General features: G+C 35.2%; 1 protein-coding gene and 2 pseudogenes across 4 annotated transcripts; 2 read left to right on the top strand and 1 right to left on the bottom strand.

Annotated features, from left to right (window-relative positions):
* Positions 1-2,655: 2,655 nt before the first annotated feature.
* LOC141425898 (hsc70-interacting protein-like) lies at positions 2,656-3,281 on the top strand (annotated as a pseudogene).
* Positions 3,282-20,554: 17,273 nt separating this feature from the next.
* Positions 20,555-67,434, bottom strand: LOC109677683 (prolactin-like). 4 transcript variants are annotated; one of them, XM_074081729.1, is made up of 6 exons: positions 67,384-67,423; positions 65,015-65,104; positions 62,421-62,596; positions 60,886-60,993; positions 59,749-59,928; positions 20,555-20,877 (listed from the first exon to the last, which is right to left on the bottom strand). In XM_074081729.1, exons 2-6 carry the CDS (start codon positions 65,040-65,042, stop codon positions 20,686-20,688), a joined length of 684 nt encoding a protein of 227 aa, XP_073937830.1. In that variant the 5' UTR covers positions 65,043-65,104; positions 67,384-67,423; the 3' UTR covers positions 20,555-20,685. The 4 variants fall into 4 exon arrangements, with proteins under 4 accessions (XP_073937830.1, XP_020009127.2, XP_073937829.1 ...); XM_020153538.2 differs by lacking the exons at positions 59,749-59,928; positions 60,886-60,993; positions 62,421-62,596; positions 65,015-65,104; positions 67,384-67,423 and adding exons at positions 22,970-23,149; positions 24,077-24,184; positions 25,628-25,803; positions 28,224-28,311; positions 30,445-30,494 and having other exon boundaries at positions 20,556-20,877; XM_074081728.1 differs by lacking the exon at positions 20,555-20,877 and adding an exon at positions 57,312-57,639 and having other exon boundaries at positions 65,015-65,082; positions 67,384-67,434.
* On the top strand, positions 37,303-38,291 carry LOC109677672 (putative protein FAM10A4; annotated as a pseudogene).
* Positions 67,435-72,089: the final 4,655 nt, after the last annotated feature.

Raw genomic sequence — 72,089 nt, 5'->3', positions numbered from 1 at the left:
TTACCATCCAAAAGCTAAAAGCAAAAATGTTTTGTAGTATTATGAAAGACTTCATTACATGTATCTCTCTTGCAACACAAGCAAGGACAATATTAGAGCTATTTGGTTTCATTGCAACTGAAAATTACAACTTTAAATCTTCAGTCTTGTCTTTTTAGAGAGGGTAATGTGAGAGAAACTCCAATATTTTGAAGAGATGTGACTGCTCATCAGAAAAAATTATATGCCATTTTTGTTATGTAGATATATGTATAAATCATTGCAAAAGACAAGGAGATTTGTGTTATATTATTAGCTCCATTTGTGGCTCATTGAGACTGTACCTAAAGGATTATGAAAAACAGTTGCTTTAGTCAGTTTTTCATCTGTGGGAAAAAATACCTAGAAAGACAATGTAAGGAAGGAAGAATGTATTTTGTTTCATAGGTTTCAGACTGTGGGTAGTCAGCTGGCTCCATTGTGGTAGTCTTGAGGGAGGCAGAACATCATGGTGGAGAGGGCATGATAAAGCACAACTGGTCACCACATGGCAGTGAGGAAGCAATGAGAATCCAAGGAAAGGAGTCCAACAAGGACTACCACTGAAGAGAATTTCCCAGTGACCAACTTCCTCCAACTAGGTCCTGCCTTCAAATTTTCCACCTTTTTCCAGTAATTTGGTCAAATTGTGAATTAATTAATGCATTAAATGTTTGAGGAAGGAAGAGACCTCATGTTCCAAGCACTTCTCCAATCTCCACATGTGAACATTGTGCCAGGGACCAAGCCTTTAACAAGTGAGACTTTTGGAGGACATTTCATATTCAAACAATGATTACCAGTTTTAATAAATATTTGTCATGGTCTGTTAAATTCCAATTTCTCCAAATTTCTTTCTGCTCAGAAACTCCACAAATCAGCTATAGCCAGCAACCTCTCAAGATATCTCCTTCTGAAAAGGTGTCATGAAATCATGTAGACCAAGTAGCCATTTGCAGCAGTGGCTTCTCAGCACAGCATTGACTTGCTAATATGAATAATGTTGGAATATTCTTTTAGTCTTCAGTAAAAGAGACTATGAATAGTTTTTCTCATTAGTGATTGTTACACAAACCAAAATAAAACCACAATAAAATTACCTACAATGTTAGTGGTTTTAAATCACAGTAATCAATTTGCTATTATCACTTATATGTCCTGCTTGGAGTTTTTCATGTAAACTGTAGCTGAGTAGTGGTTAGGGCTAAAGGCATCCTGAAAGCTTTCTCACTTAGATATCTGATAGTTGATGCCATCTGGCCTCTTTTGGAGTTGTTCAGCAGAACTATTACTCAAGGCCTGTCCATGTGTTCTTGGTTTCTAAGGGAAATCAATTTAAGAAAATGAGAAGTAAACTCTACCACCTTTTATGACCTAGACTTGGTAGTGAATGGTATCATTGTCTTCATGGTCACTGGCATGCTTAGATTCAAGTAGGAGAATAGACCCTACTTGTCATTGGAATGGTGTAACATCACATTATAGGAAAATCTGTGGAATGGAAGATCTAGTTATGTCCATTTTGGACAACACAATCTGCTAAATCTTTGTGCTCTAGCGCTATAATGTTTATTCCTTAAGTTTTCCTCTGAGGAATTTTTTATATCTACCTTAATCTAATGTTTTATCCTCAAATAATAGCACATTTCTCCATATTCTACTTTAGGGTTTGCCATTCAGTGACAGATTTCTTCTGTGGCCTCTGCAAAAACTGTTCCTAAATCATTTCTCATAACTTTCATTACAAGTCTTGCAAAGAAAAAAGTAGAAAAGAATTATTTTATCTTTCAATAATCTGCATCAAGGATCAGCAAACTTTTTTTTAAATACCATATTAAATATTTTGGGCTTTGTTAATCTAAAGGAAAAAAATCCAGGAATATTAGATATGACTTATATGGTTACTTAAAATTTAGTTGTTTAAAATGTTTTATTTACTCATGGGTTATACATAAACATGTGGTAAGTAGAATTTTGTTTTCAAACTATTGTTTGCTAAACCTTGGCCCAGATCACTAGGCAATGATAAGGTACAAGTCAAAAGTTTTAAATCCCATGATTTGTGTTTCATTTGGTTTTGTGGATATGGGTAGATACTGATAGCCTGACTTGACACCTATGTTTGGCATTGCAAATATTCTCCTTCTTTCCTCCATTCCTCTCTCCCTCCCTCCCTCCATCTCTCTCTCTCTTCCTCCCTTCTCTTCTCTCTTTCTTTCATCTATCTATATGTTCTTTTCCCTACTCACTCCCTTTATTTTCCCCAAAGGACAATTTTAATGACTCACAAACAACCATTATAATATATTTCTATGTTTTTGTATGTGTTAATGTAATATGCAAATCACTTTTATGTTTGTGTACATTTTTATTTTTCTTGAAATTATTAGAGAACTTAATTTGTTCTTTGTTCGCTTTTTCATCATTTAGTTATATGTAAAAAATTCTTTCACATTGGTATGCTTACATCTAGTCTGTTGTTACAAATTATTTCATAATACCCCATTGTATGCTTCCCATTTATGTATCAAATCTTCAAGATTACATCCAGCACATTCTACATGGTCAAGCTAATCCATCACCCAGGCCTGGAATCCTGCCAAAGGCAACCCAGTCATTGCCCACAGCCTGCCCACCATGGACGCTGAGGAAATGAGTGCGTTTCAGGCCTTAGTGAAAATGTGTAAGCAGCATCTGAGCATATTGCACACTGAGGAGATGTGCTTCCTGAGGGAGTGGGTGGAGAACATGGGGAGAATATTAGGGAACATAAAATATTAAAAGAACAGAGGAAAACATAAAGACAGATGAATCATGAGTGAGGAAAGTGATGTAAAAATGGATGATGAAGGTTCAATTGAACCAGACGCTGATGGCCCAAAGAAATGGAAGATGAAAATGTAGTTATAGCTGAAGAGATGATGGGTCAAGCCAATGAAAGAAAGAAGCTGGCATTGAAGTCTTGAATGGTGGTGAATTACAGAAAGACATTTACTTGTTCATACATGTCATCAAGCTATATCCTTGCTTGGCCAAACTGTATGCCAAGACAGCCAGTGTCTTCAACAAATTATGGAAGCCGAATATTGCTATTTGAGACTGTGACAGAGCCATTGAAATAAATCTTCATTCAGCTCAGCCTTACAAGTGGCAAGGGTGATCACACAGATTTCTGGACATTGGGAAAAAGCAGCCATAGATCTTGCCCTCGCTTGTAACTGGATTGTGATGATAATGCTAGTGCAATGCTGAAAGCTGTCTAACAAGGGCTCAGAAAATTGTTCTTTCTTTAAAAAAGAACAGAAAGGATCAAAAACGCTCGAGAAGTGTATTAGAGGGCCCTGAGTGAGGAAGAAGCCAGAGGACAGTCAGAATATCAGTATGGCACTTTTCAGGAGACTTTCCTGAGGAATGCCTGGAATGGTAGGGACATGCCTGAAATGTCAGGAGTGCCTGAGTACAATGAAATTCTTGGTCATCCACAAGTTCTTGCAGCATGCTGGATCAAAGGTATTGTGGCCTCAAGGGTGTGACCCAGAACTCACAAATATGTGAAAATAGCAGAGTAACCCAAAAGTTGTGAATCTTATCAGTACATTTCAGTCAAATTTGGAGGTCAAGCATAAAGCCCATGTGACAAAGTCCTTACTGAAGGAAAATCAACCTAGGACGCTTAGTGGATGTCACAGTAGTGTATCTCTGACCTTCTCATTAGGAATGGTGAGGTGCTTTGAAGATAAGCCCTACCCCTGTGCAGGGAATACAGCTAAGCATTTCATAGTGTTTTGCCATTATGTATTCATTCAGATAATGTTTTTCCACAAAGAGTTACAAACTTTACTTTTTAAACCTTGAAAATATTTAAAACAAATTAAAAGGGTGTTGATTCCTCCATTTTCTTTACTAATTATTTTGAGGTTTCTTTTTGGATTATCAGGCAAGGATGGTATGCACGGAACATTCATTCCTCTAGTGTGAGTGAAATAGAAGTTTATTAGTGGGAAGCAAATAAAACTCATTTAAGTATGTTAAGTTTCAGTTGGATATTGGTTAGGAAGGCATTTTTGTTTTCTAAAATGGTTTTTTAAATCTTTTAAATCTTATAGTTGCAATTATATCTTACAATTGCATTTAAATTTTACAATGTTGAAAAGATAAATTTTTATGTTACAATAGAATTAGATTACTTAACTGTGTTCACATCTTGTATATCAGAAGAATACTTCATTTCTTTTCCATATAAAGTGAAGAAGAGATTGCATCCACTTCTATTCTCACTATAAATAATTCTGTGATGAATATTTTTGTATAGGCTTTTATGTGAGAGAGTGAAAGATTTTCTCATTAGGGAATTCAAACTAGAGGTCTAGTGTCTGTTGTGACTAAATTTCCTTTAACATTCCCTTAAACTATTGTGATTACCATCATACATACATGATAACAACACAAACTAAACACACTGAAAAATGCATTGTAGAACAGGCTTAATTAGAGTGCAATGTTGGTTATTATTCCATCGCAAGTAAATTTATCTACTTCATTAGATTTGATTAAAATGATAGTCACTGTCTAGAAAATGAGTATTAAGTTGTCCTAAAATTTTTAGTAGTTGCATTTGAGATTAAAATATATACTCATAGCTTTGTGCAAACTTTTAGCATTAATAATATTGTATTCCATTTAAAATGTAGAAGATTTGCAACCATACAGGTGCATACAATTCCCTCATCCTTTATTGTTATATATGAACACGTACATATGTTACATAACTTTCAAAACAAAGTTATGATTTTGCTTTAAATAGTCATATGTATTGTATAGAATGCATCAGAGAATGCAGTCTGAAATAATTGCCTTTTCTACTGTTGTCTATTCCTTCTAAGAGGCCCATGCTTACCTCTTGTATTGTTTCCCATTAATCTAAAACCTTTTAGCATGTCTCATACTACAGGTTTGCATATGACAAATGGTCACGTTTTAAAAATTCAAAATGTCTTCACTTTGCTTTTTTCTTTGAGATATAGTTTTTCAATCTATACAAGTTGAATTTGCTGTGTGCTAGTGTCTCATGCCTTTAATCCTAACAACTTGGGAGGCTGAGATTGGAGGATCAGGGTTCAAGGCCAGCCTGACCCAATAGTTCATGAGGACTGCATCTCTAAAAGAAGAAGAGCAAACTGGACCAGAGGTGTGGTTTTAGTGAGAGAAGCTGCCCTGAGTTCAAACTCAATTCCACCAAAAAAAAAATTGTATTTTTATTTCCAACTTTTAGAAGTAAAATTTTGTGATTTTAATTTTTCTTTAAAACATTGAATATGCCGCTCCAATATTTTCTGTTATGCATTCCCATTTGTTCATCCTTTCTCTTATTTGCTGATCCATTAGAGGTCTATTTATGAAGTCATTGATTATGCCTATATGCTTCAATATATTTCCACTACTTCCTGAAATTGTTTCAAAATTTCAGGCCTTATCTTAAAATACTTAATCTACTCTGACTTGATATTTGTATGGGTGAGGGACATAGATCTAGTTTCAGTTTTCTGTTCTCAGATATTCAGCTTTCACAGGAACTTTTACTGAAGAGGCTGTTTCTCCATCATATATTTTGGGTCCCTATGTCAAAAATCAGGTGGGCATAGATGTGGATTCTTATCTGGGTCTTCTGTTCTGCTCCATTGGTGTTCATGTCTGCTTTTGTGCCAGTGCTATGTTGTTTTGAAGCGATGGCTCTGTAGTGTAGTTTGAAGTCAGGGAATGTGACACCTCCAGTGCTGCTCTATTTGCCTTGATTATTCAAGGTCCTTTGAGCTTCCTTTTGAATTTTTGGGTTTATTTTTCAATCTTGGTGATTAATGTCATTGGAATTCTGATGGGGATTGCATTGAACACGTAGATTGCTTTGGTAATATAGCCATTTCCACAATATTGATTCTACCAATCAATGTTGTATGAGACCTTTCCATCTTCTGTAGTCTTACTGATTTCTTTCATTAATAGCTTATAATTTTCATTGTGGAGATCTTTGACTTACTTTATTAAGTTTATCCTCAGGTATTTTAATTTTTGAGGCTATTGTAAATGGAATTGTTTTCTTATATTTTTTCTCAGTATGTTCATCATTGTTATATAGCAAGGTTTCTTCTTTTGGTAAACTGATTTTTATCCTGCTACTTTGCTGAGTGTTTATGATGCCTAAGAGTTTTTTGGTGTAGTTTTCCTTGTTTTTTAAATATAAGATTACATCACTTGCAAATAGGGATAGTTTGAGTCTTCATTTCCTATTTCAAATCCTTGTTCCTGTCTCATTGCTCTGAGTAGGTATTCCAGGACTGTGTTGAATAAGAGTGGAGAGAGTGGACAGCCTTGTTTCATTCCTGACTTTATAGTAAATAGTTTCAATTTGTCCCCATTTATGATGATGCAGTCAATAGCCTTTTCATATATAGTCTTTATCATGTTGAGGAACAGTCTATTCCTAGTTTCATCAGAATACTTATCATGAAAGGATGTTGAATTTTGTTCAGTTTTTTCGTACATATTAAGATGATCATGTGCCTTTTTCTTTGCTTCTGTTAATTTGCTGTATGCATTTAATGTTTTGTATATGTTGAACTATCGCTTCATTCTAGGGAAAAAACCCACATGATCATGTGTATGATCTTTATAATATGTTGTTGAATTTGGTTTGCCTGTTTTTTTGAGAATTTTTGCATCTGAGTTCATTAAAGAAATCCAACTATAATTTGCTCATTTTGTTTTTGTTGTTTGGTTGTGTACTTTTCCAGTTTTGGGATGAGTATAATACTGGATTCATAGAATGACTTTGGTAGTGTACCTTCCCTTTCTATTACATGGAAAAATTTGAGGTATGCTGGCATTACTTCTTCTTTAAAGGTCTGGTAGAATTCTGCAAGGGATCTATCTGATTCTGATCTTCTATTGTTTTGGGAGACTTTTGCTGCTTCTATTTCATAACTTATTATAGATGTATTTAGATGATTTATATCTTGTTGGTTCAATTTTGGAAGGTCATATGTGTCTAGAAGTTTAACCATCTCTTCTACATTTTCTTATTTATTTGAAAATGGGTTTTCAAAGTAATCCTTATGATTCCCTTGGTGTTTGTTGTGATCTCCCCTTTTTTGCTTCCAATTTTATTAATTTGGGTCTTTCCCCACATTTTATTCTGAGCTTGCCAATCCTATATATTGCTCTATGACCAGTGGGTCATTAAAGTGATAAGGGAGAAAATCAAAAAGTTACTGGAATTTCAGAAAAGGAAAGCACAACCTTACCAGAACTTATGGGATACAGCAAAGGCAGTGCTAAGGAGAAAGTTTATAGCTATGAATGCTTATGTTACAAAGAAAAAGATCTCACAAAAAAGACCTAATACTGCATCTCAAAGTCCTAGAAAAATAAGAACAAGCTAAACTCAAAACTAGCAGAAGTAGAGAAATAATAAAAACAAGGGCCAAAATCAATGAAATAGGGACCTCCACCAAGAAAAGAAAAGAAGAAAAACATGTACAAAGAATCAACAAAACAAAAAGTTGGTTTTCTCTTATTCATAATTTTACAGGTGAAGTCGGTTTCTAACTTCCTAGTTCTCCTATGCATAATGTATTGCTTTTCTTCCTGTGTTCAGACATTTTGTATGTTTGATTTGAGTCTTATGGTCTAATAATGCTATTCATTGAATTTCTACTGCTTGAGTTTTATTAAGATCAACATATTTGCACATTTTTATCTTTGCCAATTTGGTTACATTTTTTGGAATTTTCATTCCATTTTCCCTGTGAGGATTGTCTTTCTGGAATAAACCCACAAATTCATGAGCTCCTTTATTTTTTCAATGTTTTCTTTGTTTTTCACAGTAGACAATTTCTGTTATAAGTTTAGTGTCTTTACCCCCTCTTCCCCTTTGTTTCTACCAGGCTTCTTCCATGGCTTTTAAAAAATTTAGAGCTAGGTGCGGAGGCTAATGACTATAATCTCAGCTATGTGGGAGGTGTATGTAGGAGGATCAATTCCTGAGGCAGGCTCCAGGCAAAAATACCAGACCTTCTTTCCTTATCTGAAAAATAAGTGATGCAAAAAGGAAGGGTAAAGGTGTGGCCCAAGTGATAGAGTGATTGTCTTAAAAAATGGAGGCCCTGAGTTTCTCTTTCCTCCTTTTTCCTTTGTTTGCTTTCCTCATTCTGTTCTGTCTCTCTGTCTCTCCCTTGCCTCCTTCCTTATCCTTCTCCCTCCACCTTTCTTTCTTTCCTTTCTTCCTTGTTTGCCTTTGTTCTCTCTCTCACTCCCTCCCTTCATCCCTTCTTTCCTTCCTTATATCTCTCTCTCCTTCTTTACATCCCTGTTTCCTTTCCCTTTCTCTCTTTATTTCTTTCACTTTTCTATCTCTTATTCTTCCTCTTTCTTTTTCTTTCTTTCTTTTTTGTTTGTTTCTTTCTTTCTCTTGCCTCCCTTCCTCTTTCCTTCACACCTTCTGCTCTCTCTTTTGCACTTTCCTCCTTTCATTCTTTTTCTCTTTCTTTCTTTTTCTTCCCCTGTCTCTTTCCCTTCGTCTCTCCCCTCCCTACTTCCCCTCAGTCCCTTCTTTTCTTCCTTTCCTTCCTTCCCTTCCTCTATCTTTCTTGCTCTTGTTGAATCTATCTCTTTCTTCCCTCCCCCTCCCTCCCTTCCTCCCTCTCTCCAGGCCTCATAGAATGTGATAGAAGATTCAACTGGATGAAAATTTGATAATAAATCATCTTTTTAAATCCAAATAAACACACTTTCTTTTTTTTTTTCCTTTTAGCATTTTTACATTTACATGTGTGTACAGAAGTGTATGCATTGTTTGGGCCACCTTCCCCACCCACACCCTCAACCTCCACCACCTCCTCCACCACCCAGGTCTGCAGGGAGAAAGAGGCTAACCTGGCCAGATCTTGTGGCATGATCTCCCTAGTGGTGCCACAACTGCTGCAGAATCTGTGAGAGCAGGATTGGAGTCTTAGGTCCTGTTGGGCAAATGAGTTTTCCAGGCACTGCTTGCCTGTTTTAGCTCGGTTCTCCTTCTTGCTTCCCTATGCAGAAAGGAGTTTCAGGCTTGTGGAGAATTCTCTAGGCAGGCACTTGTTTGACAAGATTTACTCCTGTTAGATGGCTGCCACTTCTTAGGATAAATCACTTGCTGGGGTGGAATCTCCATGGACGACACAAGGTTTAAAGAAAAGGTGTCTGTGAAGTGTCTCTTGAAGGATCAGTTTGGCAGCCACAATGATTCTTTCCTGAAAGAAGGGAATGTCTCTACCTATGTTCTTTGTGATTTTGACTGGCTTCTCATGTTTTCTGATGGGATTTGGTTCAATTATGGGAAGTTTGACTCTATGCAGGATGCTTTTTGGTGCTAGATTGTGAGAAATGCTGCTGCTGGGTTGCCTTGTTCTGTTCAGTGTTTGGGTGGTTACCTTGTTCTTTTGAGTGTTTCTTTGTAGCTCTTCCAGTCCTTGGGTCCACTCCAGCTTACTTTCTTCTTACCAGTGATCAGAAAACTGCTATGGTTGCTTCTTGTAACCTTCAGGTTGAAGACTAGGGACAAATATGTTTCTACCTTTTTTTCCAAGTATGTACAATATTTATTGTCAAGTGTATATCAATATTTATTATGAAAACTTTAATTTTTAATGGTCATTAGATTGAATTTTGCCTTTATTCTTCCATTCCTTCTTTTTAAAAAACATTTCATTAGCATATACTTGATGTACAGGGAATTTCAATGTGGGATTTCTATATATGCTTGCGCTGGACCCTGGTTAAAGTCACCCGTCCATCATTCTCGCTAATCCCCCCTCCCTACATTCTTAAAACAATTTCATCAGATTTTATTGTTCTGTTTTCATATGAGAATGCAAAATACAGTGACCATATTCACATTTATTCATTTTCTCCACTCACCCTCTTCTCTCTTACTAGTACCCATCTTTGAACAGGACCTGTTTTACTTTCCTGTCCTTTATTTTTTGGTGTATATTCTTTGTTTGAAAGGTTTTCACCATGGTATTTCGCCCATGAATTTATTGTACTTTAATCAGATCAATCCTTTCTATTGCTCTGTCTTTCCCTATCCCTCCTATGCCCCATTAATCAGATGTTTTTTGGGACTTTGTTAGACATGCAATTTGTTTTAGTGCTATTCACCATCATTTTCTTTTCCTTTCCCACTTCCCATAATCTCCTCAAAGAGTCTCATGTTACAAACAAGCTATAAATACATATGTGTGTATAATATATATGATTATATATTTATTTGTATACAAATTTATCTTTTTGGTTTAGATTCCACGTATGAGGAAATTAGTGACCATTGTCTATCTGAACCTGGCTTAGCTTAATATGATGATCTCCAGTTCCATCCACTTAAGCGCAAATTACATTATTTAATTCTTCTTTCTGAAGAATTTCATTCTTTATATGAATATCATGAGAATTTTAATGAGGATTGAATTGAGCATATAGATTGATTTTGATAGATAGCTATTTTCAGAATATTAATTCTGCCAATTCATGAGCACAGAAGATCTTTCCATCTTCCGATGTCTTTTTTGCTTTCTTTCTCTGAGACTTTTAGTTTTTTTGTTGTAGACGTCTTTAACTTTGTTCATTAAATTTATTCCTAGATATTTTTGTGGTTATTATGAATGGAATTGTTTTCCTGATTTCATTCTCATTTTATTAATTTGAGGTGTATAGAAAAGGAAGTGATTTTTATATGTTGATTTTGTATCCTAAAACTTTGCTGCATGTGTTTATGAGATCTGATAGTTTTATAATGGAGTTTTTCAGGTCTTTCTGGTATAAGATCATATCATTTGCAAATAGGGATACTTGATCTCATTTGTCTCTATTTAAATCCCTTTTATATCTTCCTCCTATCTTATTGTTCTGGCTAGCAATTCCAGTATTACATTGAATAAGAATGGGGAGAGTGGACACCCTTGAATTGATCCTGACTTTAGAGGAAATGGTTTTAGTTTGTCTTTGTTTACTGTGAGGTTGGCTGTAGTTTTATCATATATATCCTTTATTATGTGGAGGTACATTCCTTGTATTCCTAATTTCTATAGAGATGTTATCATAAAAAGCATATTAAATGTTTTCCAAGGGCTTTTTCTGCATCATTTGTGATGATCATATGAATTTTGTCATTAATTCTATTTGTGCACTGTTTTACATTTATTGATTTGCATATATTGTGCAATCCTTGCATCCCTGGGATGAATCCAATTTGATCATGGTATATGATCTTTCTGATGTGTTGTTGAATTTTTCTGAATCTTCTTCAGAATTTTTGCATCTATTTTTCAAGGAAAGACTGATCTATAATTCTCTTTGCTGTATCTTTGTCCAGGTTTGGAATGAATATAATACTGGCTTCACAGAATGAGTCTGTCTGTGTTCCTACCCTTCCTGTTTTATGGGAAACTCTGGAAGTGTTGGTAGTAATACTTCTTTAAAAGTCTGGTGAAATTCGTAAGTAAATCCTTTGGGTCCTGGGCTTTTGTTTAGGAGATTCTTCATTATTGCTTAATTTCATAACTTATAGATCATTGTAGTTGGTTTATATACTCTTGGTTCAATTTTGGTAGGTCAAATGAATCTGGAAATTTATGCATTTCCTCTAAATTTTGCAGATTGTTTTAATAAAGTTTTTTAAAGTATTCCCCCATGATCATCTGGATTTTTTTGGTAGTTTCTGTGGTACTCCACTTTTCATTTTTAATTTTAATTAGGTCTTTTTCGTCCTCCTTTTAGTCAGATTGGGTACGTGTTTGTCAGTATTATTTTTATCAAACAACCAAGTGTGCTGTATTCTAAATGTTCTAGTAGCATATGTTTTTATTTTTAGTAGACTCTTACAACTTTATATTTTCTCCCTTATTTCTTTAATGTTCCACTGGTCATTCAACAATGTGTTGTTCAGCCCCATGCATTTGATGTTTTCTGTTTTTTCTTTTGTTGTTGATTTCTAGTTTCATTCCTTTGTGTTCTAATGGAATATAGGGAAATATTTTAACTTGTATTTGCTAAGATTTCTTTTGTGTTCTAAAATATGATCTGTTTTGAAGAAAGCTCCATGGGCTGCTGAGATGAATTTTTATTGTACAGTAAGTGGATGAAATAGTCTGTAAATACCTGTTAAGTCCATTTTGGTCTGTTGTTTCAGTTAATTTTGAGGGTATTTTTGCTGATATTTTTTCTGAATGACCTATATGTTATCGATAATGGTTTATTGAAGTCTTTTACTATTTATTATTGTGTTGGAATCTATATTTGCTTTTGAATGCAGTAGTGTTTTTTAATGTAGTTGGATACACTGACATTTGGTGCATATACGTTAATAATTATTATTCCATCATGAAGAATTGTTCTTTTCATTAATATGAATTGAAGTATGAACATAGCTGACTCTTGCCTGCTTTTGTGGGTCCATTTGCTTGTAAGATCTTTTCCATACTTTTGGTCTAAGCCACCATTTGTATTTGCCAGTGAGTTGTGTTTTTTGTAAGCAACAATGCATGCCTTTTAATTTCATTTTTTATTCTGTGTGTTTTGATTGAGGAATTGAGGCTGTTTACATTCAGTGATAATATTGACATATATGCAGTATTTTAGGTCATTTTGTTGTTTTTCATGTGTTTACTTTTTCTCTATTCCTTGTTTGCTAATCTACTTAGCTAGTGTTTATTAGTTTTGGCATTTTCCTTGCTACATCTCTTTTACATCTCTGAGTTGGATTCCTCTAAATATTTTCTGCAGAGCCTCATACTTGCTGTTTGCTACTCAGGCAATCTTGCCACTTGAGCTTCTCTACCAGCCCTTTTTTGTGATTGTTATTATTATTATTATTTTTGACATATGGCCTCATGAACAATTTGCTGGGTCTAGGTTCAAACCAACAATCTTCTTGATCCCTCCCTTCTGAGTAGCTAGGATCACAGGCATGAGCTACCAGCACTTGGCTGCAGTGCTGGTTTGGTAGTCATTAATTTCTTTAGTTTTTGTTTACTGTGGAAGGCTTTTATTTCCCTTTCAACAATGCAGAATACTTTTGATTAGTCTAGGTTGATAATTGCTTTCTCTCATGACTTAAAAGATTCTCTTGCTTTTAGAGTTTGTGCTGAAGGAATCTGCTGTTATTCTGATGTGTTTGACTTTATATGTGACTTGTCATTTCTTTTTTTGCAGCTCTCAATGTTCTTTCTTTCTTCTGTATAGTTAGTGTTTCAATTGTAATATGTCTGGGGGTGTTTCTTTTCTAATCCTGCCTGTTTGGTGTTCTAAAGGTCTCCTATAACTGATTGTCCCTCTCCTTCTCAAGATTGGGGAAATTTTCTGCTATAATGTTTTTGAATAAGGTGTCCATGCCTTTTCTTTGTATTTCTTCTCCTTCTTCTATGTCTGATTTTTAGGTTAGTCTTTTGATGGTATCCCACAGTTCTTTCATATTCTATTCATGTTTTCATAGTATTTTCTATTGCCTTTGAATTACTGTTCTAATTCCTTTATTTATCTTAATCCCTGATACTTTATTTATACCCATCTCCAATCTTTTAGCAAGAGTTTTGAATGAAGTTTTTTATGAGAATATTAAGTTTTTCTTTTTTTTATTTATTCATATGTGCATACAATGTTTGGGTCATTTCTCCCGCCTTTCCCAACCCCTCCCCTTACCCCTCCCCCTCCCCCCACATCCCTCTCCCATCCACCCCCACGGTACCTGGCAGAAACTATTTTGCCCTTATCTCTAATTTTGTTGAAGAGAGAGTATAAGCAATAATAGGAAGGATGAAGGGTTTTTGCTAGTTGAGATAAGGATAGCTATACAGGGAGTTGACTTGTATTAATTTCCTGTGCATGTGTGTTACCTTCTAGGTTAATTCTTGTTGATATAATCTTTTCTCTAGTTCCTGGACCCCTTCACCTTTGGCCTCAGTTGCTTTAAAGTATCTGCTTTAGTTTCTCTGCATAGAGGCTAACAAATGGTATCTAGTTTTTTAGGTGTCTTAGCTATCATACCTCCCTTGTGTGCTCTCACTTTATCATGTGATCAAAGTCCAGTACCCTGGTTGTGTTTGCCTTTGATCTAACGTATGCATATGAGGGAGGACATAAGATTTTTGGTGTTTTGGGCCAGGCCAACCTCACTCAAAATGATGTTCTCCAATTCCATCCATTTACAAGCAAATGATAACATTTCGTTTTTCTTCATGGCTGCATAAAATTCCATTGTGTATAAATACAACATTTTCTTAATCCAGAGAATATTTAGTTTTTCATTTCACATTTTCAATTTGATTTTTATCAAGACTTCTATGTCTTTATTGAATTCTTCTTTCATATTGTTTTGTGTTCTTCATTTCATTCAGGTGTTTGTTTGAATTCTCTTTGAGTTCAGTCACTTATTTATTTGTATCTACTTTTAATTCATTCAGTTGCTTATATATCTCATTGATCATTCTTGTCATTGTTTTTGAACTTTTTGTTTCAGATTTCTTGCTCTTCACTAGAAGTTATGTTCTTTATAGTGGAGTGGATGACTTTTGGAGGATACATGCTGGTTTGTCTTTTCATGGAATTTGTTCTGTTATGCTAGGATTTAAGCATCTGTGACCAAGCTTTTGGTTAGGGGTTTCAACCCACTATGTCCTTTTTGTAAGGAATTCCTTACTGACTATTTCCGACAATGTAGTGGCCTGGTTGTGTTTTAGATTCTTGTCACTAATCTGGTGGTGTTTGGTTCGGTAGTCAAATATTTGACTTCAACCTTCAAGATGCTGCATGCAGGTCCCTACTTTACTGAGGAAGTGATTTGTCACTTGTGATAGCTGTAAGAGCTATCACAAGTGACAAATCACAAACTTAAGATTCCAGTAAATCCTAAAGAAGTCTAGTCATTGTTTCCACTTTAATATATTTAGAGGAGTAAAGGAGCAAAGAAAAATCTTCATGATCTAGGATGACCTAAGTTAATAAAGGTGTTAATGGGAAAGAGATATGTGGGGCAACACTAATGAATAATCAGGGTATATGGTTTTATAAGGCATGAAGGGGTGGTGACTTAGGGTTAGTGAGAAAGTGGGATGACATAGGTAGTAAACACCTTGTTAAAGTTATGATAGGGAAAGGGGTGATGAAACTTACACAAAAAATCAACAAGAAATTGAGATGAAAACATTATCTGGCAATCCAATTAATGTACAAAAAGGGTAGATAATAAAAATGTATTATTGATGGATGGTTAGAGATAGAGGCAAAATAGGAGGAAGACAGCAATAACTGGAAAAGGAAGCAAAGTATTAATGTGGCAGGGCAATAGGGAAAGAATGGAGAAGATGTGGTTTAAGATTGAATTTTGAAATGCAGTGTCATGGTATAGATTAAAAAATGCAGAGGAAAGGAAAGGAGGAAATGCACAACTAAAGAGAATGAGAGCAAGTATAAAGTTATCCTAATCAGATAAATAAATCAATTCAAATGAATGTTTAAAGATAAAAATAATTAAAACTCAACAGTGACAAAATTAAACTTATTTTTTAAAAAAATCAAAATTTTGTTTGCTTTACTGTTGATCTATTTATCATCATCATGCATCATCTATCTTTCATCTACCTACTTACTTAACTCCCTACCTACACACATACTTATATTTATTTATTTTTTTCTTAAGTGTTGGAATCTTTCAAGCTAACACAAGTCAATATGGTTCTAGACGCAACTCTGGAATGGGGTATGGGCTTGTTTCCAGGGTAGAGGCTGGGGAGATCTGAATAAAATCTCCAGTGAGGGTTCTGAAGTCTGAGCCTTCAGCCTGCCAGTCTCTCAGTTCTTAGTAACCTTGGGGTTTCTTTCCCAAGTCCTCAGGATCTCACAGTCAGCTGTATGTTTTAGTGCCCATTGATTTCTGTTTTTATGCTGGATTCTCCACAAATTAAGAGTCAGAGCATGGGTTGCTCTGAAGATTCTGTGCCATGTGGGTTCCTGTCAGACAAGCCCACAGTCCCATTTTTCTGCTTTGCAAACAGTTACCAGTACACTTGTGGGTTATTGATGGGTTCAAAACTACTTTGCTACTGGTACTTACTATCTTAGAAGTTATGCAGGGAATTAGGTGAGTGAATTGCTGTTTATTTTTGCAATCTGTGAGGAATTATGGTGGGTTATGTTACTCCACTGTTTTCTTGCCATCATCAAAAAAGTCACTTTTTAAAAAAATTGGGGCACTAACTTTTAAACTCAGGACCTAACATTTGCTAGGTAGGTGTTCTACCACTTGAGCCTCTCCACCAGCCCTCATGCTCTGGCTCATAATTTGTGCCTATTTACCAACCATTCTACTCCTTGAAGTACACTCTCAGCACTCTATGGCTTCAGGTATGAACTGGAAGACTAGGGTCTGTTGTAAACCAAGGAAAGAAATTGTAATGAATGAACATGTGGAGAGAAATCAAAGAGACTCCTCATCAGGCAGAATGAGATGGCAGTTTTAGAGCACTCTTTGTTCAGAAGCCATGACAAGCTGAGAAAATATTCCAGACAATATTATTATCTCTTTTGGAATGACTATGTTTTTTGCTTCTTCCAAATTTAAGTATGTTTTATTTCTTCATTAGTTATCTCTACAAATGTATAGTGAGAAAGATTGTAATTTTGTTTACTTTTGTAGGCTACTTGTAAACTTTCATTGTTCCTTGAGATTTAAATCCTTGCAGAGAGGAATCTACTGTAAAATTTGGATTATTTTTGAGCATTACATGAACTGTTGATGGACAATTAAAAGGCTAATGATGATCACTTAATTGAGCTTACAAAATTTTATATATGCAGGTGAAGAGTGATACATATAATTTTATTCCCAACTCCTGTGACTGTGTAAGGGCTTTGATTTAAATTGTATGTGAAATACATTATTTGATTATGATTGATAAATATGGATGATATTAGTATGTGTGTATACAGAATTCATTATTCCAGACAGCTTGAAATTGAATGTCCTTAACCTTTTGGGTAAGGAATAATATAATACGTATTTTTTATTTTATATTCATTTTAATCTTTTTTCACTTATAGTTTGTGTGAATTTTAAATGCCATACTATCATAATAGTAATATATGTGTTAAATTTCTACATAATTTTTGGCACTGGCAGGGTTCTATAAAGTGAAAATAAGTTGAAGAATAGTGCTTTACATAGTAGAGGATTTTCAAAGTACAGTTTTAAAAATGGTGCCTAATGGGGGAGTTTACCTCAAATAATTCACACATTCTTTCAGTTATATTGAAGAGAGGTCAGATGTTCAAAATATTCATGTTTGGAGAAGTTTGAAGAACACACTTGTCATTGGGCAGTATACAAAGAAATCTGACTGCATAGGAAAAATTGATTCTGGGATACAATAGAACACATGTATGTCTGAATTGATAGGGCAATATAGGTCATTGCATTTCTTATGGCTTCTAACTTGTACAGTAAGAGCCATGCCCTCTCTCTACCATACTGCTTAAATTTTTTTCTTGCTCTATTTTTTTTGCTAGCATATTTGACAATACACTTCTACTCATATTTCTTGTCGTTTTCTGGCTTCTCCCAGCTGAAATGTAAATCCATGTCCACAGGTGCCTCCATCTGCTTTGCTTGTTAATATATACTGAATAACTACAACAGTGTCTGAATAAAGTGACAATTAGATTAATATTAGTTGAGTGGCCAGTAACAGAGTCCTGGATTGAATTACAAATTTTGGTTTTTAATGCTCTTATTAGCAATTATTGCTGACCTATTCTTCAGTTTCATTAAGAGGTTAGGGCATTTTCTGTTCTCTTTCTCAGCATAAGTGAAAACTAAATTTAGAGATAATTGTTTAATCTGTTATGTTAACTAGAATATACTCTTAAAACCACACTTTTTTAGTCAAAAGATACTACTTTTTTGACTTAATACAATTAAATGTGATGAATGATTCTGAGACTTTGATTCCAAAATGATTTTTAAAGTGTTGAGTGGAGTATGCCTTTCAATGTGATTTCATACATAGCATTCATTGCAGTATCTACCCAGAGTTAGTCGCACCTGATTCCTTCATGCTCATATGGTATGCAAGTACAATCTGTTTTCTACTTGTTTTTGCATTACTCTCTAAATATTATCCATTGCTTCATTTTATTTTCTTGTACTTACTATTCAAACAGGTTGTGATTGTGGAAAAAATTTCTAAGTGGCAGAGGCAAACGTGGTTACATACTATGAATTTTCTACATATCCTAGAGAGGAGTCATTCTTCTGTTGAGGTTTAATTTTCAAGGTACTAGAAAGCTTTTATGGGCAGTAAAGGAGATAGAGTTTGGAGAATCATGATCTGAAATTTTCCCAGGCAAAAGCAGGAAAAACAAAGTATCTGAAAAACAAACTATAAAAAAAGCAAAAAAGACTCAATTGGTTAAAGATTTTCCTAGCAAGCAAGAGGCCCTGAGTTCAATCTCCATTACTGCCTCCCATTTAAAAACTTTTCAGTTTCAGGAGTCATTAAATAGGAATATTACTGTAGTGTAAGTTTCTAAAATGTTTTTACTTAAGTTGTGATTATCTGATCATTTGCTGAGAGTAAGACGTGAAGAAATACTCAGGAGTGTATTGGGAAGAAAGGTGCATTGATAGTGACAAAATACCTGAGATAATCAGGTTAAAGAAGGAAGGTGTATTTTGGCTCATGCTTTCAGTCAATGGTCACATGGCTCTATTGCTTTGGATTTGTGGCAATTTAGTATGTCATGGTTGGAACACTTAGCAGAGGACAACTATTCACCTCATGGCAGAGAGAGTCTGGGGGGACCAGGTCCTAATATCCCCTCAAAGGGCCAGAACCGCACATTATTTTTCAGTTACCTAACTTCCTTCCACTAGGCCTCAATCCTAAAGTTTCTAACACCTCCTAATGGTGCCACAGGCTGGGGACCAATCTTCAAAAATGGGTCAAATTATAACAAAAGGAATTAAAAAAAACTCTTAGAGAAAGTAGACAAAAGTTGAGAAAAGACACTGTTTATAGTTTCATTTTTTTAAAATTAGGACTATGTCTGTAAAGAAATGGCTTTACACTGTACATCTTAATAAAGTACTGAAAGAGACAAGTGACTTACCACTTATAAGGCAATAGAAATTCTATTTTTCTGGTATATTGTATAGTCTCATAGAGATTTTGAATGTACTCATTTGAGTTTTCTTTAAGCAATTACATTTTCAATGATTTCTGATACAAAGCCAATGAAATACAGGAAAACAAAGTTCATATCCATTTGTACAAAAAGTTACTTTATTTCTTCCTCTCTTGGACTTTCCCATCATATTTTTACTGATCAAGTCTCAAGTTATTGCATCTCTTCGACTGTTCTGTGTACGACATACAATCCCCTCAAAAGACAAAACTCTTTGATTTACTCATGTGCCACATCTTCGTTGCTTCCTTCCTCTTGGCAGAGCTCTCAATTATGCTTTTTTAGTGCCATCATGATATTTTAACTTGTTTTTCACCCCTCATTTTTCTACCTACCCCACACTTCCACAACCAGAATAATGCTGTTTTACAATTCTTGCTGTATTGTTTTCTTATGATAAAATGAGCTGTTTTTTGTTGTCTCATAGGATAAGCAGAACCTCTCCAAATTGACATATATTATCATATATTATTGACATATATTATCCTCCACAACTCAAAAACAATCCTGACTAGTGGTTTCCCTATTGTTGCCATACAATATCCTCTGTAGCATATTAATGAGGAATCAAATGTCTTTAAAAATGAACGTTTCTTATAAAATTATGATAAATGCTCCTTTTTAAACAATGTCTAGTCGAAACTTGACTATCTACTGATTTCTTTGAATGGTACATTTATTAACATCTCAGTTTCTTTTGTTCAAGATGTAGGATTAGCCTACATTGTAAAAATGATTATAGAAGAAATGGAAGATATGCTATCTTCCTGTTTTGGTCTATCAGTAGTCTACTAAACCAACAAATCTCCATCAATCAAAGGTCCCACAATGGTGCCACTTTGGACAATCTTCCTTTTCTCACATCCTGATGAAAGAGCTACTGGAGAAGTCTAGAGCCATTTTGTATGTTTGCATCCTAACTATTTTTAGACTGTGCCATTGCAGAGCACTAGCAGTGTCTATCTCACCACTGTGAAAGTTAGCTCACAGAACGTGGTGACTTTCATAAAGAACCCTGAGGATTCAGTGCTCTTGATGGGATTGTTATGAATGGTAGCCAAATTTTTGGATTCCAATAATGACCCATGTTAACTTACTGTGGTTCTAAAGTTAATTATTAATTGTCTTATTTGCAATCCTAGCTTCTCTTATTTGTCACAAATTTTGAAAGGAACTTCTCAATGGTAGTGATACATTTTCTTTTGATTTTCCATTAAATGAAGAAAAGAAACTTTGACAAATTGGCTTTTTAGATTTTGACACTTGTAAAGAGTCAGTTTTTATTTTTTTATGTAGAGACCCATTACACCCAAGTACACATTCAAAATCTATAAAACTAAAAGAAGCTTTTCAAGAGGTACATCCATGAGAACCATCTCAGACACAGAGGGGATGGATGTGGGATTAGCAGCTGCCTTCATGGACAACTTTGCACTTCAGGATCTTGAGATAATTGTCAACCTTATTTGTATCCCTGCGTAGGCAGTGGAACAGGTTATAAAATCCAACAAGGTGAGAGTTTTTGTCACCCTTCTGCAGTGATGAAAGTCCAGACCAGGCAGCGAAGATGTCATCGTTTATAACTCCAGGTTCAACCTAGTCACCAAAAAGATAGTCACTTATTATTCATACTATTAGTACTTGTTTATACCATTCCTTCTAATTGCTGAATTATGATCTGCGGGTGATATAGGAATGGAAAACATAAGCCAAAGACATGGATTTTTGTGTATCTGGATCAGCGTGTCATAAAATTAAAAGTTGGACATTTCTATAAGTTTTCTGGCATAAGAGAGATCATAGATTAATTATTCTCTTACAGGAGTAGATAGGTGAAAAAGTAGAAAGTTGATATTTCAAAATACACTTGGCTTTGACCAAGGGAGTTTGGATGAGTTGGTATCTGTTATTTTATTGAGTGACTTTTACATTTCTCAAATCTTGTCTCTAGCATGGCCTCTGCACTTTAGTCCTTCTGATAGTTCACTATTTATCTTGTTTCCATTGAATTGAATCCATTGATCAGAGAATGTATGTACTGAAATCTTAGAAATAATGAGGAAAGCATTAAATGCTTTAAGATGTAGATAATCTGATGATGAGTATGGTGAAGATCTGCTGATGTATTTAGGGAGTCTTTCATTTAAATCAGGAAAGGTTCCTTCCAAATTTCTATGAAGAGTAGCTGTTTTCTTTTTAGTTCTCTGTGATGGGAGGTAGTGGGCTAAGGACGGTGCTGCAAAGACCCCTCAGTGGTGAGGACTGTGTGCTAAGGCATGACTAGGAGTACAAAAAGAACCTGTGAAACATCTTGAGAGAAGGGGCAGTTTGTACCTCTGGACTTTATTGGCTTATGCAAGCTGGGAATCTCCAGAGATTTTAGAGAAAAGGAACTATCTTGTTACTTTAAGGATGTCTAAGTTAGAGAGTGTATTAGGTACCAGTCTGAGATAATTGTAGACCTTGATTTACAGAACTTTCTCTTACAGAGTAAGCTCATTTGTTATATATCAGATTACCTATCAGAATTTATGTGTATTGACTGACTTTAAGCTTTTTATATTTGATGAAAAATTTTTAGAGAAAATTGTTGGGAATATTTATTATGGGAGGTATAATGACATTAACATAGTTAAATAAAGAAGTGGGAGGAAAAAAGGAATAGAAAAATAAAGCATTATGGAAAACCTTAGCTACATCAGGAAGTAGGCTTATACTAATAAAGAAAATAAATTGTAACACAGGTGTATATTTCATAGGTGGCTGGGTTAATGTGCTCTTTGTATTTGTTGTGTTTTTGCTCAGATTTGTAGTCTTCTCCCATGAAAATGACAAAAATATCACATGATACCATGTACGTAGTACACAAAAAGAAGTATAAAATTGCTTCTGCTATTATTCCTATAGCTATATGTTTTCCTTTATATAACACATTATTTCTGAAAATTTTAGAAAGCTGGAATCTCACTAAAGTTGAAATAATCCTATCTGAATGGAGATAAATACTGAAAATACTAATTTAATCTAAATATGATGAATTATTTGGAATGATTATTTATAATGATATGAGCGTAGTTTGGATTCCCAAGCAAAACAAAATTTAGGATGAAATATTTTTCTAGATATTATGAAATAAGGAACATTCCAGAAAGACACACTCTTGCTTTTGTTACATCTAGTATTGTGAGACAACATTGAAGCTATGGCTTCCTCTTTTCAGTCTTTCCTTAGAGATGGGGCAGGGAGGGACCTACAGTTCAGTGTGATTTTGATTTTCTCCTTTCTTTCTTCCCACTCTAATCCTCTGGCATGACTAGAATGGAGACAGAATCAGACCAGCATTCTGATGCATGTATCCTGAGGTACTTTGAAGAGAGCATTTATCTTGCAGATTCTATTCTCTGATTTTCTTTTTCTGGAAAATATTTTACCCCATTCCCTGAAAGGGAAAGTTTGGTGGATTTGTGGACAGTGTAAGAAAGCTACACCTGTCAAAAAAGGAAAGCTATTACTAACATTGGCGTACATCAGGATCTCACACTGTGGATGATTAACGCCAGGCCTAGTCATCTACAACATGGGATGCCTAAATTTGTTCTAGCAAAGTGAGGAATTTAAACCCATTTCCCATACAAAGGTTGCCTCTTTAATTGTTGAGAAAATCAAAAAAGTATCAAAGATTGCTCACCTGTTTGATTATCTTCTCCATGCCCTCTCGAAGTTGGTAGGTTTTATACTCAATCTCTTGGACTCTTCTAATCATATCTGCTGGGAATTCTTTCATATCCCTCACTGTTGTGGTCAGGTGCTGCAGAGGGTCTTCCCAGGAGCGCAATAAGCCTCGGACTGTATTCAGAAGTGTTCCAGACTGATCAACCACATTGAACATCACATTAAAGGAAGTGGAAAACAGCTGGGTTGGTAATATGCAATTTTTGTGGAGAAATTGAACTAAAATATCTCTTTATTATCCCTATGTGTATGTAAAAATTTTCCGTAGATAATACAATTTTTAGAAATGCAAACTGCCTGGTATTGTTAAAGTTAACAAAACTGGTTTATTTAAAGAACTGACTAACACACACACACATATATAGATATATCATGTGTATGATATGTACTTTAAACTATGTTTAGATTGGTTAGGGCATTATTTCAGAAGGGATAGATTAGAACAATAAAAAACTGGAGCTGGTTTGATATGTAGATTTTGTTTTCATCAGAACAGAGACTATAGTTGCTACTGCAAGAAACATAATATTTTGTAGGACATGCTCGGTAAGGTGTGCTTCAATTAAGATGCAGCATGAGACAGAAGAGTCAGGGAAGAATGAGGAAGTAAGTGTTAGAGAAGTAGAAGTAGAACCAGAGGAGTCTTGAAAATATAGACAAGAGGGCTCAAATCCTTCACTGATCAGGGATGTAATATGCTGTTAATGAAGGAGCATTATATAACTGCATTTGCATTTCTTACATCTGTCCTATGTGGCTATTTACTCATGCATGTCTCACTCACCCGACACATCCCTACAGAACGATATATGCAATCGTAGGTATAAGGCATTGGGTGAAATGTCCTCTGCATGCACAATTTATAGATCTGCTGTAGGCTTACTTAGTATTTGTTTTTACTTATAATTTATCAGCTACAAAATGTAAATTTTCTTAGATTGCATTATTTTCCTCTGCACATGTGATTACTATACTTATTTTAGTGACTCTGATAATTTATAGTACAGCAACCCTAGAATGCTGCCTCAGCTGTTTTGGTGAAAAACCGGGGCTTAAGACTTACCTCGGTATTTAGGGCTTGGACCTTGTCTGCTGGAGTAGGAATGGAAGAAGTGTGGCAGCTGTTGATGGCCCTGGAAATGAACTCCCGGCCATTGGCATATGTTTTTTGCTAGAAATGATAGAGAATATTCAATTAGTTATAGCTTAGAAATTGAATAAGCTAATCCATTAGCAGAATATTCATACAGTTGATAGATGTGTAATTTTCTCAAAAAGAGCACTGCATAATATTGAACCTATGGAATTAACAAACAAGTCCTTTTGCCTACTATTTTTGCAATTAGTTTGTAATTTCATTGTTTTCACCTAACTTTTCAAACCTTTGAACTTCTTCTCTTCCATACTATTCCTGTATTGTCACAACCTTCCTTTCACCCTTCCTATGGGTTGCTTTTTGAAAAGCAAACACAAAATGGTCCAAACTACAGACTGTCAAGTGCTTTAAATACCAAATGCCAAAGTACATAAGTATCTGTTTATCCATTTAGTCTCTTATTTTTTGTGTGTCCAACAGATATGCTTTGTTTAAGCAGACATTATAAAATTAAAATTTTTCTTTCAATTACCTCTGAATACACATAGCTGTACCTCACCAAGTTTATCAGGAATTCAAAATTCAAAATTACTGGTTGTGACACAATAGGTCAAAAGTAACAGAGCAAAACTTTCAGGAATTATAAAGATGTGAACAGATTAAAAACTAAAAAAAATAGTAAACTTTCTGGTTTAAAAATAACATTAGGCGAAAGTTGTGAAAATTTAAAAGGATTACTTGGAAGATGTGGAAGACAAAGGATGGTCAGTCAAACACAAGGAATAAAAGAAAAACTAGTGAGTGAAAATAATTTTATGAATATATATTTAATTGCAAATATTGAGCCATATTCTCTGGTGGCCCAATGATATACTGAAGCCCTAATGTGTTGTGGGCTCCTTGCCTGACTTAGAAGATCTAAAATACAACTTTCAAAGTACCTTCATCAGGAAGAAAAACTCTGTTTCCAATTGTAAACCAGCATTTGTGTTGTAATTATCAATTCATGCACTGGAAATCTTAAAACAATGATTCCTAGCATTTTGGGGGTTCTGAAAAGCCTTTTTTTTTTCTTTTTGATTTGGCTTTTCTCCCTTCTGACATGGCTTCATGTTCAGCCTAATTCTATTCCATCCACCTAATTCACTGCAATGCAATTGTCATTTATTGGGTATCTACAGTATGCCAAATACAGAATGCCCAGGGAGACTGGTTTCTAAGAACAAAAATCTGGCTCTTCTTCTAACTTATAAATGGCTTTACGCCTGGTTTTAGATTTTTAATGAATAGTTGAATTAATGAAAATATACAAAAATCATTGCAATCTTTGAGAATCTTTGAGATTTCTTGAAACTGGAGATTTCTCCTTTTTTCCACCTTTTATTATCTGATGCCTTCTTTTACTTAAAGGTATATTGTTTACAATTTGGTTCATGAGATTTACTTTATTAAATTTCATACAGTCATGTCATTGGCATGAAGGCTTCTTTGGGAAGAAGCAATGAGTGGGATACTTACAAAGTCCCTGAATGTGTCTTCAGCAACTTTATAGATGTTGTCAGACAGGGCGACTGCACGGGTGAACAGGTCTTGGAGGCTCAAGCGGCAGTTCGCAGCCCCACCTGCACAGGCAGGGCTGGCAGCCACATTCTTGCAGAGAAGGAGGTTTAACACCAGCAGCAGCAGGAGTGATCCTGTGTAAACAAAAACACAACCCACTTTGAGATGATCTATTCTGCCGAGGTTATCAGATGTAATTCTGCTGTGGGAAACTTTCTCCCTCAGCACTGTCCTTTTCTACAGGAATTGCTAGTACAGCTGGGGTGGGAGAAGAAACAACACATTCACTGTGTCAATTTAGATATATAATTATATTTATACATATATGTAGTTTGAGAAGTGGGTGACTTTCTGCATTTCTATATTGCTTCCAGAAGGGCTTGTATAGTTTGCAAACATTTGGAGCTTAAATTAATTCTGAAGCAGGGTGTTTAAGTCATTCTCAAGATAATCTAATGTCTTGGATGTTTCTGCAGATTTTTGGTGGTCAGAGTTTATAATTTTTTAAGTCAATGTCCAATATTTGCATTTTGGGCTCCAATGTGACAAACACAGTGCAGTTCATCAAAGTGTTTTATCTTCATGGCTGACAAGAATAAACTCATGAATGCTTGATTACTAACATGGATTATGAAAAGAATACTATCATAAAAATGATGCTGTAGGCTGAATGGCTAACTCACCATTATAATCCCACACATTTGTCTGAAATTTTGCCAAAACATTCAGATTTTTTCTTTCAAAATTTGGGCTTTACAACGTTCCTGTGAATAGATTGGGACTTCTTAATTATCACTAAATCATATTGATGAAATAGAAGACTTAGGGAGGTTAAATGAATCCCCTCCCTTTATTAGCAGGTTGGCAGGCAGAACACCAACACCATGGTCTTTGTCCTCATCTTGTCACATCATACACACCTGTGAGCCCTCACTTTGCATGTGTATCAGGGACCACATCATTATTCCTGACACTCAGTGTTTGTAGAGGTTGTTACCATTACTTTTAAAGAACAACACTCTGCCTTGATTATATGGTAACAGAGGCCCTACGTGACTTGATTTTATCCCCTTTTCCTGCTCTATCAAACCCCCACATTAAAAATCTTGACAAGGATCAGTGTTGGTTTTATCATAACTTTGCTGTCTCAGCAGATGGACAGATACCTATCACTAACATATCAATAATTTACACTCTGAAAGGAAAGAAACAGCACACAGGTGCCCAATTAATATCACTCTTTAACATAGTGACATGATTCTAAGAACTTCTGATATAGACATGTATTTCTCAGTTCCATTGAATCTTTGACAGATGCAATTGTAAATGTCTAAGAAAAATAATGCAATGTTACAGACTAATGTGTGAAAAAATAACCTAACTCCAAGTATCCCAAGTAAGTTCAAATATACTTAAAAGTTGTTTGGTTTATAATGTAACTAAACAAATTGTTAGGTACAAATTTAAAATAATCTTGTGAAATAACTCATATTACAGATCTTTAATTTTTCAAAACCACAATGCTTCTAAAAGTTGCTTAATATATGTTATAGTCATATAATGTAGGTGAAGAGATGTTTTGTCTACATGTATAAAAGAATTGTGCCTTGAAAATAGAGAATGCAGACTAGTACTCTAGGATATTCCTAACTGAATATTCTTTAATGCTGAGAACACTTATCTATGTTTTTATTATCTGGGGGATTATCATAGTCTATGATAAGGTAAAATAGACAAATATTTTTATTATTCATTTCATAAAACAAATTTTGATGTTAGTAGTAATTTTTTTTCTTGAAAATATCAGTAAAGGCTGGTGCAGTGGTTCAAGTAGTAGAGCCTTGCAAGTATGAGGCCCTGAATTCAAAACCCAGTACCATCAAAAAATAGAAAAAGAAAAAGAAAGTAAAGAAAAAAGAAAATATCACCAAGAAATTGCAGTCTATTATTTAGCCCTTGCCTGTTTTTCCTTGTGAAATGACATTTGGCTTGAACCAAATTGACAAAGCAGTATGAGATGCATATTTGCTAACATTGTCTGCATTATGACTAAGAATAATTTCATCAGGTTGATTCAAATGGTGTAATTCATATAAGAGATCTGGGAGCCAGAAAGTGTGAATTTTTTTCTTCTGATGTGTGACAATGTGGATGTACAAACTCTTGAGGTCTTATTCTAGTATAGTTCTTGATCTCAGAATCATTTGTCTTTTGAGTTGGGTTATTTCATGTTCTGGGAGCTGTCCTTGGAGAATGCATTGGAGGATATTTAGCAGCCTCCCTGGTTTCTACCCAGTGACCACCAGTATAATCTTACCCTTTCCTGCCTTATCTCAATTTAGACAATGCAAAATGTCTCTAGGAGGAGGATCCCCTATTCATGAATGACTGATCTATTCCATTGTGCCCTTCCTTGTACAATTGCTTTCTAGAATAATGATTAGAAGGTTCTTATAACCCTGTTTGCCTTAAACTTCTTGTTATTATCTAATATTTCACATTATTTTACCCAATCACCAGATTGTTCACAAAGCCATTGAGGAGTTGCACATACCTTTCCATGATGACTGCTTGCTGTCCATGGTGGTGGTCATTCAGGAACACACTTCACCGGAGAAGACTGGGAGTTTTACAACTTCCTCCTGTGAAGAGGTTGGCTTATAAACCTTTGAAATGTTCATGAATATATTTAATCAGACATTCTCCCTTTCCAGTAACCAAATTCCATCATTAAGATGACCCCCATGATCTCAAAGACCAAATGCTATTTTATTTCTTGTTCATATTTAGGAAGACATACTGGCCTGAAATGAAGGATTTTGATTAATTAGAACAAAGGATATGAGAAAACTGATGAATGTGAGATCTTTATACTAGTTGGGGTAGAAGATGTATAAAACTATAGAACCCCATTACTTTAAAATTTACCTTTAATTCTCTGCAATTTCAGAAAATATAGCATTATATTTAAGTTAAAATGGTCTCATGTATTGTAAGTTGTAAAATTTGTCATTGAATATTGTTAAGTCAATTGAGTTTTAAAAATTTATGTCCTTTTTACCAGGAGATGCAGAATAAATTCTTATTATGCTCCAATTGAATCTCTTTGTTTTTTCTTGATTTTACAAATTTTGTGTAGTCCATTTTCAATGGCATATCTATATGATACTTTGTTTTATAAAATGCCTTCTTTCCTATGTTTATCCCCAATAAATCCTTTGTTTTCAATATATATGTATAGTATTTACAAATGTGTGTGTGTATATATATATACATATATATGCATATAGTTATAGGTTTATCTCTTTTATATATATGAAGTTGTATCATTATCCCATTCACAGTTTAAGAAACAGAGGTTTAGAGACACTAAAAATAAGGAGGATGGAAAGAATAATTTGTGTATAGTCAAGTTAGATGCAGGAAGGATATTGTTTCAAGAGGAATTTGGATGGATGTGAGGAAGGTTCAGAAATTAAATATTTATGCTTATTGATGTTCACCCACATCTAGATAAGCAAGATATCAACACTGACCCAAGAGAATTTATTTTGAAGGAACAATAGTAGTTTTTCAGGTCAAACGCGTACATTGTACACACATATATTTACAAAGATCCCAATACAGGATGTAATAAATTCCAATTCCACTCAATTATTTCTACTCTTTCATATAGGATGTTAAACTGTTTTTAGCTAATGTATGACCCATCTACTTTCCTTGACCTTAGCTCACTCTGGGACAACATATCAAAAACAATCATTATCCATTGGCTCAGAAGTTCTATTACCTATTAGACAATTCCTAAATGAAATGATTATGATGAATAAGAATGAATCATTGATGACTTTTCTAATTATTAAGTCCATGTATCTACATCAAGTAAGATTTTACTTTCGATTTTAGTGTCTTTGAGGGAAGACTGACAGATGAGGAAATTCAAAAATAATCTCTTCCCATTACGTTTACTTTTTCTGTAACTGTTAGTGTTAATATGTGCTTTAACAATTATCTAAGTGATGATATGGAGACTTAGAAATCTTAACAAAGAATAACATATCTGTGAAAGTATTTTTTCTCATTGTCTTAGCTTAAGCAATGCTAGATTTTGAATCGTAAGCATCAAATGTGATGATTGATAAGATCTATCATTCTAAAAGTGGGGTTGGGATACTATAGACTTATGGTGGATATCCATTTTGCTCCCTAGACAAGGAAAGTCTGTATTATTAAGACAGCAAAGCTGTATAGTAGCGAAGTTATGTAGTCCTACATTACCTTTCCCTGCAGAAACTTATGTGCAAGAAAATACACAAAAGAGATGGCAGAAATCAGAAAAGCACAAAGAAAGCTGGGCAAAAGAGAAAAGCAGCAAACAGTTCCAAGCCCATCCTTGGCTGCCTGGGAGTCAGAGGGCAAGCTGAAGACCCAATCACAAGGTCTGTCAGAGGGATTGACAACAAGCTGGAAATTCTAGCTGTAAGAAAAGCCCACACCTGCTTAAATCCAGTGAAGGGATTTGAAAGACAATGACTGCTCTGGTGTAGAAGGCTAGCCTTTGTGAAGAAAGAATTTTGTCACTGCCCTCATCTCAGACTGCCACAGCAAGGTGACTTCTTGAGAAAGCATTGGTTAAGGCCACGGATTGAGACTGAGATTCTCTCGTGGCTAGAGAACAAGCAATAGTCATGGCTCAGGAGTAGAGGGAACCCTATCAAAGTGTGTTGCTGAGAGATGGCATTGAAGGATGGTGAATTAGAGGGAGAGAGTCTTACCTGGTCCTGCAGAGAAGCAAGTGGGATCCACTGCAGTGAAGGATATAGTGGTTGCAGGCCACATGCTCCCTTATAAAGTCCAAGTCCAGTCACCTCAGGGTCACATGAAAACAAACAATCAGCATGGTATACAGCCTACAGGGCCTGTCTTCAGGCTATCTGTGTTTGTTGCTAGGTTGGGCATAGGCCTTTCAGACTCCCTGTACCAGAAAACATCCTTCTTACTTCATATTATAGTTAGGTCATTAGACATCCAGAATGAGGAAAGTGTATTGAAAGGTGCAAGACAGAAGTATGAAAACACCTTGAAAGGCAAACCTATCAGAGGAGCAGCAGATTTCTCAACAGAACTTTAAAGGCAAAGAAGATATGGATTAATATATTTCAAGCCCTAAAAAAAGATAACTGCAAACCTAGGTTACTGTACCTGGAAAAAATATCCTTCATAATCAAAGGAGAAATAAGAACCTTCCATAATAAACAGAAACTAAAGAAATTCATGATCACTACAACTGCACTGAAAAAGATTCTTAGAAGACTTGTATCTTTCAATAATAATTTTGCATATTAATTGTCTTTGTACTCTGAAAGACACAGACTAGGAAACACATTTTTCTCAGCAGCCCATGGAACTTTCTCTGAAATACATCATAACTTAGGACATAAATCAAGTCTTAGCCAATACCTGAAAATTCACATAATTTCTTATATTTTATTATACCCCTACAGAAACCATGAACAGGCTGAGAAAGAAATCAGGAAAGTAACACCATTCACAAAAGCTTCAATAAGTTAATATCTAGAAATAAACTTAATGAATTTGTGAAAGGCCTCTAAATGAAAACTATGAAATCTTGAGGAAAAATTCAAGAAGACACTAGAAGACAGAAAGAGTGTCTATGCTCATGGATAAGCAGAATTAATATTTTGAAAATGTCTATACTACCAGAACCAAGCTCAATCTCAATGCAATTCCCAGAAAAATTCCAAGGTCACTTTTTTAGAAATGAAAAACAATTGTAAAATTCGTACAGAATCTCAAAAGACCCCAAAAAACTAATGCAATCATAAACATGCTGACTTAATTTAAACTAAAGAGCCATAATAACAAAAACAGCATGATACTGACAAAGAAATAGACAAGTAGTCCAATGGAATAGAAATTATATCTAGAACTAAGTCTGCACAGCTACAGCCATTGATTGTTGGCAAAGGTGGCAAAAAACATAGTTGGAGAAAAGACTGGCACTTCAACACATGGTGCTGGGAAAATTGGATATTCACATTTAGAAGAGTGATCCTAGAACTCTAATCTTTAACCTTGTATAAAATCAATCCAAAATATCTAAGTTTATGGCCTGAAACTTTGAAACTCTTATAGAAAAACATCGGGAAGCATCTTGAAGTTACAGGCATAGGTAACTCCTTTTGAATAGAACACCAATTGCTCAGAAGATATGAATAAGAACTGAAAAATGGAATTATATCAAAATAAGAAATTTTAGCACAATAAAAGAATCAATAATCAAAACTATGAGGCAACCCACAGAATGGGAGAAAATCTTTGCCAGATATTCATCAGATAAAGAATTAATATCCAGAATATATAAGAAGCTGCACCAATTGAACACCAAAAAAAAAAAAAAGCCAAATCAATGCAATTAGTAAGTGGGCAAATCAATTGAAAAAATTCTTCCCAAAAGAAGTACAAATGGCCAATATATATGTGAAGAAATATTCAGCATCCTTAGCCATCAAGGAAATGCAAATCAAAATAACATTGAGATTTCATATTGTCCCCAGGTCAGAATACCAAGTATTAAGGAAACAAACAAGAAATGTTGGTAGTGTGTGGGTAAAAATGAGCACTTCTATGCAGTTGGTAGGCATGTAAATTAGTGCAGCCGCTATGGAACTAAGAATAGAGTTCCTCTGAAATCTAAAAGATGGCCAGGCATCAGTGGCTCATGTCTGTAAAGTTTTACTTGGAAGTCAAAGTACTTCATTCACTCGTATGAAGATTGAGTACTGAAACCTGTTAAAATTGTTTTGAAGAGAAAGAGTAATGATGCAGATAAATTTGATCAAAGTCCATTATATGCATTTATGGAAATATCACAATGAAACACCTTTCACAATTAATATACATTCCTTACAAAAGGAAAAATGTAGAACTCAGAAGTGACAAGTTAATCTTAAATTTTGAAGTGTTGCCAGTTTTGGGGATAACCTGAGAAAACCAGAGTTGTGTTTATTCAGTAGAGGAAAATTGATTTATTTGACTACAAAGAACTTACATGTTTCACTGTAAAATTTATTGTGCTTCCTTGCTGCCTTAGAGCCCCTCATTTCCCGTGAATGGGATAGTGCAATATCTAAATAATGCAAAAGGCATATTTTATGTGAAAAGTCATAGTTGACCTATTTTTCTATGTATTTTCTATGTATTTCTATGTATCATCACTTTCCCCTTAATATTCGTATGTATTCTTTTGTGAATGTTTTACTTTACCAAACTGTGCCCTACATTAGAGTAGTGAAAAAATTCATTAAGGATGGACTTATCTGTTTTCAATGGAAAACTTCACTTTTTTGACTTTTTTCTAGTTTTCCAAAAAGTGGAACTCATGACAATACGGATACATGAATAGTTTATGTATGTTTTGTCTTTTAAATTTTTCTTCTAATGGTCACCAATGATTGGTTAGTTGCTAAATCTAAATAATTCCTGAGTCACTACCTGTATTAATGTTTTTATTTTATTTTATATTTTTGCCAACCGCTCTGTATTCCCCTTTTGGCTAGCTTCTTCAGTGCCAGAACTTTACCTGTAGTATCCATGAAGATGTTATCAATCCTCTTTAGCTGCCAGCTACCTATTGGATACTTCATAGTATTAGATCCTGTATCTTGGCTCACAGTTCTGGAGTTTTTATCTGTGATTGATTGGCACATCATGGCAGGAGTGAATGGTAGATGACCTGGTCACTTACTGGCAGGAAACAAGAAAGAGGAAGGGGCCAGATTCCACTGTGTCAATTAAGTGCACACCAATGGCTTTCAGACCTCCCACTAGCCCTTGCCTCTTATGGTTCCACCAAGACCCATTGGTGTTACCATGGGGGCCATGTCTCTAATATGTGTGTATTTGCAGGACATTTATTATCCAACTATAACAATCAATGTCTTTTTTTGTTCAGAATATTTAACACTTTGTGTGCATGTTAGCAAATACCAGAGCTAAAAGCATTCAAATTATTTGATAGATTTGGAAGGCCCATATAATTGTTCATGAAATCATTACTAACTTTTACCTTTCAAATTCCTTAATGGTCCAAAAATGATGATTGAGTGGAAGCCCTCATTTTTGGTGCTCAGATCAGAATTCTGTAACATTCACACTTATGTATTGATGTTTTCAATTGTACTGGAACATTTTAACTTTAAAAACTGTACATGCTTTAAATTCTCCACCATGTTTGTTGGAGGTGGGGCAATAGATATGTATGTGGGTTTGCTCTGAATTATTTAGGTAATCTTAATCTCAGTGCATATCACAAAAATTTACTACATGCAAAATGTACTTTAATTTCACAAGTCATTAAAAATTTTTAGATGTACCTTTAAAAATGCAAGTAATATTTTCATTATATGAGGATATTTTTAACAATACAAAAAAAAGTAAGAATCCCATAAAAATGATGCTTTTGGAGATAAGTTACTCTTCAGGAAGTCAAGGATAAAAAATGGAAATGGAAAAACTACAATGATTTTAAATGATATCATACAGTTAAATATTATATACCTATGTATATGATAAGTGTATATATAAGGTAAAAAGGAAGGTCCAGTTAACATCTTATCATCCAAGCCCTTTCTAACCATTAATCATCACTCCAAAAGTCAAGGAAAAATGCTCACCTCTCAAATATTTGTGTCTTAAAGAAATACATTAAAAGCAGCATAAACCTCCTATTTGGCCAATTACTTAATGAATATATTTGCATTTAATAATAGAATACCACTTTTAGAGCTTTCATGGTCATTTCCTCTGTCTTTATCCTATGTGACCAGATTTCCAAGGTTAAGACCAAAGGCTTTGTGAAAATGTCAGGGATTTCTCTTGGTTAAAAAAAATTCCAAGAACTCAAAAGTCTTGAAATGTAGTTTATTGCAATGTTATTTCAAGCAGGGAAAACCTTACCATCCTAAACACAAAAGCAAAAATGTGAAATGTATGAGAGACTTCATTACATGAATTCTGTCCTGCAACAGATGCAAGGACAATAGTAAAGCTATTTAGTTTCATTGCAACCAAAAATTACAAGTGTATATCTTAAGCCTTATCTTTTTAGAGTTATTATGTGAGAGAAAATTCCAAAATCTTGAAGAAATGTGCTTGTTCATCAGAAAAAATGATATGCAGCTGTTTGTTATACAGATATATGTATAAATCATTGCACAAGGTAAAGAGATTTGTGTTATATTATTAGCTCCAATTTTGGCTCATTGGGGCTGTATCTACTGGATTAGGAAAAATAGATGCTTTAGTCAGTTTTTCATCTCTGGGAAAAAATACCTAGAAAGACAATGTAAGGAAGGAAGAATATTTCAGACTGTGGGTAGTCAGCTGGCTTCTTTGTTGTAGTCTTGAGGGAGGCAGAACATCATGGTAGAGAGGACATGATAAAGCACAACTGGTCACCACATGGCAGGGGGAAGCAACGAGAATCCAATGAAAGGAGTCCAACAAGGACTAGCACTGAAGAGAATTTCCCAGTGACCTACTTAGTCCAAATAGGCCCTGTCCTCAAATTTTCCAACTTTTTCCGATAATTCTGCCAAATTGTGATTTAATCAATGCATTAAATCTTTGAGGAAGGAAGAGACCTCATGTTCTAAGCACTTCTCCAATCTCCACATGTGAACATTGTGCCAGGGACCAAGCCTTTAACAAGTGAGACTTTGGGAGGACATTTCATATTCAAACAATGATTACCAGTTTTAATAAATATTTGTCATGGTCTGTTAAATTCCCATTCCTCCACATTTCTTTCTGCTCAGGAAGCTCCTCAGCTGTAGCTAGCAACTTCCTGCAATTTCTCCTTCTGCCAAGGTATCATGAAATCAGGTAGACCAAGTAGCCATTTGCAGCAGTGGCTTCTCAGCACAGGACTGATTTGCTAAAATATTAAATAATGTTTGGCATATTCTTTTATTCTCCAGTAAAACAGACTATGAATAGTTTTACTAATTAGTGATTGTTATACAAACCAAAATAAAACAGCAATAAATTACCTACAAATTTAGTTGCTTTAAACCAGAATAATCAGTTTGCTATTATCTCTCATAGCTCTTGCTTGGAGTCTTTCATATGTATTGTAGTTGAATAGTGGTTAGGACTGAATGCATCCTGAAAGCTTTGTCACTTAGATGTCTGATTCTTGATGCCAGCTGACAACTGAAACCTAATTTGGAAATGTTCATCAGAACTCTTACCCAAGGACTATCCTTGTATTCTTGATTTCCTCACCACATGGAGGCTGGGTTCTAAAAGAAATCGGCTCAAGAAAATGAGATGTAAACTCTATCAACTTTTATGACCTAGCCGTGGACATGAATGGCATCATTTTCTTCATGGTCACTGGCATGCTTAGATTCAAGGAGGAGAATAGACCCTACTTGTCATTGGGAATGGTGTAACATCATATTGTAAGAAAATCTGTGGGATGGGTGATTTGGTTATGTCCATTTTGGATAATACAATCTGCTAAATTTTTGTGCTGTAGTGCTAACATGTTTATTCCTTAAGCTGTCCTCTGAGGAATCTTTTATGTCTACCTTACTAATGTTTTTTATTTCACTAGTAGCACATTTCTCCATATTCTACTTTAGGGTTTGCCATTCAGTCGCAGATTCCTTCTGTGGCCTCTGCAAAAACTGTTCCAAAATCATTTCTCATAGCTTTCATTACAAGTCTTGCAAAGGAAAGAATAGTTAATAATTATTTTATATTTCAATAATCTGCATCAAGGGTCAGCAAACTGTTTCTTAAAATACCATATTACATATTTGGGCTTTCATAGTCTAAAAGAAAAAATCCAAGAGTATTCAATATGACTTATATGATTACTTAAAATTTAGTGGTTTAAAATGTTTTCCTTGCTCATTGGTTATACATACACAGCTGGTAAGTTGACTTTTTTTTTCAAACTATTGTTTGCTAACCTTTGGCCCAGAGCAATGGTACAATTCAAAAGTTTTAAAGGGCAAGCATTGCTTTTCATTTGGTTTTATGGATGTGGGTAAATGCTGGTATTCTGACTTGACCTATGTTTGGCATTTCAAATATTTTATTTCTTTCCTCCCTTCCTCCCTCCCTTCCTCCCTCCATCATTCCATCCTTCTCTCCCTCCTTTCCTTCTCTTCTATCTCCCTTTCATCTATCTATATGCTCTTTTCCTTTCTCATTCCCTTTATTTTCCCCATAAAAGACCATTTAATGACTCATAAAAAACCATTCTAATATATTTCTATGTGTTTGTTTGTGTTAGTGTAATATGTATATCACTGTTATGTTTGTATACATTTTAAATTTATCTTGAAGGTGTTAGTGAACTGAATTCTTTTTGTCTTGCTTTTTCTTTATTTAGTTATATGTAAAAAATTCTTTCACATTGTATGCTTTCATCTAGTCTGTTGTTACCAATTATTTCATAATACCCCACTGGATGCTTCCCATTTATGTATCAAATCTTCAAGATTGTGTCCAGCATCTTCTACTTGGTCAAGCTAATCCATTGACCAGGACTGGAATCTTGCCAAGACTAATCTAGCCATGTTGATCACCTGTCCACCATGGACCTTGGCAAAGTGAGCGAGTTTCAGGCCTTAGTGAAATTGTGTAAGCAGGATCTGAGCATATTGTGCCCTGAGGAGATGTGCTTCCTGAAGGAGTGGGAAGAGAACATGGGGAAAATGTCAGGGAATATAAAACAGTAACAGGACAGAGGAAAAAATAAAGACAGATGAATCATGAGTGAGGAAAGTGATATAGAAATGGATGATGAAGGTGTAATTGAACAAGACGATGATGGCCCAAATAGGTGAGAGATGAAAATGTAGAGATAACTGAAGAGATGATGGGTTAAGCAAATGAAAAGAAAGAGACTGGCATGGAAGTCTTAAATGGTGGTGAATTAAAGAAAGACATTTACTTGTTCACAGATGTCATCAAGGTAAATCATTGGCTGGCCATACTGTATGCCAAGAGAGCCTGAGTCTTCAACAAATTATGGAATCCAAATGCTGCCAATTGAGACTGTGACAGAGCCATTGAAATAAATCCTGATTCAGCTGAGACTCACAAGTTGCAATGGAAAACACACAGATTCTGCACAATGGGGAAAAGGAGCCCATGATCTTCCCCTTGTTTGTAACTGGATTATGATGATAATGCTAGTGCACTGCTGAAAGCAGTCCAAGAAGGGCCAGAAAATTGTTCTTTCCTTAAAGAAAGCACAGAAAGGATCAAGAAAGCTCGAGAAATGTATTAGAGGGCCCTGAGTGAGGATGAAGTTTGAGGACAATCAGAATCTCAGTATGGCACTTTTCAGTAGGCTTTTTGAGGAATGCCTAGAATATTAGGAACATGTCTGGATGTCAAGAATGCCTGGGTACAACGAAATTCTTGGTCATCCACACATTCTTGCAGCATGCTAGATCCAAGTTATTGTGGCCTTCCAGGGTGTGACCCAGAACTCATAAATATGTAAAAATAGCAGTGTAACCCAAAGGTTACAAATCTTATCAGTATATTGTCAGTTAAATTTGGAGGTCAAGCATAAAGCCCATGTGACAAAGTCCTTGTTGAAGGAAGATCAACCTAGGATGCTTAGGGGATGTCACTGTAGTGTATCTCTGACCTTCTCATTAGGAACGGTGAGGTGCTTTGAATATAATCCCTTCTCCTGTGCAGGGAATACAGCTAAGCACTTCGCAGTGTTTTGCCATTATGTATTCATTCAGATAATGTTTTCCCACAAGAAATTACAAACTTTACTTTTTAAACCTTGAAAATATTTAAAACAAATTAAAAGGGTGTTGATTCCTCCATTTTCTTTACTAATTATTTTGAGGTTTCTCTTTGGATGATCAGGCAACAAAGATATGCACAGAAAATTTATTGCTCTAGTGTGAGTGAAATAGAAGTTTATTAGTGGGAAGCAAATAAAACTCATTTAACTATGTTAAGTTCGAGTTGGATATTGGTTAGGAAGGCATTTTTGTTTTTTAAAATGCTTTTTAAAATCTTTTAAAACTTAAAGTGTTGCATTTAAATTTTATAGATCTGAAGGGATGAGTTTTTGTTGTATTTCAGTAGAATTGAATTACTTCAGTGTGTTCATGTCCAGTGTATCAGAAGAATATTTCAATTATTTTCCACATAATGCGAAAATGAGATTGTATCCAATTCCATTCTCCATATTAATAATACTGTGATGAATATTTTGGATATACTTTTATATGATAGCGTGAAAGACATTCTTTTAAGTAGGGAATTCAAATTAGAGGTCTAGTGACTGTTGTGATTAGATTTGCTTTACACATAGCCTTAAAGTATCATGGTTAGCATCATACATACATTATAATGACAACCCAAACTAAACCCATGGAAATAAACATTGTAGAACCGACTTAATAAGAGTGCAATGTCGGTGCTTATTCGATCACAAGTAAATTGATCTACTTCATTAGATTAGATTAAAATGATAGTCATTGCCTAAAAATGATTATTAAGTTCTCCTAAAACTTTTAGTAGTTGCTCTTGAGGTTAAAATATATACTCTTAACTTTGTGCAGACTTTTAGCATTAATAATATTGTATTCATGTAAAATGTAGAAGCTTTGGAACCATACCTGTTCATGTAATTCCCTCATCCTTCATTGTTACATATGTTACATGTACATATGTTATAGAACTTTCTAACAATGTCACCATTTTGCTTTAAACAATCATATTTATTGTTTAGAATGCAGCAGAGAAAATAGTCTTAAATATTTGCCATTTCTAGTGTTTTCTATTCCCTCTAAGAGGCCCACGCTTACTTCTGGTATTGTTTCCCATTAATCCAAAACCTGTTAGCATGTCTCATATTACAGGTTTGCATATGACAAATGGTCTCATTTAAAAAAATTCAAAATGTCTTCACCTTGCTTTTATCTTTGAGAGACAGTATTTCAAGCTATACAAGTTTGTACTTGCTGGGTGCTCATGTCTCATGCCTGTAATCCTAACAATTTGGGAGGCTGTGATTGGAGAATCAAGGTTAAAGGCCGGCCTGACCCAGTAATTCATGAGGTCTGCAACTCCAGAAGAAGAGCAAACTGGACTGGAGGTGTGATGTAAGTGAAAGAAGGTGCCCTGAATTCAAACTCAACTCCACCAAAAAAGTTTGTATTTTTATTTCCTACTTTAGAAGTAAAAGTTTATGGTTTTATTTTTTCTTCAAAACATTGAATATGCCACTCCAATATTTTCTGTTATCCACACTTTATTTTATTGATTCATTTGTTGTTTGTATTTTTATTACCATATTATTATTGTAGAGGGACCACCGTCATTCTCATTTATCTCCTCTACCCCTGTCCTTAGAAGAGTTACAACAGGTCAAGTTGTTCCCTTTTTATACATGAGTACATAATATTTCCAGCATATTCACCCTCCTTCACCCTTTCCTTATGTCCTCCTCCATTTACATTTACCACCCCTTGGAAGGACCTGTTTTACCTTAACTTTTCACAAAAAGACATTTTTATTTGCTTAAGATAGTTGTACAGGGAGTTTCATTATGATGTTTCCGGTATATACGTATGATATTCCAAACTGGTTTATCCCTTCCATTATTTTTCCTTTTAGTAGGATATATTAATTATGCAGGGGGGATTTATTGTGCAATTCTGAGTATCCTTACATTCATTGTACATTGGTTAGACAGCCCCCACAATCCCCTGCACCCTACAAGTCCCTCCCCACCCCACTTAAAGCAATTGGAATGGGTTTCATGTTGCTATTTTGTATATGCATATGAAGCCTATTAACCGTATTTCCTCACGTTCAGGTCCTCCATTCTCCCTCCTGCCCTCACAAGAACCCTCCCACACTGTACCTATTTTACAGTCTTGTCTTTCATTATTAAGAGTGGAGAAAATGGACACCCTTATCTCATTCTTGACTTTATAAGAAATGGTTTCAGTTTTTCTCCATTTAGTATGATGCCGTCTATAGGCTTCTCATATATAGTCTTCATTATGTTGAGGTACATTCTTTCTATACCTAGTTTCGTCAGCATTTTTATCCTGAAAGGATGTTGAATCTTGTTGAAGCTTTTTCAACATACTGTGCCTTTTTCTTTGCTTCTGTTAATTTGCTGTATTGCATTAATGTTTTGTATATGTTGAACCATCCCTCCATCCTGGGATAAAACCCACTTGATCACGGTGTATGATATTTATAATATGTTGTTGAATTTGGTTTGCCAGTGTTTTATTAAGAATTTTTGCCTCTGAGTTCATTTAAGAAATCACACTATAATTCTCTCTCTGTCTCTTTTTTTTATTGTGTCCTTGTCTATTTTTGGGATGAGTCTAATACTGTCTTCATGGAATGAGTTTAGTATTGTTCCTTCCCTTTCTATTTCATGGAAAAGTTTGAAATGTGTTGCCATTACTCCTTCTTTAAAGGTCTGGTAGAATTCCACAATGGATCTTTCTGATTCTGTTCTTTTGTTTTATGGGGAGACTATGGCTGCTTCAATTTCATTGCTTATTATAGATGTATTTAAGTGATTTATATCATCTTGGTTCAATATTTTGGAGGTCATATGTGCCTAGAAGTTTGCCCATGTCTTCTAGATTTTTCTATTTACATAAAAATGGGTTTTCAAAGTAATCCTCATGATTCCCTGGATTTCCTTGATGTTTGTTGTGATCTCCCTTTTTTACTTTGAATTTTATTAATTTGGGTCTTTTCCCTCCTCATTTTAGTCAGATTTGCTAGGGGTTTGTCAATCTTCTATATCCTTCTATGACCAATGAGTCAACAAAGTTATAAGGGAGAAAATGAAAAAGTTCCTGGAATTCACTGAAAATGAAAGCACAAACTTACCAGAATTTATGGGATACAGCAAAGGCAGTGCTAAGGAGAAATGCATTTGTTACAAACAAAAAGATCTCATATAAAAGACCTAATACTGCATCTCAAATTCCTAGAAAAATAAGAAGAATCTAAACTTGAAACTAGTAGAAGTAGAGAAGTAATAAAAATAAAGGTTGAAATCAATGAAATAGAGACCACCGTCAAGAAAAGAAAAGAAAAACACTTACAAAGAATCAACAAAACAAAAAGCTGGTTTTCTGTTATTTGTATTTTACAGGTGAAGTCATTTGCTAACATTGTAGCTCTCCTATGCATAATGTATTGCTTTTCTTCCTGTTTTCAGACATTCTGTGTGTTTGGTTTGAGTGTTATGGTCCTACAATGCTATTCATTGAATTTATACTGCTTGAGTTTTATTAAGATCAACATATTTACATATTTTTATCTTCACCAATTTGGTTACTTTTTTTGGAATTTTCATTCCATTTTCTCCTGTGGAGATTGTACTTTTTCAAATAGTCCCACATATTCTTGAGGTCTTTTACTTTTTCAATGTTTTCTTTGTTTTTCTCAGTAGACAATTTCTATTATAAGTTTAGTGACTTTACCCTGTCTTCTTTGTTTCTTCCAAGCTTCTTCCATGGCTTTAAAAAAATTTAGAGATAGGTGTGGAGGCTCATGTCTTTAATCTCAGCTATGTGAGAGGTGTATGTAGGAGGATCAATTCCTGAGGCTAGCTCTAGGCAAAAATCCCAGACCTTCCTTCCTTATCTGAAAAATAAATGATGCAAAAAAAAAGGGGTGGAGGTGTGGCCCAAATAATAGAGTGATTGTCTAGTCCCTGAATTTCTCTTTCCTCCTTCTTCCTTTCCTTGCTTTCCTCATTGTCTTTTGTCTCTCTGTCTCTTCCTCTCCTCCTTCCTTCTCCCTCTTCCCTCCATCTTTCTTTCTCTCCTTCCTTTCTTATTTGCCTTCCTTCTCTCCCTCAATTCCTCCCTTCCTTCCTTCAATCTGTCTCTCTCCTTCCTTACTTCCTTCTTTCCTTTCCCTCTATTTATTTCTTTTATCTTTCTTTCTCTTATTCTTCCTCCCTTCTGCTTTCTTTCTTTCTTCATCTTTCCTTCATACCTTCCTTTCTCTCTTTTTTCTCTTTCTTCCTTTCTTTTTCCACCTCTCTCTGATTCCCTCCCTTTTCCCCCCTCCCTCCCTCCCCTCCATCCATTCCTTTCTTTCTTCTTTCCTTCCCTTCCTCTCTCATGCTATTTTTCATTCTATCTCTTTCTTCCTAACCCATCCCTCCCCTCCTCCCTCTCTCTAGGCTTCACAGAATATGGTAGAAGATTCAACTGGATGAAAATTTGATGATGAATCATCTTTTTTAAATTCAAAAAAACTCACTTTCTTTTTTGTTTCATTTTAGCATTTTTACACTTACATGTGTATATAGACGTGCATACATTGTTTGGTCCACCTTCCCCAACCCTACCACATCCACCCCCTCCCCCACTACCCAGGTCTGCATGGAGAAAGAGGCTAACCTGGCCAGATCTTGTGGCATGATCTCCCTACTGGTGCCACAACTGCAGCAGAATCTGTGAGAGGAGGATTGGAGTCTTAGGTCCTGTAGGACAAAAAGGCTTTCCAGGCACTGCTTGCCTGTTTTGGCTAGGTCTCTCCTTCTTGCTCCCCCATGTGAAAGGGAGTTTCAGGCTTGTGGAAAATTCCCTAGGCAGGAACTTGTTTGACGGGATTTTCTCCTGTTAGATGGCCACCATTTCTTAATGTAGACCACTTGCTGGGTTGGAAACTCCGTAGAGGACAAATATTTAAAGACAAAGCTGTCTGTGTGGTTTCTCTTGAAGGATCAGTTCGGCAGCCACAATGATTCTTTCCTGGAAGAAGGGACTGTCTCTACCCATGTTCTTCATGATTCTGACTGGCTTCTCGTGTTTTCTGATGGAATTTGGTTCAATTTTTATGGGAGATTTGGCTCTAGCAGGGTGCCTTTTGGTGCTAGATTGTGAGAAATGCTGGGCCTGGGTTGCCTTGTTCTGTTGGGTGTTTTGGTGGTTTGCTTGTTCTATTGGTTATTTCTTTTTTGCTTTTCTACTCTTTGGGTCCAACCAGCTGATTTTCTTATCAGTGATCAGAGAACTCTTAGTGCTGCAACTTATAACTTTCAGGTTGAAGACTAGGGACAAACAGGTCTGTATCCTTTTTTCCAAGTACATACAATATTTATTGTCAAGTGTATATCAATATTTGCTATGAAAACTTTAATTTTTTAATGTTCATTAGCTTCAATTTTGTCTTTGTTCTTCCATTCCTTCTACTCTAAAAACATTTTTATTACCATATATTCATTATACAGGGAATTTCAATGTGGCATTTCCATATATGCTTATGACGGACCTTGTTTAAAGTCACACCTCCATCATTTCCCTCATCCTTCTAAGACAATTTTAATAGATTTTATTGTTCTGTTTTCATACAAGAATACAAAATACAGTGGTTATATTCACATTTATTCATTATCTCCACTCACTCTCTTGTCTCTCACTAGTATCTACTTTGAACAGGACCTGTTTTACACTCCTGTCCTTTATTTTTTAGGGGATATATTTTTGCTCAAAAAAGGTTCACCATGGTATTTCACCCATGACTATATTGTACTTTAATCAGATTAATCCTTTCTAATTCTCTGTCTTTCCCTATCCATCCTATGCCCCGTTATTCAGCTTTTTTGGGGGGGCATTTCATTATATATGCAATGTATTTCAGTGCTAGTCACTATGATTTTCTTTTCCATTCCACCTTCCATAATCCCCTCAAAAAGTCCCATGTTACAAACATGTTATAAATATGTATATTGTATATAATATATATGATCATATAGTTATTTGTATACACATTTATCTTTTAGGTTTGATTCCTCATATGAGAAAACATGTGGCCTTTGTCTTTCTCAACCTGGCTTACTTAGCTTAATTTGATGATCTCCAATTCCATCCATTTAACTGAAAATTATCTAATTTAATTCTTTACAAAGAATTTCATTCTTTATATATATAGCTAAAGAATATCTATGTCTATAGATATATCATGTATATATATATACATATATGTATATCACATTTTCTTAATCCACCAATTGATGGAAGGGTATCTGGGTTGTGTACATAGCTTAGCTATTATATATAGTGGTGTAATAAACATGGATGTGCAAGTGTCTCTATTTTATACTGACTTACATTCTTTCAGCCTTATGCCCAGGGTTGGTAAAACTGGATTGTATGGTGGTTCTATTTTATTTTTCTGACTAGCCTTTATATGGCTTTCCATAGTGGTTGCACTCATTTACATACCCATCAACAGTGTATAAGGGTTCCTTCCTACCCTCCTTCTTGCCAGCATTTGTTGTTTTTGTTATTAAAAACAGTCTCTCTGACTGGAATGAGGTGAATGTTCAATGTCACTTTGATTTGTATTTCTTTTATGGCCAGGGAGGTTGAGTTTTTTCATGTAACTATTGCCCATTTGTTCTTCTTTTGACAATTATCTGTTCAGTTTATTTGCCTGTTTTTTCACTGGATTGTTGATATTTTTGTGAGTTAAGATTTTGAGCTCCTTGTACTGTGGTTATTAATAACTTGTGAGATGTACACTGCAAAGATTTTAATGCATTCATTCCATGGGCAGTCTCTTCAGTCTAGTAAATATTTCTTTGCAGTGCAGAAGCTTTTTAGTTTGATGCAATCCCATTGCCAATCTTCTCTCTTATTTGCTGAGATTTTAGAGTTCTAATCAGAAGTTGTCACTTATGCCTGTATATTCCAATGTATTCCCTTTTCTTTCCTGCCATAATTTCTATGTTTCGGGTCATACATCAAGACCTTTGATCCACCTTAAATTGATATTAGTGCAGTGTGAGACAGGAATCTAGTTTCAGCCTTCTACATTTGTATGCCCAGTTTTCCAGGTCCATTTGTTGGGTTCTTTTGTCAAGAATCAGATAGCTTGTGTTGTGAAGATTTATCTCTGGGTCTTTCTCTTCTATTGGTCTTTGTGTCTGTTTTTGTGCCAGTACCATGCTGTTTTTATTACTATGGCTCTATAGTATAATTTGAAGTCATGCACTGTGGTACCTGTAATGTTTCTGTTTTCGTTCAGGATTGCTTTGGCCATTAGAGGTTTTTTGTGCTTCCATATATAAACTTTAGCATTGATTTTTCTATCTCTGTGAAGAATGTCATGGGAATTTTAATAAGGATTGAATTGATCATATAGATTGATTTTAAGAGTATAGCCATTCAGAATATCATTCTAGTAATTTATGCACACAGGAGATTTTTCCATCTTCTGATGTATTCTATGATATCTTTCTCTGTGACTTACAGTTTTTTGTTCTAGACATCGTTAACTTCCTTCATTAAATTTATTCCTAGATATTTTTGTGGTTATTATGAATGGAACATTTTTCCTGATTTCATTCTCATTTTATTATTTTTGGTGTATAGAAAAGCTACTGATTTTTATGTATCAATTTTGTATGTTAACACTTTGCTGAATGTATTTATAAGATCTAATAGTTTAATAATGGAGTTTTTAAGGTTATAGGTATAAGATGATATCATTTGGAAATAGGGATATTTTGATCTCAGCTGTCTCTATTTAAATCCCTTTTATATCTTCCTCCTGTCTTACTGCTCTGGTAGGAATTCCAGTATTACATTGAATAAGAATGGGGAGAGTGAACACCCTTGAATTGATCCTGATTTTAGAGGAAATGGTTTCAGTTTGTCATTTTTACTATGATGTTGGCTGTAGCTTTATCACATATAGCCTTTATTATGTGGAGGTACGTCCCTTCTATTCCTAGTTTCTATAGAGATTTTATCATAACTTATTAAATTTTTCCAAGGGCTTTTTCTGCATCATTTGTAATTATCATAATTTTGGCATTAATTCTATTTGTAAGCTGTATTACATTTATTGATTTGCATATATTGAGCCAGCCTAGCATCCCTGGGATGAATCCAATTTGATCATAGTGTATGATCTTTTCAATGTGTTGTTTGAATTTGGATTGTACATATGTTCTTGAGAATTTTTGCATCTATGTTCAAGGAAAGACTGATCTGTAATTCTCTTTGCTGTATCCTTGTCCAGGTTTGAAATGAATGTAATACTGGCTTCACAGAATGAGTTTGGCAGTGTTCCTACCCTTTCTGTTTCATGGGAAACTTTGAAAGTGTTGGTAGTAATACTTCTTTAAAAGTCTGGTGAATCCTTTGGGTCCTGGGCTTTCCTTCAGGAGATTCTTCATTATTGCTTAATCTCATAACTTATTATAGATCTATTTAGTTGGTTTATATACTCTTGTTTTAATTTTGATAGGTCAAATGCATCTGGAAACTTATGCATTTCCTCTAAATTTTGCAATTGATTTGAATATAGTTGTTAAAAGTATTCCTTCATGATCCTCTGGATTTTTTGATAGTTGCTGTGGTACTCAACTTTTCATCTCTAGTTTTATTTAGTTCTTTTTCTTCCTCCTTTCAGTCAGATTGGGTAAGTGTTTGTCAACATTTTTTTTAATCAAACAACCAAGTGTGCTGTTTCCTAAATGTTCTAGTAGGGTATGTTTTCATTTACATTAGACTGTAGCAACTTCATTATTTCTCCCCTATTTCTTCAATGTTCCACTGATTATTCAGCAATGTGTTGTTCAAACTCCATGTATTTGATGTTTTCTGTTTTTTCTTTTGGTGCTGATTTCTAGTTTTATTCCTTTATATTCTAATTGAATATAGGGAGTTTTTTTTTTTTTTAACTTATATATATTTGCTAAGATTTGGCTTGTATTCTAAAATATTTTGGAGAAAGTTCCATGGGCTGCTGAAAGGAATTTTTATTGTGCAGTAAGTGAATGAAGTACTATGTAAATATTTGTTAAGTCCCTTTTGGTCTGTTGTGTCTGTTAATTTGAGGGTTGTTTTTTTTTTGACCTATATATTTTTGATAGTGGAGTATTGAAGTCTTTTACTATTATTGTTTGGAATATATCTGTAGTTTTGAATCCAGTAGTGATTTTTTTTAATGTAGTTGGATACACTGACAATTGGTGCATATTTGTTAATAATTATTATTCCATCTTGATGAATTGTTCTCATTGTTAATATGAATTGACTTTTATTGTTTCTTCTGATTAATTTTAGTCCTAAGCCTTCCTTATGAAATAGGAATATAGGTAACACTTGCCTGCTTTTGTGGGTCCAGTTGCTTGTAAGATCTTTTCCATACTTTTCTCTAAGCCACCATTTGTCTTTGCCAGACAGTTGTGTTTTTTGTGAGCAATAAATCCGTGCCTTTTAATTTCATTTTTAATTCTGTGTGTTTTGATTGAGGAATTGAGGCCATTTACATTCAGTGATAATATAGACATATATGTAGTATTTTAGTCATTTTGTTGTTTTTCACGGGTTTACATTTCCCTATTCTGTCTTTGCTAATCTGCTTGGCTAGTGTTCATTTTTCTTGCATTTTCATTGCTGTATCTCTTTTACATCTCCGAGTTGGATTCTTTTTAGTATTTTCCACAGTGTTTCTTTTAGGGGGACAGTACTGGGGTCTGAACTCAGAGCCTCATGCTTCATGTTTGCTACTCAGGATATCTTGCCACATTAGCTACTCCACCATCACTTTTTTTGTGATTATTATTTTTTTTTTGACAGAGGGTCTCATGTACAATTTGTCTGGATCTTACTTCAAATCACAATCCTTCTGTTTTTAATTTTTATTTTATTCATATGTGCATACAATGTTTGGGTCATTTCTCCCGCCTTCCCCCACCCCATCCCTTACCCCTCTCCCCCTCCCTCTCCTCCTTATGCCCTTGCTACCTAGCAGAAACTACTTTGCCCTTATTTCTAATTTTGTTGAAGAAAGAGTATAAGCAATAAAGGAAGGACTAAGGGTTTTTGCTAGTTGAGATAAGGATAGCTATACAGGGAGTTGACTTGCATTGATTTCCTGTGCATTGTGTTACCTTCTAAGTTAATTCTTCTTGAACTAACCTTTTCTCTAGTTCCTGATCCCCTTCTCCTATTGGCCTCAGTTGCTTTAAAATATCTGCTTTAGTTTCTCTGCATTGAGGGCAAAAAATGCTATCTAGTTTTTTAGGTGTCTTACCTATCATACCTCCCTTGTGTGCTCTCACTTTATCCCACAGTCCTCTTGATCTCTACCTTCTGAGTAGCTAGGATTACAGGCGTGAGCCACCAGCACCTTAGTGCAGTGCTGGTTCGATAGTTATTAATTTTTTAGTTTTTGTTTATTGTGTAAGTTTTTATTTCCCTTTCATTTATGCAGAATACTTTTGAGTCGTCTAGGTTGACAGTTGCTTTCTTTGAGTTTGAAATACCCTCTTGCATGTAGAGTGTGTGAGGAGAAATCTGCTGTTATTCTGATGTGTTTGCCTTTATATGTGACTTGTCATTTCTTTTTTTGCAGCTCTCAATGTTATTTCTTTCTTCTTTGTATTTATTGTTTTAATTGTAGTATGTCTGGGGGTGTTTCTTTTCTAATCCTGACTGTGTGGTGTTCTTAAAGTCTCCTGTAACTGATTGTCCCTCTCCTTCTCAAGACTGGGAAAATTTTCTGCAATTATGTTTTTGAATAAGGTGTCCATGCCTTTTCTTTTATCTCTTCTCCTTCTTCTATGTTTCTGATTTTTGGGTTTAGTCTTTTGATGGTGTCCCACAGTTCTTGCATATTCCTTTCATGTTTTCTTAGTATTTTCATTGCCTTTGAATTACTGATGTAATTCCCTTGTTTATCTTTAATTTCTGATACTCTCACTCTTTTACAAAGAATTTTGATTGAAGGTTTTTTAAAGAATATTAATTTTTTCATATTCATGATTTCAATTTGATTTTTGTCAGGACTTCTATATCTTTATTGAATTCTTCTTTCATATTGCATTGTCTTCTTCATTTAATTCAGGTGTTTGTTTGAAATTTTTTTGAGTTCAGTCACTTATTTATTTGTATCCACTTTTAATTCATTCAGTTGCCTATACATTTCACTGATGAATCGTGTCATTGTTTTTGATATTGTTGTTTGAAATGTCTTCCTCTTCACTAGCATTTAAGTTCTTTATAGTGGAGTTGATGGCTTTTGGAAGAGAGATCTTAGTTTGTCTTTTCATAGAATTTATTCTGTTATGTTGGGATTTTTGCATCTGTGACCAGGTTTTTGGTTAGGGGTTTCAACCCACTGTGTCCTTTTAGTTAGTAATTATGTACTGATTATTTCCAACAATGTAGTGACCTGTTTGTGTTTTAGGTTCTTGTCACTACACTGGTGGTGTGTGGTTCATTAGTTAAATATGCAACTTCATTGTCCAAGGTGCTGTTCAGGTCCTTACTCTACTCAGGAAGAGGCAGAAGCCTGGCTGCAAGAGCTATCACAGGTGATAAATCACTATCTTGAGATTGTGATTCCTAATGAAGTCCAGTCATTGTTTCCACTTTAATATTTTTAGAGGAGAGAAGGAGCAAGGAAAAATATTCATGATCTAGGAAGACCTAAGTTAATAAAGGTGCTAATGGGAAAGAGATATGTGGGGCAACACTAATGAATAATATAGTATATATGGTTTTATAAGGCATGAAGGGGTGGTGACGTAGGGTTAGTGAGAAAGTGGGATGAGGTAGGTAGGAAACACCTCATTAATGTTCTCATCAGAAGGGAGATGAAGAAACTTAAACAAGCGCAAAAAAATTGAGGAAGAAAGATTTTTAGGCAATCTAGTTAAGCTACCAAAAGGGGAGGTAATAAAAAAGTATTATGGATGGATAGTTAGAAATAGAAGCAAACTAGGAGGAAGAGAGCAGTAACTGGAGAAGGAAGGAAAGTATTAATGTGGGAGAGCAATAGGGAAAGAATGGAGAAGATATGGTTTAAGATTTAATTCTGAAAGGCAGATGTCATGGTTCATATATAATGACTACAGAGAAAAGGAAGGCATGGAAAGCAGAATTAAAAAGAAAATGAGAGAGAGTATAAAGTTATCCTAATCAGATAAGCAAATTATTCAAAAAATTGCTTAAAGATAAAAGTAATCAAAACTCAACAGTGACAAAATGAGCATATTTTTAAAAAAATCAAAGTTTTTGTTGCTTTATTGATTTTCTATTTATCATCATCATCTGTCATCTATCTTTCATCTACCTTACTACTTACCTACATTCCTATGTTTATTTATTTTTTCCTTCAGGTTTGGAATCTTTCAAGCTAACACTAGTCAGTATGGTTCTAGATTCAACTCTGGAATAGGGTCTGGGCTTGTAATCAGGGTAGGGGCTGGGCAATCTCCAATGAAGGATTATGAAGTCTGAGCCTTCAGCCTGCCAAGTCTCTCAGTTCTTAGTAAACTTGCAGTTTCTTTTCCCAAGTCCCCAAGGTCTCACAGTCAGTTGTGTGTTTTAGTACTTCAATTTCTCAACAGTGGCTAAAAGCCATGTTCTATCCAAGGTAAGGACTCTAACTTTTGTCTCAGAATGGAGTTCTATAAGGCTGTGTCCTTTTCTTTCTGTTTTTATTTCTGGATTCTCCACAAATTAAGAATCAGTGCATGGGTTGCTCTGAAAATTCTGTCCCCATCCATATGGGCTCCTGTCAGACAAGCCCACAGTCCCATTTTCTGCTTTGGGCACTGTTACCAATACACTTGTTGGTTATTGATGTAATCAAAACTACTTTGCTATGGGTACTTACTACCTTAGGAGTTATGCAGGGAGTTAGGTGAGTGCATTGCTGTTTACTGGGGTTATCTGTGAGGAATTATGGTGATGTTATTCCATTGCTATCTTGCCATCATGCAAATCACTTTTTTTTAATTTGTGGTACTCAGGGCCTCACATTTGCTAGATAGATGTTCAGCCACTTGATCCTCTCCACCAGCCCTCATGCTCTGACTCATAATTTGTGCCTATTTACCAACCATTCTACTCCTTAAAGTACACTTTCGGCACTCTATGGCTTCAGGTATGAACTGGAAGACTAGGGTCTGTTGTAAACCAAGGAAAGAAATTATAATGAATGAATATGTAGAGAGAAAGTAAAACGATTTCTCAGCAGGAAGAAGAAGATGGCAGTTTTAGAGCACTCTTTGTTCAGAAACCATGACAAGCTGAGAAATATTCCAGACAATTTGATAATCTGTTTTGGAATGATTATGCTTTTTGCTTCTTCCAAATTTAAATATGTTTTTTTTCTTCATTAATTCTCTCTACAAATGTATAGTGAGAAATATTGTAATTTTGTTTACTTTTGTAGGCTACTTGTAAACTTTCACTGTTCTTTGAGATTTAAATCCTTGCAGAAATGGAATCTACTGTAAAATTTGGATTATTATTGAGCAGTACATGAACTGTTGATGGACAGTTAAAGGGCTAATGATGATTACTTAATTGAGCTTATAAAATTTTATATATGCAGATGAAGAGTGATACATATAATTTTATTCCCAACTCCTTGTGGCCATGTAAAAGCTTTGATTTAAATTGTATGTGGATAAATAATTTTTATAATTGATAAACATGGATGGTAATAGTATGTGTGTATACAGAATTCATTATTCTAGACAGCTTGAAAATGAATGTCCTAATCCTTTTGGGAAAGATATATTATAATATGTAGTTTTTGTTTTATATTCATTTTAGTCTTTTTCCATTTATAGCTTATATGAATTTTAAATGCCATACTATTTTAATAGCAATATATGTATTAAATATTTACATAATTTTACACTGATAGGGTTCTATAAAATCAAAATAAGTTGAAGAATAGTGCTTTACATAATAGAAGATTTTCAAAGTACACTTTTAAAAATGGTACCTAATGGGGAAGTTTACCTCAAAATAATTCATAAAATCTTTCAGTTCAATTGAGCAGAGGTAAAATGTTCAAAATATTCATGCTTGAATAAGTTTGAAGAACACACTTGACATTGGGAAGAACAGAAAGAAATCTGACTGCATAGGAAAAAATTGGTTCTGGGATACAATAAAACACATGTATGTCTGAATTAATAGGGTAATATTGGTGGTTGCATTTCTTATGGCTTCTAACTTGTACAGTAAGAGGAGTGCACTCTCTCCACCATACTGCTTAAATTTTTTATCTTGCCCTATTTTTTTTGCTAGCATATTTCACAATATACTTCTAGTCATATTTCTTGTCTTTTTCAGTCTTCTCCCAGCTGAAATGTAAGTCCATGTCCACAGGTGCCTCCATCTGCTTTGCTTGTTAATGTACCAAATAACTACAACAGTGCCTGAATAAAGTGACAATTAGATAAATATTAGTTGAATGACCAATAACAGAGTCCTGGGTTGACCTCATTTTGACTTACTACAAGTAAGTGTGATGAGTGATTCTGAGACTTTGATTCCAAAATAATTTTTATTTAAAGTGTTGAGTGGAGTATGCCTTTCAGTGTGAATTCATACAGAGCTTTCAGTGAAGAAGCCACGCTGAATTAGCCTCACTGCTCTCTACAGGTTCATATGGTATGCAAGTGTGGATCTGTTTTCCTCTTGCTTATGCATTGCTCTCTAAAAGTCATCCATTTGTTCATTCCATTTTTTTGTACTTAGTATTCAAACAGGTTGTGAGTGTGGAAAAGATTTCTAAGTGGCAGAGGCAATCTTGGTTACCTACTAGATATTTTATAAATATACTGGAGAGGATCATTCTGCTATTGAGATTTAATTTTCAAGATATTAGAAAGCTTTTATGGGCAGTAAAGGAGATAGAGTTTGGAGGATCACAATCTGAAACTTGCCTGGGCAAAACCAGGAGACACTATCTGAAAAATAAACTTAAAAAAAGGCAAAAAGACTCAAGTGGTAGAAGATTTTCCTAACCAGCAAGAGGCCCTGAGTTCAATCTCCATTACTGCCTCCCATTTCTTCCAAAAAGCTTTTCAGTTTCAGGAGTCATTAAATAGGAATATTATTCTAGTGTAAGTTTCTAAAATTTTTTTCTTAAGTTGTGATTATCTGATCATTTGCTGAGAGTCAGATGTGAAGAAATACTCAGGGGTGCATTTGGTGAAAGATGCATTGATAGTGACAAAATACCTGAGATAATCAGGTTAAAGGGAGGAAGGTGTATTTTGGCTTATGGTTTCAGTCAATGGTGACTTGGTTCTATTGCTTTGGATTTGTGGCAACTTAGCATGTCATGTAGCAGCACTTTGCAGAGGACAACTAGTCACCTCATGGCAGAGAGAGTGTGGGGGGACCAGGTCCTAATATCCCCTCAAAGGGCCAGCCCGGCACATTCGGTTCCCTAACTTCCTTCCACTAGGCCTCACCTCCTAAAGCTTCTACCATCTCCTAATGGTGCCACAGGCTGGGGACCAAGCTTCAAAAATGGGTCAAATTATAACAAAAGGAATTAAAAAAAAACTCTTAGAGAAAGTAGACAAAAGTTGAAAGTGGACACTGTTTATGGTTTCTTTTTTCAAAATGAGGACTGTCTCTAAAGAAATGGCTTTATACTATATGTCTTATTAATGTGCTGAAAAAGACAAGTGACTTACCATTTGTTATAGGGCAGTATAAATTCCTTTGTTCTTGTATATTGTATAGTCTCAATGAGACTTTTGAATGTACTCATTTCTCATTTGGTTAAGTAACTTAATATTTTCAATGATTTCTGGTACAAAGCCAATGAAATACAGGAAAACAGAGTTCATATCTATTTGTACAAAAAGTTACTTTATTTCTTCCTCTCTTGGACTTTCCAATCATTTCTATACTCATCTAGTCTCAAGTTGTTGCATGTCTTTGACTCTTCTGTCTCCCAAATACATTCCCTCCAAAGAGTCAAAACCTGTTGATTTTCTCCTGTGCACCATTTTCTAGCTTCCTTCCTCTTGGCAGAACTCTCAATTATGTTCTTATATATAGTGTCATAATGGTATTTTACTTGTTCTGTATCCCTCATTTTTCTACCAACCCCACACTTCCAAAACAGATTAATTCTGTTTTCCAATTCTAGCTATACTATTTTCTTACAATAAAATGTAGTGTTTTTGTTGTTTCAGAGGATAAGTACAAATTCTCCAAATTGACCTAAACCATCCTCCACAATTCAAAAAGAATCATGACCAGTGGTTTCACCATTTTTTGCCTTACAATATCCTGTACAGCATATTAATGAGTTATCAAATGTCTTTAAAAATGAGCATTTCTTATAAGTTTATAATAAGTACTCCTTTTTAAACAATGTCTAGCGCAAATGTGATTACCTACTGATTCCTTTGAATGCTACATGTATTAACATCTCAGTTTCTTTTGTTCAAGATGTCGGTTTTGCCTACATTGTAAAAATGATTGTAAAAGAAGTAGAAAATATGCTATCTTCCTATTTTGGTCTATCAGTATTCTACTAAGCCTTCAAAATTACATCTCAAAGCTCCAACAATGGTGCTGCTTTGGACAATCTTCCTTGTTCTCACATCCAGATGCTTCCTGGATGCTCTTTGACAAAAGTATAGTTATTTGGATATTTATCTAATACTCTCTGAAACCTCAGAGGAAACCCTTAGAAGACAGATTTTTCTTACCTCTCTTTTAGTTCTTACAGTGACAATAATGTGTGAGTACTAAGCTATGAGATCAATGAATTTCTAGGGTTGGTTTGTTTCCGTGTTACACCATTGCTGTCATGTGCAAAGCCATAGAAGAAGTAAGTGAACTCACTCTGATTGGAAAAGGAGTGATTAATATATTCTTCTCAAATATTCTCTCTCTCACTACATCTTTCAATAGTATTACACACCTATGGCTCTGCTCAATCTTGTCTGAAAATTACAATATTCAGTTTCCATGTCACAGTTCAGGAGAGGCCTTTTCTATCACCTCCTCACTAGTTTACATGAAGTCTTAAATTCATGCTTGGAATAAACACTTTGTAAAAGAAAAGTATGTGAAAAAGAGTTGGAAAATTGCTTTGAATCATCACCAGCAGTAGTGCCAAGTTCTGCTCGTGCTGAGAACTATAACACCTCAATTGATAAAGGCAAAGGATATTCCTAAAATATACAAAAATTTCAGGAAAGACAGAAGAGGGAAGTGAAAGGAAAACAGTGGATGCTATTTGCTTTCAGATCTAATAATTGAGATTGATATAGTTTTCCACGAAGTTCAGTATGCTAACTGCATCTTATCATACAAATTCTATCTTTTATTCATTTTCTTTCTTCTTATCTTTCCTCCTCCCCTATGTCTCTCTCTAGCTTTTCCTTTATTCCACCCCTTCATCTTTTTATTTAATATCTATCAGGATGTAGAATGGGATGTCTCCCATTGTGTACTGTCTAGAAATCTCAACAGAATCCATCACCCTCCTTCAAAATCCCCCTGTGAATCCTACCACCTTCTAAGGAGACTGGGCTTTAAAGGGTGGTGAGTAAGCTGAGCCACCCTCATTCAATCAATTCTACCCAGATTGAATCAGCAGAATGTTAGATATTTTTAGATATTGAATGTGGGAGTTATCATTTCATGGCCTAGTAGAGCATACCTGTAAGGCTGCCTCTCTAAGAAATTATTGATAGAGATAATTACTTATGGGATTCCAAAGAAGGGAAGAATGGTGTCTCTCATTCCTCAAATGACTGTCTGCTCTTGAACTCTATTTTCTGATCCTATGAATGTTAATATGAATAAGAGAAGAGATTTGTGGAGATCAAAGAGAGGGCTCAGCAGTGATTTGGGTTTATTGTTACTCTATTGCTTAGAGTAGTTATGATGCATGAATTTCCTGTGAGTTAGCTGGAACATTGCTGACTTTGGGATGATTTTCTTAGTAGGGTGCTTGTAGGGTAAGTGACCAGCAGCAGAGGCTGTAAGGATACTACAGAGGGCAGAGCTGTGGCATAGGTAGGAGAATCAAGCCAGGGCAATTCTGCGGAAAAACATACTAGTATACCCCATAGGAGAGACACACTTGTCACTCATAAGTAATTGAAGTACAGTGCCTGTCAGCAATGAGAAGTCTATCACAGTACCTCATAAGACAGTGCTGTCAGAAATTGCTTTATTTTTCCTAATTGTATATCTTATCCTGACAGTGAAAGGAATGGAGATCCAAGAAAGAAGAGAAAGAAACACATTCAGTTACTGACCACATCAGTAATGAGTGAAGAGGTCTTGTGAAACATAGAGTGACTAGAATGCATGGAATGTGTCCAGGATGATGCTAAAGGAATGGGAGCTCAGTGAAGCATGGTTGGAAAAGCTATTGTAGAAATCTAGAGCCATTTTGTATGTTTGCATCTTAACTATTTTTAGACTTTGCCATTGCAGAGCACTAGCAGTGTCTATCTCACCACTGTGAAAGTTAGCTCACAGAACGTGGTGACTTTCATAAAGCATCCTGAGGATTCAGTCTTCTTGATTGGATTGTTATGAATGGTAATGAAACTTTTGGATTCCAATAATGACCCATGTTAACTTACTGTGGTTCTAAAGTAAATTGTTAGTTGTCTTTTTGCATTCCTAGTTTCTCTTATTTGTCACATGTTTTGCTAGGAACTTCTCAATGGTTGTGATAGAGTTTTTTTTTGATTTTCCATTAAATGAAGAAAAGAAACTTTGACAAATTGCCTTTTTTGATTTTTACACTTGTAAAGAGTCAGTTTTTATTTGTTTATGAAGAGACCCATTACACCCAAGCACACATTAAAAAGTTGTAAAACTAAAAGAAGCTTGTCAAGAGGTACATCCATGTGAGCCATCTCAGACATAGAGGGGATGGATGTGGGATTAGCAGCTGCCTTCATGGACAACTTTGCACTTCAGGATCTTGAGATAATTGTCAACCTTATTTGTATCCCTGCGTAGGCAGTGGAACAGGTTATAAAATCCCACAAGGTGAGAGTTTTTGTCACCCTTCTGCAGTGATGAAAGTCCAGACCAGGCAGCAAAGATGTCATTGTTTACAACTCCAGGTTCAACCTAGCCACCAAAAAAGATAATCATTTATTATTCATGCTATTAATATTTGTTTATAACTGTTCCTTTTAATAGTTGAATTATGATTGAAGATGATATAGGAATGGTAAACATATGCCAAAGGCATTGATTTTTGTGTTTCTGGATCAGCGTGTCATAAATCTAAAAGTAGGACACTTGTATAAGTTTTCTGGCATATGAGCTATCACAGGTAAATTGTGTTCTTATAGGAGTAGATAGATGGAAAAGCAGGAAGTTGCTGTTACAAGATACACTTGGCTGTATCCAAGGGACAATGGAAGAGCTACTATCTGTTGTCTTACTTGAGTGACTTTTACATTTCCCAAATCTTGTCCCTAGCATGGCTTCTGTACTTTAGTCCTTCTGATAGTTCACCATTTATCTCTTCCTTCCTTTGAACTGAATCCATTGTCCAGAGAATGTATGTACTGAAATCTTAGAAACAACGAGGAATGCATCAAATGCTTTAAGATGCAGATAATCTGATGATGAGTATGGTGAAGATCTGCTGAAGTAGTCAGAGAATCTTTCATTTTAGTCAGGAAAGTTGCCCTCCACATTTCTATGAAGAATAGCTGTTTTCTTTTTAGTTCTCTGGGGTGGGAGGTAGTAGGCAAAGGACAGTACTTCCAGAAACTCCTAAGTGGTGAGGACTGTGTGCTAGGGGATAACTAGGATTACCAAAAGAATCTGCCAAAGAGGTTGAGAGAGGCCCACAGTGTGTACCTGTTATCTATACAGGCCTTTGCCAGTCGGAAATCTTCAGAGATCTTAAAAAAAGGAACTATCTTGGTACCTTTAAGGATGTCTGAGTTACAGAGTCTACTAGGTACCAGTCTGAGATACTTGTAGACCTTGATTTGCAGAACTTTCTCTTTCAGAGTAAGCTCAATTTTTATATATTGGATTACCTATCAGAATTTAAAGTGTCAATGTGTGTTGTCTGGATTTAAGCTTTTTATATTTGATGAACATTTGGTTAAGAAAATTGTTGAGAATATTTACTGTGCGAGGTATAATGACATCAACATAATTAAATAAAGAAATGGGAGGAAAAAAGGAACAGAAATATAAGGCATTATGGAACAAATTAGCTACAGTAGGTAGTAGTCTTATACTAATAAAGAAAATAAATTGAAAATCAAGGTATTTATTTCATAGGTTGCTGGGTTAATGTGCTCTTTGTATTTGTTGTATTTTTGCTCAGATTTGTAGTCTTCTCCCATGAAAATGACAAAAATGACACATGATACCATGTACTTAGTACACAAAATGAAGTATAAAATTGCTTCTGCCATTATTCCTATAGCCATATGTTTTCCTTTAGATGACACATTATTTCTGAAAATTTCAGAAATCTGGAATCTCACTAAAGTTGAAATTATCCTATCTGAATGGAGATACATTGTGAAAATACTAATTTAATCTAAATATGATGAATTATTTGGAATGATTATTTATAATGATATGAGCTTAGTTTGGATCCCCAAGCAAAACAAAATTTAGGATGAAATATTTTTCTAGATATTATGAAATAAGGAACATTCCAGAAAAGACACACTCTTCCTTTTGTTGCATCTATTATTGTGAGACAACACTGAAGCTATGGCTTCCTCTTTTTAGTCTTTCCTTAGTGATGGGGCAGAGTGGGAGCTACAGTTCAGTGTGATTTTGATTTTCTCCTTTCTTTCTTCCTACTCTAATCCTCTGGTGTGAGTAGAATGGAGACAGAATCTGAGCAGCCTTTCAATGCATGTATCCTGAGGTACTTTGAAGAGAGCATTTATCTTGCAGATTCTATTCTCTGATTTTCTTTTTCTGGAAAATATTTTACCCCATTCCCTGAAAGGGAAAGTTTGGTGGATTTGTGGACAGTGTAAGAAAGCTACACCTGTCCAATAAGGAAAGCTATTACTAAAATTGATGTACATCAGGATCTCACACTGTGGATGACTAAGGCCTGGCCTAGTCATCTACAACATGGAATGCCTAAATTTGTTCTAGCAAAGTGAGGAATTTAAACCCAATTCCAATCACAGAGGTTGCCTCTTTCATTGATGAGAAAATCAAAGAGTATCAAAGATTGCTTACCTGTTTGATTATCTTCTCCATGCCCTCTCGAAGTTGATGAGTTTTATACTCAATCTCTTGGACTCTTCTAATCATATCAGCTGGGAATTCTTTCATATCCCTCACTGTGGTGGTCAGGTGCTGCAGAGGGTCTTCCCAGGAGCGCAATAAGCCTCGGACCGTATTCAGAAGTGTTCCAGACTGATCAACCACATTGAACATCACATTAAAGGAAGTGAAATACAGCAGGGTTGGTAACATGTAATTTTGTGGAGATGTGAACTAGAATATCTCTTTGTTATTCCTATGTGTATATAAAAATTTTCTCTAAATAGTACAATTTTTAGTTATGCAAAGTGTAAGTTTTAGTTAAAGTTACAAAACTGGCTTATTTAAAGAACTGACTATATTTGTGGAGGTATATGTATATACATATATATGTATGTTGAAAAATATATATATAAATACATGTATGATGTTTACTTTAATCTACCTTTAGACTATTTATGGCATTATTTCAGAAGGGAGAGAAGAGAACAATAAAAAACTGGAGCTGGTTTGATATGTAGAGTGTGTTGATATCAGATCAGTGACTAGAGTTGCTGCTGCAAGAAACATAATATTTTGTAGGACCTGCTTGTTGGGTTAAGATGCAGCATGAGGTGAAGAGTCAGGGAAGAATGAGGAAGCAAGTGTTAGATAAGCAGAAGTAGAATCAGAAGAGTCTTGAAAATCTAGACAAGAGTGCTCAAATCATTCAGTGATCAGGGATGTAATATGCTGTCAATAGAAGAGCATTATATAACTGCATTTTCATTTCTTACATCGATCATATATAGATATTCACTCATGCATGTCCAACTTACCTGACACATTCCTACAGAATGATATATGCAATCCTAGGTAGAAGGTATTGGGTGAAATGTTGTCCTCTGTATGTACAATTTATAGATCTGCTGCAGGCTTACTTAGTATTTGTTTTTACTTATAGTTTATCAGCTATATAATATAAATTTTCTTAGATTGCATTCTTTTCCTCCATTTTTCTCTGCACATGTGATTACTATACTTATTTTAGTGACTCTGATAATTTATAGTACAGCAACCCCAGAATGCTGCCTCAGCTGTTTTGGTGAAAAACCTGGGCTTAAGACTTACCTCGGTATTTAGGGCTTGGTCCTTGTCTGCTGGAGTAGGAATGGTAGAAGTGTGGCAGCTGTTGATGGCCCTGGAAATGAACTCCCTGCCAGTGGCATAAGTTTTTTGCTAGAAATGATAGAGAAAATTCAATTAGTTATAGCTTGGGAATTGAATAAGCTAATCCATTAGCAGAATATTCATACAGTTGGTAGATGTGTAATTTTCTCAAAAGAGCAATGCATAGTATTGAACCTAAGGAATTAACAAACTAGTCCTTTGCCTACTTTTTTTATATTAGTTTGTTATCTCATTGTTTTCATCTAACTTTTCAAACCTTTGAACTTCTTCTCTTCTTTACTATTCCCGTATTGTCACAACCTTCCTTTCATCTTTCTTGCTGGTTGCTATTTGAAAAGCAAACACTAAATACTGCCAAACTATAAACCATCAAGTGTTTTAAATGCCAAAGTACATAAACATCTATGTTTTTCCATTTAAACTTTCATTTCTTGTGTGTCCAACAGATATGCTTCTTTTAAGTAGACATTATAAAGTTACAATTTTCCTTTCAATTACCTCTGAATACACATAGCTGTACCTCATCATGTTTATCATAAAATCAAAATACAATATTACTGGTACTGACAAAATAAGTTGAAAGTAACAGAATATAACCTTTTGGGAAATATTAAGAAGTGGACAGATTAAAAATGGAAAAAAATAGTAAACTTTATGATTTAAAACTAATATCTGATAAAGTTGTGAAAATTTAGAGGGATTGCTAGGAAGATGTGAAAGATAAAGGATGGTCAGTCAAAAATGAGGAATAAAAGAAAAACTAGTAAGTGAAAATAATTCTATGAATATATATTTATTGCAAATATTGAGTAACATTCTCTGATATACTGAAGCCCTAATCTTTTGTGGTCCCCTGATTGACCTAGAATACCTAAGTTACAGGTTTCAAAGTACCTTCATCAGGAAGAAAAACCCTGTTTCCAATTGTAAACCAGCCTTTGTGCTGTAATTATCAATTCATGCACTTGAAATCTTAAAACAATGATTCCTAGCATTTTGGGATTTCTGAAAAGCCATTTGTTTTTGATTTGTTTTTTTCCCCTCCCGACATGGCTTCAGTTCAGCCTAATTCTATTCCATCCACCCAATTCACTGCAATGCAATTCTCGTTTATTGAATATCTACAGTATGCCGAATACAGATTGCCCAGGTTACTGGCTTCTAAGAACAAAAAGTATCAGTGCTCTTCTTACCTAAAAAAAGGCTTTACTCCTGGTGTTTAAATCAAAAAAAAAAAAGAACCAAGAGAAATTTCAGAAAATGTACAATAATCATTGCATATTTGAGACTCTTTGAGCTTTCATGAAACTTGGAGCTTTCTCTTCTTCACAACCTTTATTATCTGATGCCTTCTTTTACTTATTAAGGCATATTATTTGCAATTTGGTTCATGAGGTTTTCTTTATTAAATTGCATACAGTCTTCTCATTGGCATGAAGGCTTCTTTGGGAAGAAGCAATGAGTGGGATACTTACAAAGCCCCTGAATGTGTCTTCAGCAACTTTATAGATGTTGTCAGACAGGGCGACTGCACGGGTGAACAGGTCTTGGAGGCTCAAGCGGCAGTTCGCAGCCCCACCTGCACAGGCAGGGCTGGCAGCCACATTCTTGCAGAGAAGGAGGTTTAACACCAGCAGCAGCAGGAGTGATCCTGTGTAAACAAAAACACAACCCACTTTGAGATGATCTATTCTGCCGAGGTTATCAGATGTAATTCTGCTGTGGGAAACTTTCTCCCTCAGCACTGTCCTTTTCTACAGGAATTGCTAGTATAGCTGGGGTGGGAGAAGAAGCAACAGTTTCCACTGTATCAATTTAGATACATAATTGTATTTGTACAGATATGTAGTTTGAGAAGTGAGTGACTTCCTGCATTTCTGTATTGCTTCAGAAGGAATTGTATACTTTGTAAACATTTGGAGCCTAAATTAATCCTGAAGCAGGATGTTTAAGTCATTCTCTGAAGATAATTTAATGTTGGGTGTCTCTGAAGATTTTTGGTGGTCAGAGTTTATAATTATTTAAACCAATGTCCAATATTTGCGTTACGCCAGTAATGTGACAAAGACAACGCAGGTCATTGGTGTGTTTTATCTTCATGCCTGACAAGAACAAACTTCCGATTGCTTGATTGCTAATATGGATTATGAAAAGAATCCTATCATAAAAATGATGTTGTAGGCTGGGATTGCTTACTCACCATAATAATCCACACATTTGTCTGCTACTTTATCAAAAGCTTCAGTTTCTTTTTTTTTTTTTTTTAATTTGAGCTTTAAAATACTCCTGTGAATTGACTGGGCCTTCATAGTTATCACTAAATTACATTGATGAAATAGAAGGCTTAGGGAGGTTAAATGATTCCCCTTCCTTTATTAGCAGGTTGGGGAGGCAGAACACCAACACCCTGGTCTTTGTCCTCACCTTGTCACATCATACACACCTGTGGGCCCTCACTTTGCATGTGTATCAGGGACCACATCATTATTCCTGAGACTCAGTGTTTGTAGAGGTTGTTACCATTACTTTTAAAGAACAACACTCTGCCTTGATTATATGGTAACAGAGGCCCTAGGTAACTTGATTTTATCCTGTTTTCCTACCCTATCAAACACCCACTTGAAAAATCTTGAGAACAATCAGTGGTGGTTTTATCATCACTTTGCTGCCTCAGCAGATGGACAGGTAACAATCTTTAACATGTCAATAATTTTCACTGTCAAAAGTAGAGAAACTGTTCATGTGCTCCAAATTAATATCAGTCTCTAACATAGTGACATAATTCCAAGAACTTCTGATATAAAAATGTGTTTCTCAGTACCATAGAATCTTTGAGAGATGCAATTGGAAATGTCTAAGATAAAATAATGCAATGTTAAAGATTTATGTGTGAAATAAAACCTAACTCCAAGTATGCCAAGTAAGTATAAATATACTTAAAAGTTGTTTGGTTTATAATGTAAATAAACAAATTTTTAGGTACAAAAAAAAAATCTAGTGAGATAACTCACATTACAGATCTTTCCGTTTTCAAAAACCTAATACTTGTAAAATTTTTTAAAAATATGTTAAAGTCGAATAATGTAGCTGAATGCATGTTTTGTCTACATGCATAAAAGAATTGTGCTTTGAAAATAGAGAATGCAGATTAGTACTCTAGGAAATTCCTAACTGAATGTTCTTTAATGCCCAGAACACTTTTTCTTTGTGTTTATTATTTATGGGATTTTCATATTCTAAGATGAGATAAAATAGATAAATATTTCTATCTTTCATTTCATAAAACAAATTTTGTTGTTAGTAGTAATTTACTTTCTTTCAAATGTCACTAATGTCTGGTGCAGTGCTCCAAGTGGTGGAGCACCTGCCTTGCAAGTATGAGGCCCTGAATTCAAACCCCAATACTGCCAAGGTAAGCAAAAAGAAATAAAAGAAAATATCACCAAGGAAGTATAGGCTATGTGTTAGCCCTTGCGTGTTTTTCCTTGTGAAATGTCATTTGGCTTGAAGCAAATTGACAAAACAGTATGAGGTACATATGTGCTATCATTGTCTGCATTATAACTCAGAATTGTTTCATCAGGTTGATTCAAATGGTGTAATTCACATAAGAGATCTGGGACCCAGAAAGTTTTAACTTTTTTCTTCTGATGTATGATAGTTGGGATGTATAAACTAATGAGATCTTATTCTAGTATAGTTCTTGATCTCAGAATCATTGGTCTTTTGAGTTGGGTTATTCTGTGTTCGGGGAGCTGTCCTTGAAGAATGCATTGTAGGATGTTTATCAGCCTCCCTGGTTTCTACCCATGGAACACCAATATTGTCTCCCCTTTTCCTGCCTCACCTCAATTAAGACAATGCAAAATGTCTCTGGGAGAAGGAAAATCCCCTATTCAAGAACGACTGATTTATTCCATTGTGCCCTTGTACAGTTGTTTTCTAGAATAATGATTAGAAGGTTCTTATAACCCTGTGTGCCTTAAACTTCTTGTTATTACCTAAAATTTCACATTAGTTTTCCTCAAACACCAGATTGTTTGCAAAGCCAATGAGCAGTTGCACATACCTTTCCATGATGACTGCTTGCTATCCATGGTGGTAGTCGTTGCAGGAACACACTTCACCACAAAATACCTGGAAGTTGTACAACGTTCTCCTGTAAAGATGTTGGCTTATAAACCTTTGACATGTTTATGAATATATTTAATTAGACATTCTCCTTCCCTTGCCAGTAACCCATATCCGTCATTAAGATTTTCCCCATAATTTTAAACACCAAATGCTATTATATTTCTTATTCATATTTAGGAAGACCTACTAGCCAGAAATGAAGGTGTTGATTAATTATAGTGGAAGGAAATGAGAAAACTGATGAAGGTGAGCTCTTTAGAGTAGTTTGGCATAGAAGACTTATAAAACTATAGAACCAATTACCTTAAAATTTACCTTTAGTTCTCTGTAGTTTCTTGAACATATAGCATTATATTTCACTTAAAATTGTCTCATGTATGGTCAGTGGTAAAATTTCTCATTCAAGTTTGTTACGTGAATTGAGTTTTAAAAATTTATGTTCTACATACCAGAAGATACAAAATAAATTCTTATTATGCTCTGATTGAATCATCTTGTTCTTACTTGCTTTTACAAATTCTATTTAGTCCATTTTAAAATTGACAAAGTATCTGTATCATATTTTGTTTTATCAAATGTATTCTCTCCTTTGTTTACCTTTAATATTTCCTTTGTTTTAAACATATATGTATAGTGTATATAAATATATATACATATATATACACACATAAAGTTGTAAGCTTATCTCTTTTATATATATGAAGTGGTATCATTATCCCAGTGCACATTTTAATAAACAAAGGTGCAGAGATACTAAAAATAAAGTGTATGGAAAAAATAATTCATCTACAGTCAAGTTAGATACAAGAAGAATATTGTTACAAGACAAATTTGGATGAATGTGAGGAAGACTAGGAAATGAAACATTTATACTTATTGATGTTTACCCACATCTAAGATAAGCAAGCTATCAACCCTGACCCTAGAGAGTTTATTTTGAAGAAAAAATAGTAGTTTTTCAGGGCAAACGCATACATTGAACATACATATATTTAAAAAGATCATAATACAAGATGCAATAAACTCCAATTCTAGGCAATTATTTCCACTCTTTCCTATTGGTTTATAAACTGTTACTAACTAACTTATGCCCCATCTACTTTCATTGACTTTAGCTCACTCTGGGGCAAGATGACAAAAACAATCTTTTTCCATTGGCTCAGAAGTTCTATTACCTCTTAGAAAATTCCTAAATGAAATGATTATATGAATAAGAATGAATCATTGATGACTTCCTCTAATTTTTAAGTTCATGCATCTATATCAGGCAAAAACTTTCAATTTTAGTGTCTTTGAAAGAATACTGACAGATGAGGAAATTTAAAAAGTAATCCCTTTCCATGGCATTTGCTTTTTTGAAACTGTTAGTGACACAGTGTGCTTTAACAATTATCTAAGTGCTGATATGGAGCACTTAACAAAGAATCTTAACAAAGAATAACACATTTGAGGAACTATTTTTTCTCCTTGTGTTAGATTAAGCAATACTAGATTTTGAATCATAAGCATCAATGGGATGATTGATAGGCTTTATCAATCTAAAAGTGGATTTGTGATTCTATAAACTTATTCTGGGTATATATTTCTCCCTAGACAAGGAAAGTCTGAATTATTAAAAGCAGATCTGTATAGTAGAGACGTTCATGTTGTCCTAATTTACCTTTTCCCTGCAGAAACTTATGTGTAAGAATATATACTGTCAGGGTTGACAGTGATGGAGGCAGGGGCAAGATGGTGGATCAGAAACATCTACCATTTTGACTCTCTTTTTGAGAGAGTAAGCTTACACAAGAAAGACTATGTTCTGAAGACAGAAAGAGAAAAAAAGCATGGGGAATCAGGAAAGGAATGTCAGGACATCAGAAAAGCACAAAGAAAACTAGGCAACAGAGAAAAGCAGCAAATAGTTTCAAGCCCATCCTTGGCTCCCTGGGAGTCAAAGGGCAAGCTGAAGACCCAATCACAAGGTAAGTCAGAGGGACCTGATAACAAACTGGAAATTCTTGCTGCAAGATAAGCCCACACCTCCTTAAATCTAGTGAAGGGATTTGGAAGACAATGACTGTTCTGGTGTAGAAGGTTAGACCTTGTGAAAGAAGACAGTTTGTCACTCCCCTCATCTCAGTCTGCAACAGTAAGATGACTTCTTGAGAAAGGGTTGGTTTAGACTATTGGTTGGGACCAAGATACTCTAGAAGCTTGAAACAAGAAATAGTCATGGCTCAGAGAGTAGAGAGAACCCTATCAAGAATGTTGGTGAGCAAAGGCCATGAAAGATGGTCAAGTAGAGGGAGAGAGTCTCACCTGGTCCCGCAGAGAAGCAAGTGGGATCCACTGCAGTGAAGGATATACTGGTTGCAGGCCACATGCTGCCTTATAAAGACCAAGTCCAGTCACCTCAGGGTCACATGAAAACAAATGACCAGCATGATATTCAGCCTCCAGGCCCTGTCTTCAGGCCATCTGTGTTGGTTGCTAAGTGGGGCAGTGGCTTTTTTGGACACCCTTTACCAGAAAACATCCTTCTTACTTCATATTATAGTTAGATCATTAGACATCCAGAAGGAGGAAAGTATATTGAAGGGTGCAAGACAGAAGTACAAAATCACCTTGAAAGGCAAACCTATCAGAGGCACAGCAGATTTCTCAACAGAACTTGAAAGGCAAAGAAGACATGGAATAATATATTTCTAGCCCTGAAAGAAGGTAACTGCCAACCTAGCTTACTGTACCTAGAAAAAATATTCTACATAATCAAAGGAGAAAGAAGAACCCTTCCTAATACTCTGTAATAAATAGAAACTAGGGCAATTCATGATCACTATGCTTGCACTGCAAAAAGATACTTAAAAGAATTGTATTTTTCAACAATAATTCTAGATGTTAATGGTCTCAGTTCTCTGAAAGACACAGAGTAGGAAACTCATTTTTCTCAACAGTCCATGGAACTTCCTCTGAAATCCATCATATCTTAGGATATTAATCAAGTCTCAGCCAATATGAGAAAATTCACATAATTTCCTATATTTTATTTGACCCCTACACAAATAATAAACAGACTGACAAAGAAAATAATACCATTCAGAAAAGCTTCAAAAAATTAATATCTAGGAATAAACCTAATGAATATTTGAAAGAAAATTATAAAACCTTGAAGAAAATCGAAGAATACTCTAGAAGACCGAAAGAGTTCTTATGTTCATGGATAAACAGAATTAATATTTTGACAATGTCTGTACTACCAGAACCAAGCTCAATGTTAATGCAATTCCCCGAAAATTTCCATGGTCACTTTTTTAGAAATAGAAAAATCAATTGTAAAATTCATAAAGAATCTCAAAAGACCCCAAACAGCCAATGCAATCCTAATCAATGCTGACCTAAAATTATACTATAGAGCCATAGTAACAAAAACTGCATGATACAGGCAAAGAAATAGACCAATAGACCAATGGAATAGAATAAAATATCCAGAAATAAGCCTGAAAAGCCACAGCCCTCTGGTTGTTGGCAATGGTGCCAAAAAACATAGTTGGAGAAAAGACTGCCACTTCAACACACGGTGCTGGGAAAACTGGAAATCCACATGTAGAAGACTGAACATAGAGCTCTCTTCTTTAATCTTGTATAAAATCAATCCAAAATATCTAAGTTTAAGGCCTGAAACATTGAAACTATTATAGAAAAACATAGGGAAGCATTTGAAGTTACAGGCATAGATAACTCCTTTTGAATAGGACACCAATGGCTCAGCAGATAAGAGCAGAATTGACAAATGGAATTATATCAAAATAAGAAATTTCTGCCCAATAAAGGAAACAGTGATCAGAATTAAGAAGCAACACACAGAATGGGAGAAAATCTTTCTCAGCTTTTCATCAGATAAAGAATTAATATCTGGAATATATAAGGAGCTCCAAGAATTGAACACCAAAAAAATAACCAATGCAGTTCGTAAATGGGCAAATCAATTGAAGAAATACTTCTCAGAGGAAGAACAAATAGCCAATAAATACATGAACAAATATTCAACATCCTTAGCCATCAAAGAAATGCAAATCAAAACTACACTGAGATTTCATATTACCCCAGTCAGAATGCCAATCATTAAGGAAACAAACAAGAAATGTTGGTGAATGTGTGAGGACAAATGAGCACTTCTATGCTGCTGGTGGGGATGTAAATTAGTTCAGCCACTATGGAAATAAGAATAGAGTTCCTCCACTCTTGGGGATATACCCAAAAGACTGTTACTCCAGAGGCACCTGCACATCCATGTTTATTGCGGCACTATTCACAATAGCCAAGTTATGGAAACAGCCAAGATGCCCCAGCACAGACGAATGGATTAAGAAAATGTGGTATCTATACACAATGGAATTTTATGCAGCCATGAAGAAGAACGAAATGTTATCATTCGCTGGTAAATGGATGGAATTGGAGAACACCATTCTGAGTGAGGTTAGCCTGGCTCAAAAGACCAAAAATCGTATGTTCTCCCTCATATGTGGACATTAGATCAAGGGCAAACACAACAAGGGGATTGGACAATGAGCACATGATAAAAGCTAGAGCACACAAGGGAGGGGTGAGGATAGGTAAGACACCTAAAAAACTAGCTAGCATTTGTTGCCCTTAATGCAGAGAAACTAAAGCAGATACCTTAAAGCAACTGAGGCCAATAGGAAAAGGGGACCAGGAACTAGAGAAAAGGTTAGATTAAAAAGAATTAACCTAGAAGGTAACACCCACGCACAGGAAATCAATGTGAGTCAATGCCCTGTATAGCTATCCTTACCTCAACCAGCAAAACCCCTTGTTCCTTCCTATTATTGCTTATACTCTCTCTACAACAAAATTAGAGATAAGGGCAAAATAGTTTCTGCTGGGTATTGAGGGGGGGAGCGGGAGGGGGTGGAGTGGGTGGTAAGGGAGGGGGTGGGGGCAGGGGGGAGAAATAAACCAAGCCTTGTATGCACATATGAATAATAAAAGAAAAATGAAAAAAAAAAAAAAAGAATAGAGTTCCTCCAAAATCTAAAAGATGGCTGGGCATCAGTGGCTCATGACTGTAAACCTAGTTACTTGGGAGTCAAAGTACTTCATTCACATGTATGAAAATAGAGTGCTGAAAGCTGTTAAAATGGTTTTGAAGAGAAAGAGTAATGGATACAGATAAATTTGAATAAAGTCCATTATATGCATGTATGCAAATATCACAATGAAACCCCTTTGACGATTAATATACATTCCTTACAAAAGGAAACATGGAGAACTAACAAGTGACAACTTAATCTAAAATTTTGAAGTGTTGCCAGTTTTGTGGATAACCTGAGAAAACCAGAGTTGTGTTTATTCAGTAGAGTCCAGTGGATTTATTTGACTGCAAAGAACTTATATGTTTCACTGTAAATTTATCGTGTGCTTCTATGCTGCTACAGAGCCTCTCATGTCCTGTGAATGGACAGTACAATATCTAAATAATGCAAAGGGCATATTTTATGTGAAAAGCCACAGTTGTCCTATTTTTCTATCTACTATACATATCATCACTTTCCCCTTAATGTTTGTATGTACTCTTTTGTGAATATTTTACTTTATTAAAACTATGCCTTCCATTAGAGCAATGTAAAAGTTCAATAAGGATGGACTTATCTGTTTTCAATTAGAAAACTTATTTTTTTTAAATTTTTATTGTTTTATTATTCATATGTGCATACAATGTTTGGGTCATTTCTGCCCCCTGCTCCCACCCCCTCCCTTACCACCCACTCTGCCCCCTCCTTCTCCCCCACCCCCTTGATACCGGCAGAAACTATTTTGCCCTTATCTCTAATTTTGTTGAAGAGAAAGTATAAGCAATAATAGGAAGGAACAAAGGTTTTTGCTGGTTGAGATAAGGATAGCTATACAAGGAGTTGACTCACATTAATTTCCTGTGCATGGGTGTTATCTTCTAGGTTAATTCTTTTTTTATTTTTCATTTTTCTTTTATTATTCATATGTGCATACAAGGCTTGGTTCATTTCTCCCCCCTGCCCTCACCCCCTCCCTTACCACCCACTCCGCTCCCTCCCTCTCCCCCCTCCTCAATACCCAGCAGAAACTATTTTGCCCTTATTTCTAATTTTGTTGTAGAGAGAGTATAAGCAATAATAGGAAGGAACAAGGGTTTTTGCTGGTTGAGATAAGGATAGCTATACAGGGCATTGACTCACATTGATTTCCTGTGCATGGGTATTACTTTCTAGGTTAATTCTTTTTGATCTAACCTTTTCTCTAGTTCCTGGTCCCCTTCTATTGGCCTCAGTTGCTTTTAAGGTATCTGCTTTAGTTTCGCTGGGTTGAGGGCAACAAATGCTAGCTAATTTTTTAGGTGTCTTACCTATTCTCACACCTACCTTGTGTGCTCTCACTTTTTTCATGTGCTCAACGTCCAATCCCCTTGTTGTGCTTGCCTTTGATCTAATGTCCGCATATGAGGGAGAACATATGATTTTTGGTCTTTTGGGCCAGGTTAACCTCACTCAGAATAACGTTCTCCAATTTCATCCACTTACCAGTGAATGATAACATTTTGTTCTTCTTCATGGCTTCATAAAATTTTTTTGTGTATAGATACCACATTTTCTTGATCCATTTGTCAATAGTGGGGCATCTTGGCTGTTTCCATAACTTGGCTATTGTGAATAGTGCTGCAATAAACATGGGTGTGCAGGTGCCTCTGGAGTAACCTGTGTCACAGTCTTTTTGGTATATCCCCAGGAGTAGTATTGCTGGATCAAATGGTAGATCACTGTTTAGCTTTTTAAGTAGCCTCCAAATTTTTTTCCAGAGTGGTTGTACTAGTTTACATTCCCACCAACAGTGTAAGAGGGTTCCTTTTTCCCGCATCCTCGCCAACACCTGTTGTTGGTGGTGTTGCTAATGATGGCTATTCTAACAGGGGTAAGGTGGAATCTTAGCATGGTTTTAATTTGCATTTCCTTTATTGCTAGAGATGGTGAGCA

The sequence above is a fragment of the Castor canadensis genome, chromosome 8 (genome assembly GCF_047511655.1).
Source record: "Castor canadensis chromosome 8, mCasCan1.hap1v2, whole genome shotgun sequence".
Lineage (NCBI taxonomy): Eukaryota > Metazoa > Chordata > Mammalia > Rodentia > Castoridae > Castor > Castor canadensis.
This window is presented reverse-complemented; position numbering and strand designations above follow the sequence as displayed.

Coding starts and splice junctions, on each gene's coding strand:
- LOC109677683 (XM_020153538.2), bottom strand. CDS start 28,263: ATGACCACCACCATGGACAGCAAGCAGTCATCATGGAAAG. Junction 23,150..24,076: donor TCCAAGCCCTAAATACCGAG/GTAAGTCTTAAG, acceptor GTGGTTGATCAG/TCTGGAACACTTCTGAATAC. Junction 20,878..22,969: donor TGGAGAAGATAATCAAACAG/GTGAGCAATCTT, acceptor TTTGGTGACTAG/GTTGAACCTGGAGTTATAAA.